The sequence below is a fragment of the Arvicola amphibius genome, chromosome 3 (assembly GCF_903992535.2).
Source record: "Arvicola amphibius chromosome 3, mArvAmp1.2, whole genome shotgun sequence".
NCBI lineage: Eukaryota > Metazoa > Chordata > Mammalia > Rodentia > Cricetidae > Arvicola > Arvicola amphibius.
In genome coordinates, this window is record NC_052049.1 from 180,325,130 (window position 1) to 180,396,313 (window position 71,184).

Below are 71,184 nucleotides of genomic sequence, written 5' to 3' on the forward strand. Positions count from 1 at the left end.
TGCTGGGATTACAGGCATGGACCATGCCTGGTTTCTGGAGTTGTGGGGATTGAATCCAGGGCTTCACGATGCCAAGTGAACACTCTACCACATGAACTACATCCTTAGTTGTATTTTAATTTTGAGACAGTGTCTAGCCTATGTGGCCCAAGTTGCCCTCAAATTTGCAGTGATCCTTCTGCCTCAGTTTCCCCGAATGCTGGGATTGCTGGGAATGTACCATACCCTGCTTAGATAGTTAGTTTTGATAAATTCCAGACACAGTTGCTTAACACACAAAGACTAAATTTTTTTCAAAGATTTATTTATTTTTATTAGGTATACAGCGTTCTGTCTGTACGTATGCCTGTAGTCCAGAAGAGGGCACCAGATCTTATTACAGATGGTTGTGAGCCACCATGTGGTTGCCTGGCACTGGACTCAGGAACACTGGAAGAGCAGTCAGTGCTCTTAACCTCTGAGCCAGCTCGCCAGTTCATCTCAGCAAATAAGTTGAAAAAAAAATTGGGAGTGGGAGGGGAGGAAGGAGGCTTGGAGAGTTAACTCAGTGGTGGTATTAGTTGAGTATGCACGAGGTACCATGTTCAAATCCCAATACCATGGGGGGGGGGATTCAGTGTTGCAGGTTGTATGGTGTATAACTCTTAAACTCAGCACTCATGAGGCAGAGGCAGGGAGATCTCTGTGAGGCCAGCCTGGTCTAGATAGCAAGTTCTAGGCCAACTATGGCTTCATGGTGAGACCCTGTCCAAAAAAACAAAAAGAATTCCAGTTACATTTTTTAATAGATATTGCTGAAACTGATGAATGGGTAGCTAAAGGGTGTAAGTCTCTTTTGATGCCACGGACCGCCTCTCGTGGAGACCACCGACCGCGGGAGAACAGGGGTGAAGGCTAGGAGAAATCAGGAATCGGCAAGGAAATGACAGACAGACACACTCAATAAGGTTGAATATGCTGCTGCAAATTTACTGAAGTTCAAGCATCAGTTTTATAGGATCACAGAAGGAAGTTGGCAAACAAATTACATGAGAAGAATGATTATAGGCAATAATCAAAAGCTTTACATGAGAAAAATTGATTACAGACAATTGATTGTTTCCAGTATGTCTTGTGGTTAGGGCCAGGTGGGCAGAGCTCTTCTTTGAAATCCGTCTCACACCACTAACCAACTACTTTCTCATAGCCCTAAATCATATCTGTTCTCATGGTAACCCAAAACACCATTCTTTAGGGTTATACTCCCAAGGCTTGCTCCGATGGTGAATAATTGGTTTCTTAATGTCAAGAATCCTGCCTTTCTCTCTTATCTAAAATGCACCTGGGGGTTTCTCATTCTGGCTAGCCTCTCCCATTATGAGCTCCTTTTGTTCTAGGGTATCCATAAGTTTTCCCAGAGAGCGAGCCAGAGTCCAATATGTCTCAGTAGTTTGATTATTATTATTGGTAATGTCCTGGAACTTCTTGATCTGCTGGCAAGATAAAAGAACTATACAGAAACAAAGAAGGAACAGAAAGCTCAATACAGCGCCAGGGCTAGCCAGGGCGAGTTTGCTGATCCGGAATCATGACTGTGGCTGATTGCCAGGGAACTGCCTGGGGCTCAGCTCCTGGGAGCGCAGACCCCAACCCTTCAGCGTCGCTCCACCTTAGCGGCATTTTTCTGCTACACAGGCGTGACAGCCGTGGGCGTAGCATTTTGAGGTTGCAAAAATGTTTTAAAACAGTGCTGTGGAGGGCTGGAGAGATGGCTCAGTGGTTAAGAGCACTGACTGCTCTTCCAGAGGACCTAGGTTCAATTCCCAGCACCCACATGACAGATCACAACTGTCTGTAACTCCAGTTCCATGATACCCAACACCCATCGCAAAACATCAATGCACATAAAACAGAAATAAATTTTTAAAAAGAAGAGTAAGAAATAAAAAAGATTAAAAATAAAAAAATAAGTGAAAGTATTTTTTTAAAAAATAGTGCTGTGCTGGCTGGCTACATTTATGTCAACTTGACAGAAACTGGAGTCATTGGTGAGGAGGGAGCCACAGTTGAGAAAATGCCTTCATAAGATCAGGCTACACTGGGGTGGTGGTGATGCACACCTCTCTGAGATCAAGGCCAGTCTGGTCTGCTGTGGGATAATGGTCTGTATCCTGTCACTTGTATTTTAAACGCTGATTGGCCAGTAGCCAGGCAGGAAGTATAGGTGGGGCCACCAAGCAGGAGGTAGAGGTGGAGCAATGAGAATTCTGGGGAGAGGGAAGTTTCAGTCTGCAGTTGTGACACAGACAGAGAGGAAGCCAGACACAGAGCAAGCAAGATGTGACTGCCTCGTTGAAAAAGGTACCTAGCCACAGACAAGAATCATGGGCTAATATAAGTTATAAGAGTTGATAAGAAGCCTGAGATACTAGGCCAATCATTTTTTAATTAATGTAGACCTCTGTGTGATTTCTTTGGAACTTAATGACTGTGGGAGCTGGGCAGGACAGAAACCTCAGTCAACACTGGTCTACAGAGTGAGTTCCAGGACAGCCAGGGCTACACTGAGAAACCCTGTCTTGACAAAACCAACCAACCAACCAACCAACCAACCAACCAACAACAACAACAACAAAAACCAACCAGGCTCCAGGCTAGCCTGAGGGTATATTCTTAATTGGTTATTGATGGGGGAGGACCCAGCCCATGGTCCTTGGACTGGCAGTTCTGGGTTCTATAAGAAAGCAGGTTGAGCAAGCCATGGGGAGCAAGTCAGTGAGCAGCACCCCTCCATGGCTTCTGCATCAGCTCCTGCCTTCAGGTTCCTACCCTGTTTGAGTTCCTGCCCTGATCTCCTTTGCTGATGGGCAATGATGTGAAAGCATCAGCCAAATAAACCCTTTTCGCCCCATGCTTTGGTCATGCTGTTTATAACAGCAGTGGTAACCCTAACCAAGAGAGACACTAAAGACCAATGAGTTATATATGTGAACTATATCTTAACAAGGCTGTTTAAAATTACTGACAAATCTTGGCAGCGCACACAAGCTACAAGAGAAATCAAATATACAAACAATATATATTCTACACAATATTTAATGTAAGTGCTATATTATGGTTATATAATTTGCATATATGTATCATTTGCAATATAAAATATAAAATATGCTATATAACAAGTCAAGAGCAAGCTGACTTTAAAACAGAAGGGATGAGCTAGGGAGGTGGCTGGTGGGCACAGCACTTGTCAGGCAGGTGTGAGGGAACCTGAATGCCTTCTCTAGCACCTGTGTGAAAAGCAGTGTGCTTGGCAGAACATGACTGTCGGCCCAGCAGAGGCAGCAGCAGGAGAATCCCCGGAGTTTATGAAACCATCCAGTCTGGCCAAATTGATGAGTTCCAGGTTCAGTGAGATATTGTCTCAAGAGATAAAGTAGATCTGGGTGTGGTGGTGCACACCTTTAATCTCAGCACTCAGGAGGCAGAGGCAGATGGATCTCTGTACGTTAGAGGCCAGCCTGGTCTGCAGAGCTAGTTCTAGGACAGCCAGGGCTACATAGACAGACCGTGTCTCAAAAACACCAAAATAAAGTGGAGAGCGATTGAGAAAGATCTTGACTTCCACCTCTGGACTCCACATCATTATCCAGATATGCACAATCCACGTAAACACACACATGCACACACATGCACACGCACACACACACACACACATCAACAGTTCGGCAGAAAAATCACCTGAGGAGACACAGCCATTTCTCAAAGGAAATCAGAAGGATCCATGAAAAGAAAGAGGCTTGAGCCTCTTGAAATGAGAAGTAAACTTTGAAATACCAATCAGATGCCATTTCCATCCTTCTATCCTACTGGATTGACAAAAGGCTATACACAACGGGAGGATGCAGGGTGCCAGCCAGGGCTTAGGACAGCCGAGTGGGCTAAAGAAAGGTTTGGGGGTAGGGGTAGAGGTGGGGGCTGTTTCTTTTTGTTGTTTAAATTTTTTTTTGGTAAATTTGAAGTTGAAAGAAGTTTTGTCCATGTTTGTGGGAGGCAGGCACAGAAATTATGTTTTCCATTGTGTATGTGTGTATCAATACAAAATAACAGACAATTTAATTCACAACAGTAATGAATTACTGAAGTATATTTTTTTTTTGATTTTTCGAGACAGGGTTTCTCTGTGGCTTTGGAGCCTGTCCTGGAACTAGCTCTTGTAGACCAGGCCGGCCTCAAACTCACAGAGATCCGCCTGCCTCTGCCTCCCGAGTGCTGGGATTAAAGGCGTGCGCCACCACCGCCCGGCTACTGAAGTATATTGTTATAACAGAAAATTAAATAGCAGAAAAATGGGTTTGCACCGAGATAGAACATTTGCCTGGAATGCACAAGGTCATGGGTTTAATCCCCGGTACTGTCAGATGAGCAAGCCATTATATGCATTAAAAACATTTAGAGCATGAGCCATATTGTGTCTCCTAGAAATGACACATTGAAGACAGTAAAGGATGGGGCGTGGTTGTAGCTCAGTTGGTAGAGTGCTTGTTTAGCATGCAGGAAGCCCTAGATGCATCCCAGCAGCTCATAAACTAGGTCTGGGGAAAACAGCCATAATCTCAACACTTGAGGGGTTGAGGTGGGGGTAATCAGAAGTTCAAGGTCAACCTCAGCTATACATAGAGTTTGAGGCCAGCCTGGGATACATGAACCCTTCTCTCTCTCTCTTCCTCTCTTTCTCTCTCCCTCTCTCTGTCACACACACACACACACACACACACACACACACAGAGTTATGGAATAATCTTTTTGTACACTATGAAGATGCATCTTTTCCAAGATGCCTTCTGATTGTTTTAATAAAGAGCTGACGGGTCAGTAGAGGTTAGGCAGGAGAGCCAAACTGAGAGGATGCTGAGAAGAAGAGGGGTGGAATCAAGGAAGTTGCCAGCAGAAAGAAGCAAGATGAACATGCTGTGCTGAAAAAAGGTACCACATGGCAGAGTGTAGATAAGAAATTTGGGTTAAGTTATAAGAGCTAGTTAGTAACAAGCCTAAGCCTAAGCTATTGGCAAGCATATATAATTAATGTTAAGTCTCTGCACCGTTATTTGGGAACTGATGGTAACAATGAAAAACTCTGCCTGTGGAGGAGGAGGGTGGAGGGGGAGGGGCAGGAGAGGAGGAGGAAGGAGGTAGAGAAGGAAAGTATCCATAAACTCATGTAACTATTGCTCGTCCATGGCCTGCATCATTTCTGTCACACTGCACTGACTGAGCAAGTCTCAAGGGCAAATGTAGGTCTGCACGGCTGGAAAACAGCCACTGGGAAGTCTCACATAAAGATGTTCTTTTACCGTCACGGCCTCTTGCTGGGCTGGAACGGCATGCCTGTGGTTGCCACCTCTGGGTGGACACAAAGGACACTGAGGAGTGGGCAAAGCCTCTGTTCAGAGAGCTCCGCTCCACCACGGAGGTCAGGACCTGTGCGAACGAAATGGGTGAGGCGTGGCGCTTAAAGGGACTCCACCCACGTGCTGGAGGTAGGGTGTGCTGGCCAGTTCTGGGAGAGGTGGCTTTGGAGATGACGGCTATGACAGTCAGCAGAAACTAGGAATGGGTTCAAGCCCTTGCCAGTGTCCCTCCTCCACCCCCACCTCCCTCATTGCAGTCTTGCCACCTGTCCCCTTCCTTGCCACGCTTCTTCCTCCCCCATTCAACTATCTCCCTGCATTAGATAATTTTCTGGTCGATGCCACAAAAGCCAACTTTTGGGAGAAAGAGTTTATTTACTTCAGTCCCAGGGGATGCAGCCCATCAAGGTGGGGAAGATACGGTGGCAGGAACTTCAGGCAGCTGGTCACGTGCATCCACAGGAAGCAGCCCATGCACGCTGGGGCTCAGCTGGCTTTTTTCTTTATATTCAGTCGAGTACCCCAGCCAGGGGATGGTGCTGCCTGCACTCAGGATCAGTCTTCCCATCCCAATTAACCCGTTTAGAAATTCCCATAGACATGCCCAGAAGTAGTGTTTGAAGGCTTACTTTATTATTTAATCTTGCGCGTGCGTGCGTGCGTGCGTGCGTGCGTGCGTGCGTGCGTGTGTGTGTGTGTGTGTGTGTGTGTGTGTGTGTGTGTGTGTAATAACCCTTGCAAAGTGCTACCCTCAAGTGGTGACTCTGGGTAATGCGTCAGTTAACTGACATCCCAATGGCTTTCCACTGTGTTGGTCCAAATCCAAGTAGAACACAGTGTGGGATCCCAGACTTAAGTTTGATTCCTAAGACTCACATGGTGGAAGGAGAGGACTGACTCCCAGGCTGACCTCAAACCCATGAAGATCCTCCTCAGCCTCCTGTGTTTGGGGGTTACAGGTGTAAGCCACCGTGCCCGGCTGAAGTATTTCTCCTGTGTTTGGAGGTTACAGGTGTAAGCCACCGTACCCGGCTGAAGTATTTCTCCTGTGTTTGGGGGTTACAGGTATAAGCCACCGTGCCCGGCTGAAGTATTTCTCCTGTGTTTGGGGGTTACAGGTGTAAGCCACCATGCCTGGCCGAAGTATTTCTCCTGTGTTTGGGGGTTATAGGTGTAAGCCACCGTGGCTGGCCGAAGTATTTCTCCTGTGTTTGGGGGTTATAGGTGTAAGCCACCATGCCCGGCTGAAGTGTTTCTTTCAGAAAGTGTCCTTAATTTCTAGAAATGCAGCACAACTCAGAGTTTTTAAAAGAAGAACTGACCTATGTAAAACTATTAACTAAATGGATGGAAAAAATAGGGGCCAAACATGTAACTCAAGTGTTACAGGAGCCAAAGACACACAGGTTTCTGTGAGTTTGAGGTCAACCTGCTCTACATAGACCTGTATCAAAAAAAAGGAGGAGGAGGAGGAGAATGAGAGGAGGAAGAAGACAATGATGATGATGGCAATGACACACACTGAAAAGGAGAAAGTAGAGGAGGAAGAAAATAAAAAGAGAGCCAGACATGGTGGTGCATGGCTGTAATACAGACATGGTGGTGCATGGCTGTAGTCCTAGCTCCTTGGAGGTAGAGACAGGAGGAACAGGGGAGCCACCTGCAACTATGTACCAAGTTTGAGATTAGCCTGAGCTACATGAAACCCTGTCTCATTAAACCAAAAAGAAAAGTCAGAGAGATGGCTCAGTGACAGCCACGATGAGTTCATATGTTCTAGGGTAGGGATATGTGGATTAGAAATGTTAGGCAAGCCAGGCAGTGGTGGCACACGCCCCTAATCCCAGCACTCGGGAGGCAGAGGCAGGCGGATCTCTGTGAGCTCGAGGCCAGCCGGGTCTACAAGAGCTAGTTCCAGGACAGGCACCAAAGCTACAGAGAAACCCTATCTCGGGAAAAAACAAAACAAAACAAAACAAAATTGAAATGTTAGGCAAAATAGACAGAGATACAAAAGAAATACAGAGACATAGGACAGTACCGGGAGGGCAACTCAGTGAATACTGAATTTGCCTGTGTTTATTTTCCATATGCTTATATACCCCAATACAAAAGGGGGGAGAAGGCAAAAGGCTTCTTTAACATGACACAAAGGACAAACAGAACAGTTACTTGCTTCAGTACTTGACACACCATGCCACTATTTCCTGAGTAAAGCATTTTGATGTTTTGGGCAGGCTATGCAGCAAATACACCCTAGACCAAGTATCCTTAGGCAGCCACTCCCTATGTCAAACCTATTTTAAAATGAAGGAGCAGGAATAGGTTAGAACTCTCTGACCTTTGGTCAGGGTAGAGTGGACCCACCTCTACGGGCCAGATTAATCCAAAACACCAAGTAACCACAGCCTAGGTCAGGGTTTCTTGTTTGGTGCCATACCTATTGTCAACAACTTTGAAAGAACAAAAATAAGTCCAAACTCTCTGACCCTTAGTCAAGGTGGAACAGGCTCAAGTTGTGCGTTTCCACGGTTCAGCAGTTAAGAGCACTGGCTGTTCTTCTAGAGGACCTAGGGTGATTCCCAGCACCCATATGGTGGCTCCCAACCATTTATAACTCCCGTTCCAGGGGGTCCAGTGCCCTCTTCTGGCCTTTGAGGGCACCAGGCACTCTCATGGTGCAGTAATACATGCAGGCAAGCATTCATGCACATAAAATGCGATAATAAAATAATAATTTGTAAAAACAAAAAAGGATAAAAATAGGCTCCATGGTACAGGTTTGATTAGTTGTGTTTATTAAACCAAGCCTTTAAATTATGCACCCACCTACAGTCCATAGCCGTGCACACACAGTACATATGGAAGTAAGAGGCTCGTCAAGCAGAGCTGGCAGAGAAACAGTTCTGTCTGGACACGGCTCCCTCCCCACAGCACCCTCCTTAGGCCAGGTCTTAAGACACCAGACGGCTGGCTTCCCAGACAGATGTGTCCCCCAGTGCTGTGGGAGGAGAGGAGCAAGGCAATACTTTCATTTTACATTCCCAGATAAAGTATCTGTCTAGGTATCTCTGTTCGTCCTGCCACAGCTCATGAGAAACATCAGTCAGCAGGTGGTTACATAAATAGGTAACTCACAGAGCGATGCTTCTGGCTATCAGAACACACTTAAGAAAGGTATCTGTTTCCATCATGTGTGGATTACAATGAGCACATCAGCTGACTTCAGGTCAGTGAGGGGCATTCATGAGGGAGAGGAGGAAGGGCCCGGAAGAACGAGGCCTAGAGAGAAAGTGAGTGCCAGATGAGGATGTCCATGAGGATACAGAACACAAGAAGTTAACAATTCCTCATTGTCCTACTTTGTAGACACCACAGTAGCTTACAGCCCTTTGGATATCTTAAAAAGTAACTCTTTGTTACCTATGTACAAAGTTTTAAAAAGATTCATTAGGAGACAAGGAAAGAACCCATTACATAAATTGAAACTTTCAGCTGTGCGCTTCCATAGGCTTTTAGGTATGGGACTCTACAGTGCTCCAAAAGTCTTTTTGGATAGTTTAAAAATTCCCATAAAAACTTATTTTTACAATCATTTCAGTTAGATAAGGGGTGTTGACTGGGGTGGGGGTGGGGATACCAAACCCAGGATGAGGGGGAGGAAATAGAAAATCTCAGAAGTTAGAAGCACATGACTGTATGACATTCATTCATTCACCCTCATGGGATGCCCAACTTTTAAATAAAGATATGATCATTCACATTCTAATTCAGAATCCAAAACACTTACTCCCTATCGTGTGCGTCTCAGTGAGGCTGACGTCAGCTTGTCTGCTCGTGACCCTGTCACTTGGTGACCCTGTCACCTGAAAGCTTCCTCAGGGGTTCAGAAAGTCCAGAAACTGCTATCCCAGCTGGGGATGGCAATCCCAGCTACCCAGGAGACAGAGGCCAGAAGCTGACAAGTTCAAGGCCAGCCCAGGCTACATAGAACAAACTCTCGCAGGTAGTTAGCCATCCTAATTTACTGCGGGGAGTGAGGGCCACCTCACCCTATAACAGTCTTCTCTAGACATTTTGGCTGATATTCTGGTCCCCGTGTTGGGGACTTGTTAGCTTAGTAGGGTCTGTGGAGGTGCTGGCACCCAGCCTGCACCCAGGAAAGTGTGCAAAGGCAACCATTTCCAAACTCACCTGGCCATCCCGGGGCCACCTGGAATAGCCAGAAGACCTTAGGACATGTGCCCTAGAGAGCACTGCTCAGTGAAGGCCATGCTAAGGTATATTCTCTAATGTGGTGGCTCTCAACTAGCGTGAGCATCAGAAACACATGGAAGGCATGTTGAAACACAGAGCCATTCTTGAGGCCTGGGAACCCACTTTCTTAAGAGTACAATGACCCTGCTGGATTAGGGACATCTCTTGGAGAAGTGGCCTTCCTCAAGACTCTTTGCCCTACAAATCTCCAAGGCAGGAAGCCCTCCTGTGGTCTCAGGAAAGGCTGATAGCATTCCTATAAACAATTAGCTAGGGGTCAACAAGGCCCAGTGACATCCTAGCAGGTCCCATCCTGGAGGGATGGAGGGGTGTGGATGGGCTCCTGTCCACGTCCCTGGGTGACCAGGGACGGCTGTAGCTTCTAACATGAGGAGAGAGTGACAACAGCCCCTTCAGGGTTCCATGAGCCCGAGGGGACACAGGTGCAGAAAAGCCCACCCAACAAAGAGCATGGTAAAGTGGCTGTCCCCAGAAGGATGTCAGCCACTGCAGGGATGTCTCCTCCCTCCGCCATTGCTGGGCAGAAGCCCATCCTGGCAGCTAGAGATGAGGAAAGAGGCAAGAAATGTGGCATCTTTATCACGGAGAAATGTGTAAGTGGACTATCTAATTTAAACACCTGATTGTTAAGCGATCAACCCACAATCCAAGGAGTTCGCTGGATAACTGTATCAGAAACAAACCAATTCCACCTTCTACTCACATGTAAGTGAGTCACATCCACAAAATCCATAATGTTTAGCTGAGTTAGTTCCAATCTCACAAGCTGCCCTGCCTGGCAGGGAGATTTCAAATGTGATCATTAAAATAGACACCTGATTTGGGTTTAGAGACACACCCACAGAATGAGAAAGGAGCACACTTTCACACACACACACACACACACACACACACACACACACGCATGCACACACGCATACACATGCACGCACGTACGCACACCTCTTAGACAAGGAAGTGCTTTTCCCAGCACAGGATCAAAGCTGTGACAATCTGTAAGTGTTCAGATCACAGTACAGTTCAGCAGGGATCTCACTGCCAAACCCTGGTTTCCTGGGTGACCACACATGAGACTGCTCCCTGCTGGCTGCCTGGTTTCCTTCAGATGTGCTCTGGGTGGCTCTGCAGGCAAGACAGCATCTCTGTGACAGGCTTGCCTTCATAGCAGATCTGGTACACGGCTGTGAAGAGAGGAAACCTAGAGGGGCAGGAAGGGAAGGACACGTTAGGTTGTGCACCTTGACTGAGTGAGGGTGTGTGTGTGTGTGAGTGTGTGTGCGTGTGTAAGAGTGTATGAGTGTGTGCGTGTGCGCGCACGCGCGCACGTGTATGTGAGTGTGCGTGTGAGAGTGTATGAGTGTGTGTGTGCGCATGTGTGTGCACGCACGCACGTGTGTGTGAGTGTGTGTGCGTGCGCACGTGTGTGAGTGTGCATGTGAGTGTGTGTGAACAGGCCCCCAGACAACAGCACCACTGATGCCATGATGAAAGCACACTTTGTGGCTAGAAACCCAACTCATAGGCAGAATCACCTGCCACAGGGAGAACAAAGATGTAATCCATCAACGTCTATAGTTCGGGGGGGGGGGAGGGGGGAAGAAGTCCCTGAATGTACAGACCTTGCGTTTTGGATTCTGTAGTTGTGATTCTGGCTAACTGAGGTGTGGCAACCTAGGATATGTTTTTTGTGCCTAAAAACTCGCCCCTGAGAAATGCTCAGGGCTGTCCTGGGATCCTGAAAGACCAACGTGGTCACCAGCTGGTTAATAAGACTTCCTGTTGGCCTAACCCCATGTCTGAGCAGTATTCTCAGATGGATACTTGCAAGTAAGTAATTAGGTACACATGTGTGCAGAGGTCAGAAGACAACTTTGGGTGTTGTCTTCAGAAACTGTCTATTCTTTCGTTTGTTTGTTTAAGACAGGGTCTTACCATGTGGCCCTGACTGGCCTGAAATTCACTATGTAGAACAGGCTGGCCTCAAACTCAGAGATCTTCTTGCCTCTGCCTCCTGAATGCAGGCATTAAAGGTGTGCACCACCATGCCTGGTTCACGTTTTGTGTGAAATATGATCTCGTGCCACCTCCTGAGTGGAGGGAAGTGCATGTACTGGAGTGGCCATGGCTGGCAGTCATTGTAACCTCCTGCCTCCTTCCAATCTCTGGCACCAGGGTCTCTCCTCTCTAGAATTAGGGAACAGTTAATGCTACATGCCACTATGGTTTGGTACCTGAGCACACCCCTCCATTCTTTGAATGATTGATCCCTACTCTATTGGGTGATGCTGGACCCTTGAGGACATAGACCTGAGAGGAGGAAGTGAGTCATTTGGGGAGGTGGGAAGGCCCCTTGGGAACCTTCCTGACTCTCTACCTCCTGGTCATCACAAACAGACCTGCTCAGCCATGTGCTCCTGTGGTGACGCACTGTACCTGTGGGGACGTACTGCACCTGTGATGACGTACTGCACCTACGGGGCTGCACCTGTGGGGCCATACTGCACCTGTGGTGATATACTGCACCTGTGGTGACGTACTTACTGCACCTGTGATGACGTACTGCACCTCTGGTGATGTACTTACTGCACCTGTGGTGACACACTGCACCTGTGGTGATGTACTTACTGCACCTGTGGTGACGCACTGCACCTGTGGTGACGTACTTATTGCACCTGTGGTGACGTACTGCACCTGTGGTGATGTACTGCACCTGCGGGGCTGCACCTGTGGGGACGTACTGCACCTGCGGGGCTGCACCTGTGGGGATGTACTGCACCTGCGGGGCTGCACCTGCAGGGACTGTGCTCTCCTCTTAGGCTAGCCTCAAACCCTGAATGTGGACTCCTGATCCTCCTGCCTCAGTCTGCTGAGTACTAAGGCTAGAGGCATGCGCTACCATGCCCAGCTCACTCCCCTTCCCCTTTGAATACATGGTCTTACTCTGTAGCTAAGGCTGACTTTGAAATCCCTTTGTAGCCTAAGCTAGCTTCAAACTTGCAGCAATCCTCCTGCCTCAGCTTCTCCAGTGCTGGAGTTTCAGGCATGAACCACCACATCCAGCTCATGCTTGTATTCCTTCATAAAAACCGAAAGTACCTGGGCATGGAAGCTTTAAGTTTAAGACACTTTAAGTCTTAACACTCCAGAGATAGAAGCAGGCGGATTTCTATGGGTTCAAGGGCAGCCTGGTTTATATACTGAGTGCCAGGCCAACCAAGGCATGTAGTGAGACTACCTCAAAATAAACCAGCCACAAAGGTGACCCCTGTACAACAAACTAGAACCTAGCAGTTTCTAAAGCTCCTCCGGGTTGGCTATGGATATAGCCCAACACACAGAATTATATACTGACATAAAACATTGAGACTTTGTTTTGCTATTTTTTTTTTTGTTACTCAAATTCAGAGTTCTCAAGTGTAAACCTTGCAGATGACAATGTCATGTCACGATGTAAAAAATGTTAGGCACACTTGACTAACATTTCATATTCTATACCATGCTTTTTCTACAGAATTAAGCTCTTCTCGGTGAAGTTGAAATTGGTTTTGTGTAGGTAGCTATTTCCCACCAGAGATGTCCACAGCACATAAAACAGATCCGGTCAAGCCCTCAGTACACTGGCTGAGCAGCTTCCCGCACCCAACCACGGCAGCTGTGGGAGGAACTAGCAGCCCAGGCGACAGGCGACTCACTTGTCCAGTAGCCCCTTCTGCTTGAGGATGCGGTACACCTCAGCAGAGGTCTGAGGACCCTGGAGCTTCTGCCCATTCAGCATCTCCTTCTCCAGTTCTTCAATGGTCTGAGGAACAAAGGACAAAGAGAGGAGCCGTTTGAGAATTGTTCCTCTCCTGAGAGGTAGAGAGGAGAGCTGACATGTCCTGTTTCTAGCCAAGGAAAGGATAAGGACATTTTGTAAGGGAATATGAAACTATGAAATCTGCAGGCAAATGGAACTGGAAAGTGTCACATTAAGCGAAGCCACCCAGGCTCAGGAAGGCAAATAGTGCATGTTCTCTCAAACGAGGCTCTTACTTCTAATTGTGTGTGCGTGTGCGCATGTGTGTGTTTGTGTACTTGTGCGTTCATGCCCGTGTGTGTGCATGCTTTTAGAGGCCAGCGACTGATGTCTGTGTCTTCCTCAGTTACTCTCCACTTTCCTCCCTGAAGCTCACCAGCTAAGCTGGGCCTGCTGACTTGGAGGCCTGGGGCATCCTTCAGTCTCTGCTCCCTAGCCTGGACATTACAGGTTCACATGGCTACAGCCAGCTTCCCATGTGGGTGCCAGTGAGCCACTGTGAGGTCCTCATGTTTGTGTGTCTTAGCCATCTCTCAGTCTCCTAGCTTCTAGCATCTATATCTATACATTTATGTTGGAGTGGGTGTGGGCAGAGCCAGGAGACTAGAAAGAAGTCCCTGAGAGGGGGGAGAAAGACTTTTTGGGATCAGGGAAGGGAGCAGAACACATGTGATATAAAAATGGAGGGGGAGTTCTGGCAGTAGAAGGGCACAATCAGGATGAGGTGGGGAGAGGGAAGTTGGGAGGCAGAGGGCTTGGGGGAGAATCAACCTAAATTAAGTGTTATAAAAATGCCATCACGAAACCTGTTAAAGTATGCTACTTTACAAAATTAAAAGAAAGAAAAGATAGGGCCAGAGCAGTCAGGCGAACACAGCAACACGTGCCATTATGGGAGTCTCTGTGGGTCCAGGTCTCACTTCTCCCAGTCCGGGAGAGCCCAGATGAAGAGGATCTCAGTATCAGGGAGAGCAGGTTGGGGTTCGGGGTACCTTCCCAGTCCTGGCGAAGGCTTCTGCCACCTTGCGGTTCCTCCCGCCATAGCAGGTGGTGATGAGGTCAGCCACCCCGCAGCTCTCCAGGAAGGTGGCCGTGGACACCTGGCCTTTACAAAAGATCTTGGCAAACGCGATCATTTCCATGAGTCCCAGACGGATGACGGCTGCCTTGGTGTTGTCCCCACAGCGGAGGCCGTCGCAGAAGCCGGCTCCCACAGCAACTATGTTCTGCAGAGACCACAGAGGAGGGACTGGCACCAGGGCTCACACAGCCTCAAAGGGCCAGCACGTAGGCCAGTGTGGGCAGTGGGGGAAGTGTGTGGTGCATCGGCTGGAGAGCTAGATCAGTCAACAGCAGTTCTTGGGCCCATTCTCTCTGGATGAACCAGTTTGCCTTTTAAGTCCTTTTTTTTAAAAATCAAAACAGTGCTAAACTGGGCTTGGTGCCTCACACCTTTAATCCCAGAATCGGGAAGCAGAGGCAGGTGGATTTCTGTAATTTTGAGGCCAGCTTGATCTACACAGTGAGTTTCAATCCAGTCAGAACTGTATACCGTCTCAAACATGCACCACCATCGTTAATGCCATAACCACCACCATCACCACTACCACCAGCACCACCACCACCTCCACCACCATCGCCTCTACCACCACCACCTTTACCACCTGAGTTTAATCCTCAGAATCCATGTTTTTAAAAAACAGCCCCCAAACTGAAATCCACCCCAGTCAAACTGACAGGGAAACAGGCAAACTTCACTGCTACACAGCAATTAACGCAGCACCGTGAGCATCTGTTGGTGACACAGGTGTGCCGTTCTCTTGGGTGTGGGCTGGGACCCTGGCTCTCAACCTTCCTGATGCTCTAGTCCTTTACCATAGTTCCTCATGTGGGGATGACCAACCATAAAATTCTCATTGCTACTTCATAACTGTAACTTTGCTACTGGTATGAATCATAATGCAAATACCTGTTTTCGGACGGTCTTCAGCAACCCCTAAGGGGTCCTTGACTCACAGGCTGAGAAGTGCTGGTCTAGGAGATGGCTTGCTGGGTTACTAGGTAAGTAGACATGCAACTATAGTTTCAGCCATTTGTTTCATTAAAATTCCTCCCAGTGAATATTCATGGGGTACCCACTCTTTCCATTATAGTGCATCTGCTCTACTATGTAGAGGTAAATCAGATACCGATAATCAGATACGAGACTCCCCTTCCACAGGCGATGGTCTGGTATAGCGGATATCAACCTACTAAGGCCTATGTTTGTCAGTCGCATCCTATGGGCGCCTGTCCACACTGCCTACTGATGGCTGCTGTGGATGGCGGAGATGGGGGCCAGAGACCTAAAGCACTTTCTATCTAGCCCTTGCGGAAAATGCTTGCCAGTCGCAACAGGGAAGATAAAATGTGTGTACAAACAACAGTCCCTTTCTTTCTGGCGGTCCAGCAGCCCATGACTCCTGATGGACTTGACTTGAAAGGATGCTATCTGAACAGTGGACTTACCAAAGACAAGGGGCCACGTTCTGCATGCAGGTTGGACTCTATATCAGAGAACTTGGTTAAAAAGCTAGGAAAGCCAAGGTTAGACCCATGCTCTGGGCACTAAGCTAGGCCACCTTGATATGCTTTATATAGGTTTCATCTAATGCATTAGCCCCTTGTGGCCACTAAGCCTTTGCAAAGCCCAACTTGGGAGCAGGCCAATGGCTTCCTTGAACTCATGTCAATGAGCTAAGGCTTAGAGAGGGATTGTTAGCTAAATGACTGGATGTTTGAGCCTCTCTGCTGTCTCTTGGACTGTGTGTCTGTGCCACCCATGCTAGAAGATGGCATGATAAAGCAACCCTAGTAACTACCTGTGGCTGACTGGGGATAGTAGGACCTTTCATGCTGCAAGGGTTCCTACAGATGAAGGCAGGGCCACACCAAGGCCTTGGCAGTCATAACCCTGAGGCATGGGCTTACATTCAATCCTCTGGCCAAGAGATGGAAGAAGCAGGACTCAGCCCTGAGGCCCAACCCCCAGACATGATCTGTGCCCCGTGTGTCACTGATTCCAATGCCTAGGACACTTGTCCTCTTTCTTCCCAGGTTGGAGAGACTTCCTCATGCCCCTGCGATTCTGTGTCATAAGGGACAAGCCTCTATGGCTTCTCAGAGGCAGAGGGAGTCGAAGGGCAGGTTGGGAGGAGAAAGGCACCAACACTAGCAATGCCTAGCCTGAGCTCAGTGCTAGACTGCTTGCCTAGCAAGTACAAGGCTCTGCTGCAAACACTAAAAATAAAATAAATTTACGCCTCACGGATTCTCACATGGCAGCCCCTTCATCACGCACAGTGAAGGATGAGGAAGCCAGGCACACTGCAGCTTGTCAGGAGACATACCATGCCCGCAGGCCCAGTGAGCAAAAGACACAGAGTGGCCTCCTCATAGTTCAGGCAGGGGCTTTCTTACTGGAAGAGCTGGCCCACTGAACCAAAAAGATTTGGCAGGAGTTCTCTGTCAACTGGCTAAGCTGGGTAGTGCAAGCAGGCCTGGAGCCCCAGTCCAGCTCGTCCGTCACTGCAGAGAAGGCAGACAAGGAAGAGGGCAGAGGGAGTGGGGCTGGGATTCCTCCCAGGAATTACTAACTTCCCAACTAGGGGGCCTTGGGCAGGCCAGCTCTCTTTTAATAGGACCCTAGACCTCCACCCAGTTATACACACACACACACACACACACACACACACACACACACACACACACAGAGCGAGTCAGCTAGAGCATGTGTGATCAGAATTTGAGCAGATGTCCTCTGAGAACACTCAGCTATGAAGGTTATCATTACCGCTACCCCTTGATCATGCAAATCTGCTCTCAACTAGCCACAGCTAAAAATAACATGGTTTTTTTGGAAGACAGGTGTGTTCATTTAAAATTTTATTATTGGTGTGTGTGTGTGTGTGTGAGATGTGTGCATATAGGTACATCACGTCACAGTGTGCATGTGGAGGTCAGAGGTCAACTTGGTGGCCTCTGTTCTCTCTGTCCACCTTTATGTAGGCTTGGGAGAGTGTCCTCAGGCTTGTGCAGCGACTGCCTCTACCCACTGAGCCACCTCACTGATCTTTCCGATAATGGCGACATGACTCAGGTTCAGACTATGCAGGTCCGAACTAAGCAGTGTTAGCTAGAACAGAAATGACTCCACACAGTCCTTGATACTGGAGTTAAGTAAGTGGAAAAACAAGCAAGACATTTGGATGAAAAGAAATTAAAGGCTGGCCAGAGTATAATTGGTGTGTGTAACAGATGAGACCCACCACGGGTGTGCGCCAGCCAGGCAGGTATGACCGACCAGGGGGCACATGCAAACTGACCGTGGGGTGGACATTACTCATCAGCTTGGTATCTGGAATCACCCAGGAGGAGTGCCTCCAGGCACATGGCAAGGGATCATCCTGCCTGGGTTAGCTGAGGTCCCACACTGAATAAAAAAGGGGAAAAAAGCTGATCACCAGCATCCATCTTTCTTGGCTTCTTGACTGCAGGTGCAGTGTGACCTGCTGGGGCCCCTGTTCCTGTCACTTTGTCTTCCTGCCTGCCTTCATGTCTTTCCCGCCATGATGGTCTAATCCCCAGAGATGTGGGCTGGAGTAAACTTTTCCTCAGGTTATTTGGTCACAGCAACGAGAGAAGCAACTGAGACACCATGATTAGTCTGCAGATAGGCCCAGCAGAGGAGCTAGCCTGGCCAGGCTGTTCCTTCCAGAAGGTACATCTGCAATCAGAAGCTAATGTTGGTAGACAATACCAGGGTGTGCTTAGAAGATGTAGAGCCAGGCCCCACTGCCTGTTCTTTGCTGCCTGGATGTGTGTGCAGTGTGATCTGCCAGCTTCCTGCTCCTGATGCCATGCCTCCTTCATCCTCCGGGAAATCTGAGCCCACACTGGTTGCTTTTGTCAGGGTATTTATCCTGGCAGCAGGAAAAGAAATGAATAGGTGGTCTCTGCTGACCAAACCTGAGATGCAGCACTGTAGAAAGCAAACAGGACAGTGTCTCTGCGGGATTGTGTGCTGCTTTTAAAATAAAGCCTGGAGGCTGGAGAGATGGCTCAGAGGTTAAGAGCACTGGTTGTTCTTTTTGAGGACACAGGTTCAATTCCCAGAACCATTAAACAGCTTATAAAACCTCTGTAACTCCAGTACCAGGGGATATGATGCCCCTCTTTTGGCTTCTGCAGACACAGGCATGCATGTGGTACACAGACACACATGCAGCGAAAATACCCACGTACATGAAATAAGTCATCTTCGGTGTGCACGTGTAGTTTTATGTGCACTTACTCTTTTCCTTCGGCTGGCAGGTCTTTCAGAGTGGAGTTTCTAAAGGAGGGTAACCTAAGTGTGGTGGCAGCTGCCTTTAATCCCTGCATGGAAGGCAGAGGCCAGCCTCCTCTGTAGAGTGAGTTCCAGGCCAGTCAAGGTTACACAGTGAGGCATTGTCTTAAAAGGAAATAATAAGACGTATAGAAGTGGTTTGTGGACATTCTTGGTGGTGCAATTGCAACATCTTCACCTCCACCTGTACTTGCGGCTCTATGTCCCAGTGTAAAGTAATATTACTTGTATTTTTTAAGTGATATTTTTTGAACATGTCTGGGAAGGAAGAAGTTGATTCCTCCCATTCCTGCCCAGACCACCGAAGCAGCAGGATGTGATCTGCCCCACTGAAAAAAGGTACTGAGCCACATGGCTAACATAGATCAGTAAAATGGGTTAATTAAGATGTGAAAGTTGCCAGTGAGAGGTTAGAGTTAATGGGCCAATCAGCTTTATAACTTAAAAGATCTCTGTGTTATTTCTTTGGGGCTTGCCGGCTGTGGGGTACCAGGTGGTACAGAAACCACCAACAATCAGGCCTGGCTCCCCTTCATGTTACAAAGATGTAAAAAAAACAAGAGAGCACTGGGAAGATGTCTCAGTGGGCAAAGAGCTTGCAGGACAAACATAGCCACCAACACCCATGTAAAGGCAGAGAGAGTGTGAGTGCATGCCCGTAGCCCCACGTTTGGGGACAGAAACAAGTGGACCCCTAGAGCTCACTGTTCAGCCAGTCTTGACAGATTGGAAGCTGGAAACTCAGTGAGAGGCCCTTCTCAGAATGTAAGGTGAAGAAGGCTTGGAAGAGACACCTGATATTGACCATGGGTGCACAGGTGTGCATACCTGCAAACACATATCACATACACTCACACAGGGACACATACAAGACAGACCCTAACTGAAATCTTCAGACACTAACGCCACTTCTTGAGCGTTAGAGAAACAGGAAGAAGCCCAACTTCTCTACCAAGGGCTTCTGCTGTTGTTTTTCTTACCCTGCCCTGTGCCCAGAGCCCAAGCTGTCCCGTGACGAGGTCACAGCCAAGCAACATGGGCCAGTATCTCCAGTGGCAAGTAGCAAGCTAACCCAACAGAACCAGCATAAAAAATAGCTTTCCCCTGCCTGAGTCTAGGCTCTAGCCCTTCTGCCAAAGGGGAGAGGTGAACACCAGGAGGGAGGAGCACCCAAGCAGGACTGTGAGGCAGAGGTGGGGACAGGGACGGTGATGGTGAGAAAGGTCACTCAGGTCATTTACTCTGGATTCTGATCGCCTTATCTGTGCCATGGGGTGCCATGGCTGGATTCAATTAACAGTGAAAGTTCCTACTTCTCGGTTTTTAAATCTCTAGTCCTGATGTAGGCTGGACAGCCCCTGGGGAAGAGTAACAAGGGACTCTGGGTCCCCCTCCCTCTCTATCACTCTGTCCTGCATGCACAAATCCACTCACAGGTGCACAGCAACCCCCATCAACAGAAGCTTTCTAGAACCATCCATCTAGAATCTTCTCATCCAGCACCCTTTGTTCCGGGTGGGATTTCACATCATCTCCCCGCCGGTCACTTAAACACAGGATTGCATAGCTTCTGGCTCGTGCTGAGCATTAGGCATTCACGATGTCCCCCGCTGCCGAGTGGTCATTAGTTTAATATTGGACTATTAAAAGCCATAAAAGTCTCACCCAATAGCAAGCCGCCAAAGCCAGTGCCTTGATGACTGTGGAAAGAAGCCTGCCAGCACATACCCGGAACAGTGACCCCACGCACAGAAACGCAGACGCATGGCACCCGCCAGCACATACCCGGAACAGTGACCCTACGCACAGAAATGCAGATGCATGCCGCCTGGCAGATCAAGTCTTAGCCAGCTAGAAGTTTTCAAATGTGCATTGTATTTTGTGACCATACCATCTTAATTCTAAAAAGTGGTTTTAAATTCTGACTAGAAAGGAGGATGTAGGCTTCCTGGGAAAGAGGGGGCAGGTGCTTTCCTGTTCTGGCTTCCATGTTCACCCTGGCAAGTCTCGTTGGAAACAGGCAGTTGGTTGCCAATCGCCAGGCACCCTTCCCAGCTGTTCCAACTCCAGAAGCAGCTTTGGACTAAACTGCTGGGTATTTGGGTTTGAGAAGTCAAGGGGGACGGGAGGCTGACTTCCAACTTCTTGTGTAGCCAAGGATGACCTTGAATTTCCAATCCTCATGCCTCCGGCTACCCAGCGCTGGGATTACAGGTGTGCACCATCACACCTGCTGCCTCCAGCTGCCCAGCGCTGGGATTACAGGTGTGCGCCATCACATCTCGCTTATGTGGTGCTAGAAATTAAACACATGGCTTCCTGCCTGCTGGGCAAGCATTTTACCAATAGAGCTATATCCCTACCACTCTGCTTTTAAAAAATTATCTTTACTAAAGCCAGGTGTGGTGGCACACAACCTTAATCCCAGTACTCTGGAGGCAAAGGCAGGCAGATCGCTGTAAGAACAACCTGGTCTATATATCAAATTCCAGGACAGCCTGGGCTACACTGAGAGACCCTGCCTCAAAACCACAAACAAGAAAAGAAAATACCATTTATCTAATCTTATCCATCCATCCATCCATCCATCCATCCATCCATCCATCCATCCATCCATCTATCTATCTATCTATCTATCTATCTATCTATCTATCTATCTATCTATCTATCTATCTAACTGAGGTTGCCAGGCTTGGCAGAAGGTGGCTTTACCCAGGGTCATCTCACTGGTCCAACCTCTATTTTTTCACTCCCAAATAGGCAGGGTCAACCAGTTCTGACTGCTGGGGAGAAAGCTTATGGACATAGCTGTGGTAGCCCTGCTTCCTCAGACTGTTGTTCACTCAGGACAGAGGGACAAGTGTAGAAACATTTTCCTTGACCTATTCTTTTTGCTTTGGTTTTTCGAGACAGGGTTTCTCTGTGTGGCCCTGGCTGTCCTGGAACTTGCTCTGTAGACCAGGCTGACCTTTAACTCATAGTGATCTGCCTGCCTCCTGAGTGCTGGGATTAAAGACCTATTCTTAATTAAGATGATGGGAAGTCATTGCTTTGGATGGCACTTCTACAGGAGACCCCACAGAGCAGACTTGCCTGAATAGAGTCTCTCACCAAATGCCACCTTATCAGACTGACCCACCAGGAAAGCATTAGGTCCCAGAGCTTTTCCTGGAAGCAGGAGTCTATACCGACAGAAAGTGCTGGGTGTGGAGGCAGCACTCAACACAGGGAAAGAGTGGGTTCCAGGTTGATGTGGGCTACGTAAAATGTCAAACACCACTCTGGACATTTTAGTTCAATGCTACTTCAAAATAAACCTAAAAAGGCTGGGGGTGCATCTCAGCGGCAAAGTGCCTGCCCTCAGATTTGTGCAAGGCCCGTACTCAACAAAGAAGGAAGGCTCGGGGTGTGGCTCAGCTGCTAGGGTGTTTGCCTGGCCGGCATGAAGCCTGGGTTTGGTTATAGCATCACCTAAACCAAATGTGGTGCACAGACCTGTAAGCTCAGGGCCTAGAAGGTGGAGGCAGGAGGATCAGAAGCTCAAGGTCATTCTCACCATCGTATTTAGCTGGAGAGCAGACAGGGCTACTTGACGCCCTATCTCAAAAAACAAACAACCTCAAAAACAACTGCATCATTTTTTGCAGTAACTGTGTAGAACCTACTGCTGTTGGCCAGGTCTCCTCCACTGCTCTGTTCCCTTGTTTTAGCTTCACAGACCCCTCAGCCCTGCCCGATGGCAGGACACAGTTCTTGGCAGATGCAGACCGCCTCCTGCATGCTTGGGGCTAGTGGCTGATTGACCCAGTAATCAAATTTGCTGAGATTTTTGCCCCCTGAAAACCCCTGGTCACTGGCCAATCGAGAAACTGTTTCTTTCCACCCCAGGGAACAAAGATAAACTATTCTTTGAAAAAAGCCTCTCGTCATCGGGAGACAACTCTTCCATGGTGACAAGAATGAGAAGCCCGTGGAGTGGAGTGAGAGGAACTCAATTCCTACTCAAGATAACTTCAGGGTAAGGAAGGAGGATGGAAGCCATCGAGAAACCAAACACAAGTGGCTGCCTTGGCACCCCCAGAGAACAAGACACCAGAGTTGGAGACAGACCCAAGGGCAAGAGCCCTGGCTGATTGGCAGAGGACCTGGGTCCATTCCCAGTCCACACGAAGCAGCTTACAACCTTCTTTTTATATGCTAGTTCCAGGCATCCAGTACCCTCTTCTGGCCTCCAAGGGCACTGCATACATTTGGTACACAGACAACGATGCAGGCATACACATATACTCATAAATAGAAATAAATAAATGGGGGCTGGAGAGATGGCTCGGTGGTTTGGAGCACTTGCTGCCTTTCCAAAGGACCAGAGTTTTATTCCCAGCACCCATGTCAGGGGGCTCACAAGCACCTGGAACTCCATCTCCTGGAGATCTAATGCCTTTTCCTGGCTTCTGTGGGCATCGGTATACATGTGCCCACACTCAGACTGACACTCACAAAAAATAAGAATAAATTCTTAACAACAGATAATAATTCTTTAGAAAACAACAATTTGGGGCTAAAGGGACGATGGCTCAGTGCTTAAGAGCAGCTGCTGCTCCACTCTTCAGAGGTCCAGTGCCCTCCTCTCGCCTCTGTGGCACCAGGCAGGCATGCATGCAGTGCACATGCATGCAAGCAAAACACGCATAAAAGTCATCTAAAAACAACTTTAAGAAATCATAATTCACTGATATTTATAAATAAGAGTAATGAGACAGAGCCTACCATGTAGGAAAGAGGAAACAAGACAGAGCCTACCATGTAGGAAAGAGGGAACGAGACAGAGCCTACCATGTAGGAAAGAGGGAACGAGACAGAGCCTACCATGTAGGAAAGAGGGAACGAGACAGAGCCTACCATGTAGGAAAGAGGGAACGAGACAGAGCCTACCATGTAGGAAAGAGGGAACGAGACAGAGCCTACCATGTAGGAAAGAGGAAACGAGACAGAGCCTACCATGTAGGAAAGAGGGAACAAGATGGAGCCTACCATATAGGAAAGAGGGAACAAGATGGAGCCTACCATATAGGAAAGAGGGAACAAGATGGAGCCTACCATGTAGGAAAGATAAAAGTCAGGGGGCTAAGACGAGGCTTGCTGTTTTTCACAGGCACCTCTGACAAGAGCGGGGTCACACCGGGGAGATGGCTCAGTGGCTAATGCATTTGTCCTGCAAACCTGACCACTTGAACCAACCCCCAGCACCCAGTGAAACTGGACACAGCAGTGCACATCTGTAATCCCAACCCGAAAGGAGAAGCCCGGAAGGCTGTGGGCCATCTGGCCTGCTGCACCATGTGGTGAACGAATGGTAGAGAGACCCTGTCTCAAACCAGGTGGAATCATAGACATACACTGGTGATGTCCTGACTTCTGCGTGCACAGAACTCAGTACACAAACACAGAGATGACCAACCAACCAGCACACAGAGCCTAGACTCCACACTGACTGCCAGCACTGGTCTAGCCTGAGAACCAACTCCCCTGGGTGGGATACCAACACACAGAGGCTAGCTCCACATTAGACTGCCAGCACTGGTCTAGCCTGAGAACCAACTCCCCTGGGTGGGATACCAACACACAGAGGCTAGCTCCACACTAGACTGCCAGCACTGGTCTAGCCTGAGTACCTCCTCCCCGGGTGGGATACCAACACACAGAGGCTAGCTCCACATTAGACTGCCAGCACTGGTCTAGCCTGAGTACCTCCTCCCCGGGTGGGATACCAAGGCCGACTTTACCTTCAGAGCACCGCAAAGCTCCACCGTGTCCGCATCATCTACCACAGTGATTCGGAAGTTGGGTGTCTGCAGCAGCTCTTTGAAGAGAAGGCCGTTCTGCAGCACTTTGCTACCTGTAGGAGGGTTAGGAGGGGGGAGATTAGTGATATGGCTTCTGTCCATTTTTTTTTGGGTGGGTGGGAGGGGAGATTCAAGACTGGGCTTCTCTGCATAACAGTCCTGGCTATCCTGGACTTGCTCTGTAGACCAGGTTGGCCTCAAACTCACTGAGATCCACCTGCCTCTGCCTCCCGAGTGCTGGATTAAAGGTGTGTGCCACCACTGCCCAGCCTGTGCCTACTACACTATCAGAAGTTAAAGTGTTAACTTTTATTACAAAAGTAACATGGGCTCTTCACACACACACACACACACACACACACACACACACACACACACAGCTATAGACACAAAACCGTAGCTCTCACATCTAAGTGAATGGGAGTTTCAAATGAAGGACCATGGCTAGGAACACAGGTTCAAGCTACTCAAATACCATGTCCCACCATGATGAAAAGTCTCACGAGCCATTCATAATTCCAGAACAGAAGAAAATCAAGAATCAAGGCGCTTTCCAGATACACTGGTGGGAACGTCAGGAGGGGTCACAACAGTGCAGAATGCTTTGCTTTGTCACAGGCTGCTTCAAGTGCCACTTGGTGACATCTTAGTTCTGGGTTGGTAGATGCCAATGGCTGTGAAGTTGATGCATTCCAAAAGGTTTTACCTGGGTCACAGGTGGCTAATACATGGCTATAAAGGGGGCTAAAGACAGACTGAGAGAATTTGGATCTATAATACCCCAAATCTCTACAATAACTAAGTCGGTGAGCAAGTTAGTGGCCTTACAGAATTTTTAACACAGGTGCGGCTTTTTTTTTTAAGGGTAAACTTCAGTTCAGATAGCAGAAATAGAGATAGCACTTGAGAGCTTTAGGCAAAGAGTATAGGTATGCTGCATGTAAACCTAGTGTCTGTGAGGCTGAGACAGGAGCCATGAGCTCCAGGTTAGCCTGGGCCTCACGGAGAAACTGATTCCAAAAACACCAAATCACAACAGCAGCAATGAAGGAAAAACAAACCAAAGTAAAATCTTACCCATAATGCCAGTGTGTGAAATCTGCCCTGACTGGTGGGGTGCTGGTGGACTAGGCTAATCCCCTTCCCAGGTTCTAACTCAGGACCTTAGGCCACAAGTTGGCAGCAACTATCAGGACATTGGAAGACCCCAGAAGACTCTAGCCCAGGTCTCCGTCTGTCTCCAGTGGGAGACCAGCTATTCCCAGGCTTGCCTGCACACGCCACCACCCCGGGAGCTAAGAACACCAGTTACCAGGCTGTGGCCCAGATCTATTAAATCATAGCCCCGGCGTGGAAGAGTGTGGCTAGTTTTCGAGGCTCCCTTGGTGATTTCAGATAGAAGCCAAGCTTGCAGATCTTTGATTTAACCTCCTCCAGTTGCCTCCTGAGAAAAAACACTGGGTACTCCCAGGATGGCTGCAAAGTTAAGTAAGATTCAGAAAGAAAACAGTCTTGGTGGGAATAGGGCTCTGGCCCCATAATTATAAAGTCAGCTGACATTTTCTGGTGTGCGTGTGCACGCGTGCCCAAGCATGAGTGAATGTGTGATTGTGTAATTGTGTGTCTTGTTTGTGCAAGGTGCTTGCCTGTGTGTGAGGCCAGGTGGGCAGTCCACCCCCCATTCCATATTACTTTTCGGAGCACATAATGTCAGGAACAATGTTATATATCTAGGGTGTGTGGCCCTTGCAGGACTTCTGTGAATAGTATGGAATCCTGTTTGCGTTAAAAAGCACACTGGTTTTGTAAAAAAAAGGGAGCATGAAAGGCATTTTCTCCACGAGGGGGCAGCACACACTATGACAGCATTTCCGTCTCCCCATAGAATTCACAAGTGAACTGAGACTCCTGGCTCTATAGTTCAACATCCCCTGGTCCTTAATGTCATGCATCCAGAGGCCTGGAGGCTGGAGACGGAGCTCAGTGGTAGAGCTGTAGCATGCCCAAGGCCCAGCACCATCAAATAATGAAGTGAGCAGAAGTGGGGGCCCAATGGTTGGGCACCTATGAGGACCTGAGTTCAATGCCCAGCACTCATGTCCCGTGGTTTACAACTGCCCCTAAATCCAGCTCTGGGGGTATCCTGCACCTCTGGCTTCTGGAAACAGATGTATTGCGTGTATACCACCCTTCCCCAGACATATAGATAAAAATAAATCTGAAAAGGCATGAAGGCCAGACGTCAATTCTCGGTATCTTCCTCAATAACCTGTCACCTCGTTTTTACATTTATTTGCTTTATTTGGAAACGTGTGTGGGTGTTTTGTCTCTACGTCTGTATGCACGCCATATATATATTCCTCGTGTCCATGGAGGCCAGAGAGAGCATTGGATGTCTCTGAAGTTACAGGCATTTCTGAGCCTCCATGTAGATGCTGGGGACTGAGCCTGGCTCTTCTATAAGAGCAATAAGTGCTGAGCCATCTCTTCAGCCCCTCCAGCTTTTTTACAAGTAGGGTCTTTCATGGATCCTGGAGCTCAGTGACTGGTGAGGAGCCCAGCCAATCCTTGGGATCCTCCAGTCTCCGCCTCCCAGACTGGGATTACAGACACTTGATTCTGAGCCTGTTTTTTTTTTTTTTTTTTTTTTCTTTCTTTCTCTAAGGATCTGAACTCAGGTCTCCTGTAGCAGACACTTTACCTATTGAACCATCTCCCCAGCACCTCTTCCCTGCTTTCTACTCTGAGACAGGGTCGCAGGTAGCCCATGATGGCCTCAAATTCACCAGGTAGCCGAGGCTGGCCTTGAAATCCTAATTCTCCTGCTTCTACCTATTAGAATACTGGAATTACAGGCTTGAGTTCATAGGTAGAGCACTGTGTAGCACATATGAGGCTCTGAGCCTGCAGCTCCAAAGCAGGGAAGAGAAGAAGAACCAAGCAGGGTTGGGGGGCAGTAGTGCAGGCTAACCCCCACCCCCAGTACTGCGGGGCCCTCTGCAGTCTCACCTATGGTGGTCTCACAGAACTTCTCCGCAGCCACCTCACTGGCGATGTTGGCCCCCATCAGCACGCTGATGTCAATGCCCATCTTCTCTCTGATGATGTCGGAGATGAGCTTCAGCCCTTCGGGGCCCTCATCTATGCCCTGGAAGGATGCAGAGAAGTCAGGGGGAGTGTGAATCAAAGAGGCAAGAGACACTTGCTTTGTAAGTAGTCTTAGCTGAGCATGGGGACTCATACCTGTAATCCAGCTGAGGCAGGAGGACTGCTGTGAGTTCAAGGCCAGCCTTGGCCGCATAGAAAGTTGGGAGTCAGCTTGGGATACAGAGCGAGACTCTGTCTCTATCAAACACACAGGAAAGGATAGAATGAAGCAACTAGCCTAGTGTAAGATGGTGTGGGAGGCACAGATGAGCACCAGGGGAACCCGGAATGAGGACACGTGGGGTTGGCTAATCAAAGCGAGGATGTATAACCTGTCTCCTGACCAGAGGCTGGAACAGACATGGTTAATAGCCTGCTGACCTTTGCACTGTCTGTGTGGTGACACCACACCAGAGTCTCCCCCAGGCCTTATCGTGAGTGTGTTTTTCTCAGTCAATCTATAGAGTCCATCTTTGTGGAAAATGTCACGTGTCTTTACCCTGAGCTTTGGTTCAGTCATGTCTTGGGCTTTATTGTGTACACGGGATTGAGTTAATTATCACCAGGATTTTTTTTACCAAATTGTGTTGTGTTTAAATACGCCTAACATAAATGACTTTCAAAGTTTGACCCACCAGCTTAGTCTGAATCTCAACATTAGAGCCAACACCAGCTGAGTCATGCTGAACCAGACTGTCTTCTTATCTCTGGAGAATTGACAGTCTGCTGGCCACAGTGTTTGCAGAGACCCCTCCGAGGGAGTTAAGGTTACTTTGAAGAATAGGAACTCTGACCTGAGAGCACACAGGCCCAGTGGCTCCTTCCAGGGCTCCTGGGGGCCCCTGACAAGCAGGCTATTGGGATGGCAAGGGAGATCATGGTTGCTATACAGAAGGGGCTGGACCCATAGCGTGGGAACTACTCCCAAAGTCACTTCAGGTACCAAGGAAGACCCCAGTTTAGTCCCATCCATCACCAACAAGTGGGCAACCCCCGTGACAAGGACAACCGCACTGTCATCTGGTTCTGGCTGCACAAAGTATGGAGCCTATTACAAGCTGGTGCCACACCAGCAGGCCCAGTTGCTATGACATAAAAATTCTTTTCTCTAGGGTGGGGGAGATAGATCTGTGCTTGGTTCCAGCTCCAGGGGATCCGATGCCTCTGCCTGCAAAGGCACCTTCACTCGTGTGTACACACCCATACTTAGACACACACACATAATTAATAAAATAAATTTTGGCTAACTCCTTCATTGGCTCCTTCCATAACAGGCGGGGGGGGGGGTCCTCTTCCCAGGTTCCTCCTCTTCTCCCACCCTTCTCCCATCTGACAGAACAGCCATCCTGAATGCTGTCTATACTTCACTCAATTTTCTTTTACTAAATTAATTTTTATAGTGCATAAGCATTTTGGCTGCGTGTATGTCTACTGTGAGTGCAGTTCCCACAAAGGCCAGCAGAGGGCATCAGATCCCCCTGGAATTGGCGATAAAGACAGGTGCCTCTAGGTGGGTGCGAACAATAAAACTTCAGCCCTCTGCTGGGGCAGTGGGTGCTCTTAACCACCGAGCCCCCTTTTCAGTCCACCTGTTGGTTTTCTTGATCGTTTTATATGTAACTGTCCTCTTTGATCAATAGCACTGCAGTGTCCATCTGTGCTGTTGTCCTTGGCGCTGTATGACTATGTTAGAAACTTACACACACAGGTGCATATATGTATGTATGTATGTATGTATGTATGTATGTATGTATGTATATATGATGCTGGCTCAACTCTGTTCCCTGATTCATGGTATTCCAAATGAAAAGTTTACCACTCACTTTTTTTTTTTTTTTTTTTTTTTTTTGTTTTTCAAGACAGGGTTTCCCTGTAGTTTCTAGAGCCTGTCCTGGAACTAGCTCTTATAGACCAGGCTGGCCTTGAACTCAGAGATCCGCCTGCCTCTGCCTCCCGAGTGCTGGGATTAAAGGCGTGCACCACCACCGCCCGGCTTACCACTCACTTTTTGATGAAGTTTGTGGACTTGTTTTTAGAAGTCTATATGTGTAGATGGAGCGGCAGGGCTGCGCCCAGCCACCCGGCTAGCTTTACACCCGAAATAGTAACACGGAAACTGTATTCTTTTAAACACTGCCTGGCCCATTAGTTTCAGCCTCTTATTAGTTAATTCTCATATCTTGCTTTAACCCATATTTAGTAATGTGTGTAGCACCACGAGGTGGTCACTTACCAGGAAAGATCTTAGCCTGCATCCATCTCAGAGAGGAGAGGCATGGCGACTCACTATGGCGACTGCCTGAAGGGTCTGCCTCACTGCCTTCTACCCAGCATTCTGTTCTGTTTACTCCGCCTACCTAAGTTTCTGTCCTATTAAAGGGCCGAGGCAGTTTCTTTATTAACCAATGAAATTAACACATAGACACTCCTCCATCATATATAAAGAAAAAATTTACATAAAGATATGTGTGTGTGTGTGTTGTGTGTACACACACATATAACAATGCCTGGGAGATGCCGGGCGGTGGTGGTGCACACCTTTAATCCCAGCACTTAGGAGGCAGAGGCAGGTGAATTTCTGTGAGTCCGAGACCAGTCTGGTCTACAAGAGCTAGTTCCAGGACAGGCTCCAAAGCCACAGAGAAACCCTGTCTCGAAAAACCACACACACAAAAAAAGCCTGGGAGCCAGGGGTGGCACACGCCTTTAATCCCAGCACTCGGGAGGCAGCTGCAGGCCTCTGTGAATTTGAGGCCAGCCTGGTCTATAAGAGCTAGTTCCAGGGTAGCTAGGACAGTAACACACTGTAACTGTCTGGGGGAAGGGGGGGGGAATGCCTAGGAAACCGAATGAATGAAAGGAGCTTTTTAGTTGAAGATGAAAAAATCAATAAAATACAATGGTCAATAAAAATAATACCTTTCCTGCCATGATACTGGGATCAAACTCAGGTCAAGATTCCCAGCAGGCACATTTACACACCAAGCCATCTCACCCAGCATGGATGGTGAACTCACCTTGACTGGACTAGTCATTGGTAATGCAAGATTAACTAAGAGAGAAAGACCTGCCCTGAGAATGGTGGCACCATCTCCTGGGCCAGGCTCCCAGACTGAATGAGAAAGGAAGAGGAGGCTGGGGCTATGGCTCAGTGCTCGCCTGGATGCACAAGGTCCCAGCATCACAAAACACATTAAACAAAGCAAAAAAATGCTGGCAGCCAGCGGGTGCCGGAAGGAATTCGGCATTTCTCCATTCTGGTCTGCTGAGATGTGAACTAGCAGCCACCTTCTGCTGCTGCCTCCACGCAGCTACCCACAGTCACGCCTGCCTTGCCTCCCTGCCCATAATGGACCAGCTTGCTTCAGACAGTGGGCGTCAATAAACTTCTCCCTGCTGACGCTGCCTCCTGTCAGGTGTTTGTCATGACCGATGAGACAGGTGCCCGACAGACCTTCGCAAGCACAGGATAGAGGGAGTGAACTCTGGAGGAGGCAGGGTCCAGGGACCTGACTCCTGAATCCCGCCTGCTCTTCATGTGTGGTTACCTTGATGAGCGTGATGCCCAGGGCCTTCTTGGGCACCCTGCCCGTGATCTCATCGCAGATCTTGTGGATGAACTGGTGGGGGATGACAAACACCAGCAGGTCCGCATCCTGCACGGCCTCGCTGAGATTTGGGACAGCGACCTGCGACAAATCGGGAGACAGGTAACTCCGCAGAAGGCCAGTCAGTCCATCCCCTCGCCCCTTCAGAATGCACATGGCCATGAGGCTCTGCCGCCTCCACCCTATTCTTCCTAGGAAAAGGACCCTGACGTGTCCCTTTAGTAAGTGTTGCTTTAAAAATACATCTTTATTTATTCATTTATTGGTGTGTGTGTGTACATGTTGTGGCATGCGTGTGGAGGTCAGAGGACAACTCAGGTCTCTCCTTCTCTGTGGAAGTTCTGGGCATCAGACTTGACACCAGGCTTGGGTGCAGATGCCTGCCCTATTGTTCTTATTATTGTTTTTTGAGACAGGGTCACCCTTTATGGTCCAGGCAGCCCTGCAGTCACCATGTATCCTGGGCCATCCTCCTCCCTCAGCCCCTCTTTAATCCTGGATATCAAAGTGCTAAGGCAGAAGGATCAGGAGTACAAGGGTATCTTTGACCACACAGCAAATTTGAGGCTAGCCTGGGTTATATAAGGTCAAAAGGTCAAAAACCAAATCCAACCAAAACCCCACTGATGTGTACAGACATACGGATTTTAATCTTAACGAGAACAATGCTTTTTTAAAACCTTGCAGAGCTCAGCAGACAGATGGGAAAGACAATGAAAAGCAACCCCCGAGGGTACTGTGATCAGTAGCTCCCATGTCACACTGGGGCAGCGAAGCTGGCATGCCAAAGCCTTCACCTGGCTGAGCTCCAAACACGAGTTCCCAGTGGAGAGAAATGAAGCCAGATCGACCGCTGCTCTTCAGTGACAGGAAATGACAAGTGTCCTCTCTATTTAGGTCTAGTGAAATCACACTCTCAGACCAGCCAGCTTTTAGTGAGCCAGTGGTGAAAATGGTTAAGTCAAAAATGGGCAGTCACTGTCACAGAAGGTTCCTGAGCAGGGCCCTCAGGCCGGGCAAGGTGTGCGGTGGGTTGGGTCCATGCAAGGTAGACTTGGACCCTGAAGTCATAGCCTCACTGACAGACATACATAGCAGTGTTGGGCTTGCAATGGGGTTCCGTTAGCAGAGAGCCTTCTCAGGATTCATGAGACCCTGAGTTTGATCCCCATTACCACATAAGCCAGGGGTGGTGGGCTAGGAAGGTGGAGGCAGGAAGATCAGGAGTTAAATCATCCTCAGTTATGTACCAGATTCGAATACATGGGACCTAGTATCAAGGGTGCCAGAGAGATGGCTCAGCAGTTTCTGCTGCTCTTGCAGAGGACCAGGGTTCGATTCTCAGCACCAAGATGGTGGCTCACAACCATCTATAATTCCAGTTCCAATGGGTTCAGCACCCTCTTCTGACCTCCATAGACATTAGGCATGTATGTGGTACACAGACATACATGCAGGCAAAGCACCCATACACATAAAATCTTTTCTTTAAAATATAAAATCTTTTAAAAAATGTTTAGTTCAAAGGAAAATTACAGCTGGGTAGTGGTGGCACACTCCTTTAGTCCCAGCTCTTGGGAGACAGAGGCAGGCAAATCTCTCTCAGTTTGAAGTCAGCCTGGTCTACAGAGCAAGTTCCAGGACAGCCTAGGCTGTTAAACACAGAAACCCTCAGAAAAAGAAAGAAAGAAAGAAAGAAAGAAAGAAAGAAAGAAAGAAAGAAAGAAAGAAAGAAAGAGATCCTGTGTTTGTACTTTCTTCTCAAGTCACAAGGAGACAGTGCTTAAAAATGAGCCTGGGGTAGGTACAGAAGCCAGGAGAGAGAGCCTAGAGGGAAGAGAGGGCCTAGAGGAGAGAGAGGTGGTGTGGGAGAATTGTCTGTATTCTGTCAATCATGTTTTAAATAAACATTGATTGGCCAGGCAGGATGTATAGGTGGGACAACCAGACAGGAAGTAAAGGTGGGGCAATGAGAACAGGAGAATGCTGGGAAGGAGGAAGTGAAGGGCGTGGTCGATCGATAATTAACCAGACCGGCTCAATACAAAATATTTAGTTTTTAATAATTGGGGAAAAAAGGAAAACTTACACGGCCAAAGATCCCGCAAACACCAGGAGCGCAGGGAACAAAAAGAAAGAGACAAGCACACCTGGATGTTTTTATTTGTTTTTTGTGGCCCCAGGGGGACACACCCTAAACAGAATGTGATTGGCTGAAGTTCCCCATCAAGGAAGCCCATTCCTCCCGAGTCCTGGCCCATATACTGAAGAAGCAGGATGTAACCTGCCCCGCTGAAAAAGGTACTGAGCCATGTGGCTAACATAGATAAGAGCAATGGGTTAGTATAAGTTATAAGAGTTAATAAGAAGCCTGAGCTAATGGGCCAATCAGTTTATAACCTAATATAGACCTCTCTGTGTGATTTCTTTGGGGCTTACTGGCTGTGGGAACTGGGCAGGACAGAAACCCCAACAAGAAGGCCCTCATGTTACATAGAGGGCCAAGAGATGAAAGAGGGGGCCTAGAGGGGAAAGAGAGGGCCTAGAGGGGAGAGAGGGCCATGCATGTGTTGTGACCTTAAGGTTTCAGTCCTGCGTACAGATGGCTCCCAGGAACACTTTCAAGAATAGGGTCACATGAATGTCCACTCCATTTGGATACAACTGCAGGGCATTAATAGAGTCCTGGGCTTGGGCCTTTGCCCCATCTACACTCTGCCTGGGGAGGGAGGTAGTGAGTGAGGATGCCCAGGATGCCTGGCTGTCTTATTTGATGCATGGTGCTTCTTCCATTCCTGCAGTGCACTGGCTCCTAATCACCCAGCAGATTCATATTCCCTACTATTAAACTACCTGGCCCCAGGGCACAGATTTATAATCTCAGCTACTCAGGGGAGTGAGGCAGGAAGATCGCAAGTTCAAGGCCTGCCTGGGCAACCTAGGGAGCTCATGTCTGAAAATAACAAAGGACAGCACCATGGTAGTACCCTGGGTACCTAGAAAGTCAAAAGCAGAAAGCCAGAGTTACAGGCATGGGAAAGGAGGAGGGGGCAAGTTCCTCGGTGGCTAGCACAAGGAAATGGGCATGACAGTGAGGTACCTGACCCACAGAGGGGAAGGAGCCAGCCTGGACTGCAGAGACCCTCTCTCAGTCTCCCAACTCCCCTGCCCCAGTGAGCAGGTGTGACATCCTGGGTTTGATTCTCAGCATGGCGTGACCTAAAGCTGTAGTGTTAGGACTTAGCAGGTGAAAACAGGAAGACCACAAGCCCAGTGTCATAGGTGCATGAGGCCAGCCTGGGCTACCTGCATGCATGTCTTGGAGTAGGGGAGAAGCCTAAAACTTCAAAAGTAATGTTAATTAACTAATGAAACGGTCACTGGGAAGGGCTCTAATCCTACATGGTTGTTGTCCTTGTAAAGGGAACAATGAGGCTGGGAGGGGAAGCTAGGTGGTTAAGAGAACTTGCTGCTCTTCCAAGAGGACCAGAGTTCGGTTCCTAGCACCCATATCAGGGCCTTCACAGCCTCTGTCACTCCAGCTCCAAGGGAGCCAATGCCCTCTTCTGAACCTGATGCATACATGGGCACAGGGCACACACCCATTTCCACAGAAGAAACGCAGGGCCTGTCTCAAAGAGCAAACCAACCAGAATCCAAGACAAGCAGAGCCAATCAAGTGACAGTGGAGACATGGGGGAACCGGAAGGTTGCTTTGCCTCTCCCAGGTCCTATGCGACTCAGAGGGTCACAACCTGGAGAGTGAACCAGATGTGTCCCCCACCCCCACCAGGTCTTACCACATTTTCTGGCAGCTTGTGTCCAGGGAGATATTTCACGTTTTCGTGGTCATTGTTGATGATGTCTGTCAGCTTCCTCCCATTAACGGTTTCCTCGAAGACCCACATCTTTACCGTGGAGGCGAACTTCTGCAGGTTCTTTACATTATTTCCAATGATTTTCGCAACAGCTGATCCCCTGCAAGGAGACAGAAGAGGAAAAAAATGTAAACTCACTGGAGAAGAGAAAAAAGCATTTGACTGAGATGCAAATGTCTGGCGTTTTGATCCTCAGACTTCATGAGTCAGCTCAAGGTGAGTGGTGTGTGTGTGGACTCAGTTTTCTTATACAACCCCACCCCCTGCCCGACTGCAACCCATCCTGTTATCAGGGAAATGGCAGCATTTGGTACAAAGTTCAAAAATAAACCAGAAGCCTGAGGCTTAGCTCAGTCAGTACAGTGTCTGACTAGCGTGCACAAAGCCCTGGGTTCGATCCCCAGCTCTGCATAAACCAGGCAGGTGGCACAAGCCTATAATCTCAGCACTTAGAGGGTAGGGTTAGAAAGAGGAATTCCAGGGTCAGCCTTAGCTACACAGAGAGCTGAGGGCAGCCTGGGAGACGGGAGACCCTGTCTCAAAAAAAAAAAAAAAAAAAAAAAGAACAAAAAACCAAAACACTCCTCAAATCTACTAAGAACCCACATGTCTTGGCACAGTGTCACAGGTAGGACAGAAATTCTGGGGAAAACGAGAGGGTTTGGCGCCTGTAAGGAGGCTTAGCTATAGCTCAGATCAATCAAGGAGATTAAAATGTAGCCACTGTGGAATCAACTGTATCCTATTAAGCCGCATCAGAGCCACCTCTGTGTGAAAGGAGAAGCCGCCACGAAAGGAAACAGGCTATAGGGTGGGTTCCCATCGCTCCACACCCCACACCTTCGGATGGCCTCTGGCCCCCAAAGTCCCTTCCTCTGCTTTGATATTCAGTGAGTGATAGAATTCTGAAATCCTAAGGAGTTACCACAGTCCTCAGGTGGCCCCGTGCTGTCGGACAATGGTTTTACCCAGTAAAGATTTTATTCTTGTACTTGTTTAATAAAACACTGATTAGTCAGTAGCCAGGCAGGAAATATAGTCAGGGTGACCAGGCAGGAAGTAGGGCGAGAACAGGAGAATTCTGGGAAGAGGGAAGCTCAGTCTGCAGTCGTCGCTCAGACACAGAGCAGGACCTCGCTGAAAAAGGTACCAAGCCATGTGGCTAACACAGACAAAAATTATGGGCTAATATAAGTTATGAGTTAATAAGAAGCCTGAGCTAATAGGTCAATCAGTTTATGATTAATGTAGACCTCTGTGTTTTCTTTGGGACTGAATGGCTGTGGGTGGTGTGGCTAACATAGAGGGACCTGGTAGGACAGAAAGCTCTACTGGGCCTGGCTACTGTGCCCTTGTGGTAAGCTGTGATGGGCACCTGACCTCAGCTGAGCCGAGCGGCTTCCGTCTGTGGCGTCTGAAATGAGAAACTGCTGCTTAGAGGACTTTCCTGGTGTGGGCTCCGGAGTAAGAAAATGGTACAGAAAGTAGATGCGATACTTAGTTCCTTCCCGTAACTCCAGCATTGAGGAGGCTGAGCCGGAAGGATGCCTGTCACTCATACACAGTGGGCTCCAGGACAACCTGGGTGACAGACTGAGACCCCATCTCAAAAAATCAAGCTGGCAAAGGTGGTGAGGAACACTCTAAAATCCCAAGGAATTCTGGATTTTATGATGGTGTGTTCACAAGAGTGTGAGGGCACGCCTGTGTGCAATCGCTGCTGGTGAGAGACAGAGACAAGGCGGTGGGTGGGCAGAGTTACGTGGGCCTTGCCTTGGGGGAGGCACCAGATGGGCCTCACCTGGGAAGAAGCTGCCACTTCAGGAAAGTCCTGGAGCCAAGAGCAGTGTTGACTCAGAAGCATGGACCCCACCTCCCGACCCAAGCAAGAACTCTGTTCAGCCTCAGGCCTCAGAACACACACCCACTCAGTCAACTCAGTGAAATCTGTGATTCCAGCACTGGGGGTGGGACTGGGGGGGAAATCAGGCACTGAAGGTCAGTGGCCTAGGGAGTTGGAGGCTAGCCTAGCTGTCAGAGACTTCTTAAAATAAACAAACCTGAGACAGAGGCAGGAGGACATCTGTGAATGCGAGGCCTAGACCAGCCAGAGCTACACCTACACTTTTTTTCTTTTCTTTTCTTTTTTTCTTTTTTTTTTCCCTTAGGTTTTTCAAGGCAGGATTTTTCTGTGTAGTTCTGGCTGTCCTGAAACTTTGTAGACCAGGCTGGCCTCAAACTCAGAGATCCACCTGCCTCTGCTGGGATCAAAGGTGCGTGCCACCACTACCCGGCTATGAGACCCTTTCTGAAAACAACAAAACCCAAATCAATGCTATACAAAATAACCCAACCAACCAGATAAACATGTGGGAGCTGGAGACGCGGCTCCGTGGTTAAGAGCACTGGCTGCTTTTGCAGAGGACCCGGGGTCAAGACCAGCACCCAGATGGTGATTCCTAATCATGTATGACTTCAGTTGCAGGGAATCTGTGATACCCTCTTCTGCTTTTGACTGTACCAGGCACATATGTGGTACAGACTTGCTTGCAGGGGAAATACCCAGAGTAGGAAAACTATGAAAATCAGTCAGTGGAACAGTGGGCTTCTGATAGGATGTCAGTCTTTATACCATAGGAGAGACACATTGTCCCCACTTCACAGACGAAAACATAGAGGCCAAGAGAGTACAGATGTGAACCAAAAGGACCCCGTGAGCACTAAGAGGCAGGAGTGCAAGCCCAGATCTTTTTTTCCATGAGCCCTTTCCTGTTGGGAGGGAGGGAGAAAGGGAGGGAGGAAGAAAAGTAATTTAAGGACTGGACTGGTCAAGAGCCCTGGCTGCTCTTCCAGAAGACCAGGCTTCAATCTCCAGTACTCACATGGAGCTCACAACTGTCTGTGTCTCCAACTCCAGAGATCTGGCCTCCTTGAATAGCGTATGTATTGTACACAGACATACATGCAGAAACAACACCATACACATAAAATAAAGTTACAAATTTTTAATGCAATTTAAAATCTTGTAAAGTAAATAAATATCTAAAGGGAGTTCTGTCACATGCTGAATTTACTAATGGGCTGTGGGGACATAACTAAGGTTCTCATGCTTGTGCAGTGAGCACTTATACCAACTGGGCCATCCCCCAGCCCCTGCTCTCTCCTTTCACCCATGCCTGCTCTGAGCTGTGCCATTCACCGGTGACAATCAAGGACGTTGGTGAGTTTTCTATTAAACGACATCTAGTCTTCAGTCCTAAGAGCAACACATGAAAGAAGCCAAAGCGCTAGGAATAATCCCATCCTGCCACCCAGGCAGAACCACGGTTGATACCGTGAGCGATTCTCTGCGGTTAAAGGGCTTTTGAAATACAATCAAGTGCCAGAGATACAAATGTGAACAGCGAAAGATTTTAAGAATAGATTTGACTTGGTGCAATGTTTATTTGATCTCTGGGTAGAGAAGCTTTCCAAGTTTAAACCCAAAAGAAGAAACCACAGAGACAGGGAGAAAAAAAAATCAATGTGAACATTTCACTTAAAGGAAAGGAGGAAGATGCCAGGGCTTCTGGCAGAGGACGGTGCTCACTGTGGGATGGCCCCTTACACAAAAGGCGGCACGCGGCTGGGGATGAAGTGTGATGCCCTGGATTCCATCTCCAGCACCGCACAAACTGGTTTTCTAGGCAGCAAGTTCTTTTACCTGCTAAGCCTCTTGTCGGCCTCCCACCCCCACTTCCCAGCTGCAACAGAGTATCACGTGGTCCAGGCTGGTCTCTAATTCCATTTGTAGCTGAGGGCCGAGTCTGTCTTCACCTCCAGGGAGCTAGGATCACAGGTCAGTGCCCAGGACTTCCTGCACACCAGACAAGCCCTCTGCCAACTGAGTGTCACAGGGTTTGTGCCCAAGGTTTTCTGCCTTCATCTTCTGTTTACAGACTCTCAGCAGACAGCACATCCTGGTGAGAGAGCAAGGAAGCTAATTCCCATTGCTGCACCATCAATTGCTGGAGAGACAGCTCTTGGATAAGAACTTGCCACCCAAGTGTCAAGACTGCAGTTCAGATCTTCAGACCCCACAAAGCCAGGAAGGAGAGAGGACCACTTGACATACCAGTTCAGAGAGGCAGAGACCAGGGACCCCAGGGCAAGACGTGTAGCTAGATAAACCAGAATGTGTGTGAGCTCGAGGCTTAAGCATGGAGATCCTGAGATGAGAGACGATGTCTGACACCAGCTTCAGGCTTCCACATGCACACACATGAGAACACAAATATACACAAAGAAAGGGAGGAGGAGAAGCCAGGCAGTGGTGGCCCATGCCTTTAATCCCAACACTCAGGAGGTAGAGGCAAGCTGATCTTTGAGTTCGAAGCCAGCCTGATCTGCAGAGCTAGTTCCAGGACAGCTAGGGCTGCACCGAGAAACCCTGTCTTGAAAAACAAACGAGAGAGAGAGAGAGAGAGAGAGAGAGAGAGACCGACCCCATGACTTAAGAGGTTCCCTTTTATCTTAGATGAAGGTGGCTAGGTCTGTAGGGCAGAGCGCAGGACATTGCTGTACAGCCAGCCAGTGTTCCGGATGCTAGGCAGAGTTCTTGAAGACACACGTTCTTTGGTTTTGTTGCCTGTAGCCCCTGCAAACCGCTTCCTTCTTCTAGCACTGGGAAAAACCAGGTAGAAGCAGCCAGATGGTAAGAAGCAGAAGCTGCTTACTGCCTGGGACAGCATTTCTTAAGCTTGGAGGAGGCTGGTACGTAAGCAGGGGAAATGGGGGCCCAGTTCCTCACCCCACTGACATTACATGCAAGCAACACTTGTTCCCACTTGTTTGCTGAGCTCCCAGGGGTGGTGCTAATTGATGCTGGTTAGTTATAAACCAAGGGTACGGGAGACAGCTAGGCTGGTGGAATGCAGGTCTAGCATGAACCCAGGAAGGCCTGGGCCCGTGAAGGGGGACATCAGCATAGCATGATTGTAATCCCAGCACTAGGGAGAAGAGGCTGAAAGACCAGAGCCAGTCTGTGCTATAATGTACGGCCTGCTGAAACACAAAAATCAACAACAAAACCCAACGCTAAAAAGCAAGCAAACACAGAGTGTTGACTTTGGAAACACAAGGACCTGAGTTTGAATCCCTGAACTCACACAAAAGAGCTGGGTATGGTAGTGCATGCTTGTAATCCCAGGTGGGGAGGTGGAGGCAGGTGGATTCCTGGGATTTGCTGGCCAGCCAGCCTGGGTCTGCTTGGTGAGCTCCAGGCTAATGGCAAAGCAGCAAACACAACATGAAGGGAAACGGGAGCCATCGAGATGGTTCAGTGGGTGAAGGCACTTGCTGTTGAGGCTGAGTTGGATCCCCAGAATCCACAAGGTGGAAGGAGAGAATCGAGTCCCACAAATCGTCCCTTGATGGATGTCATTCATATGCTGTGGTGAACACACACATGCCCACACACTAAATATGTAAAGGTAGAAACATTTTTTACATTAACTCTATGGTCACATAAACAGAGCCTGCACAGTGACAATACCAGCTGACATCCTAAAATGGATGGGGACCTCTCACAAGGTCTCACCTGGGCAATTAATGGCTGCTAAGGGAGGGATGATTAGTCTTCTAGAGGCACACATAAGAGCGGCACTAAGTGGATTCGGTGGTTGTATTTGTATACTTGTGTATGTAACAAGTTAAAGAATGAGGTCATGAAGTTGAAAAGGAGAAAGGAGGACAGGGGAGGAGTTAGAGAGGGGAGAGGGTCAGTAGAAATGATGTAAATACCAGACTCGTGAAATTCTCAAAAAAAATTAAAGTATAAAATTCTTAACTAAAAATAGCAACATTGAACATTGTCCTGAGGAAGACAACCAAGGACACACACACACACACATGCACACACACACACACAGAGATAACATACTCATTTGTATTCCCAGCATTTGGAAGGAGGCTGAAGGATCAAGAGTTCAAGATCATTCATAGAGGCAGTTCAAGGCCATCTTGGGCTACATAGTGAGACCCTGTCTCAAAATATCAAGAGGAGGATATCACAGCAGTAAAACACAGAACATTTGCCTACCACATGCAAGAACCTGAGCTCACTCCCAACACAGCAAAAAGTGAGGAAGTAGAAGGGGAGGAGGAGCCAGGCAGTGGTGGTGCACACCTTCAATCTCCCAGCACTCTGGAGGCAGAGGCAGCAGATCTGTGATTTTAGAGGCCAGCCTGGACTCAAAAATAGTTCCAGGACAGCCAGAGCTGTTACACAGAGAAAGCCTGTCTTGAAAAAAGAAGACAAATAATAGTAAGATATATAATCCCATCATTTGAGAGATTTAGGTATGGAGAATGACAAGAGTTCAAATCCAATCTGCGCTATATCGTGATACAAGGCAAGCCTGGACTACAAAACATTGTTTCAAAAAGAAAACATGTCTGGTGCATGCCTCTAGTCTGAGTAACAGCAAGCAAAGGCAGGCAGATCTATGAGTCCAAGGTCATCCAGGGTAGACACTTTAGTCCTGGTCACCCTAGAACGCACTGTGTGGACCAGTCTACCGCCAATTCTTGTTGAACCTTCTGCCTCGGTCTCACCAGTTGTTGGGAGTTGTGGAATATTATTTCAACTCGGCAAACATGTGTACATTTGTTTATGCCGCAGAACATTATGAAAACTATGTAAAGATGTGCTACTTTTGTTGATGCTGCATTTGTTTAATTATTAAAAGCTGTGATGCATTTGTTTCCCCCCTTGCCTACTTAAGGCACCTGATTGGTCTAATAAAGAGCTGAACGGCCAATAGCTAGGCAGGAGAGGATAGGCGGGGCTAGCAGGCAGAGAGAATATGTAGGAGGGGAAATCTAGGCTCAAGAGAGGAGAGGAACGAGAAGGAGGAGGAGAAGAGAAGGAGGGAGATACTCAGGGACAGAAGCCAGGCAGAGGTCAGCCAGCAGACATGAGAAGCAGTGAAAGTAAGATATACACGAAGAAGGTAAAAAGCCCAGGCCAAAAGGTAGATAAAGAGAAACAGGTTTAAGTTAAAAGAGCTAGCCAGAACCGTGCCTAAGGTAGGCCAAGCATTCAGAACTGATAAGTGACCTTGTCGTGATCTGGGAGCTGATTGGTGGCCCAAAAGAAAATACCCAGTGAAGCTGGGATTAAAGCTTGAGTCACTAGTCACTACACCCAACCGAACCACACTGCTGACGCAGAGCAGATTGACTCTGTTCTCAGTTAAGAGATTTCACGACAGGATGGTGAACTGAATAAAGATCCTATCATCAGCTGACACTGAGGGCTGGGATGCCCTGCTCTCTTCCCCAGCTCCTGCAATCCACAATTACAACTCTAATCTCAGACAGCATGTACCTATTCTAAATAAGGATTTATAGATGCAGTTTGTTCAAGGCCTGCAACTAAGCAGACGACTGAGATAGAGACCCCTGGGAGCTGTCCCCCACCCCCCCCCCCTCCTTAGGTTACTTACTGCCCTACCCTACCTGCTTGGGAAGGGTGGGTGTTTTTGGAGTTCTGTTCCGCAGTGACCTGGGGTCTGTCTTTGACACTATGCCTGAGTGATCTTCTCCGGGCTGGTTTTTGTTAGCGATGGTTCTTAATACATTTTATTACATTTGCTTATTTAGTTGGAGAGAGAGAGCGAGAGAGAGAGAGCGAGAGAGAGAGCGAGAGAGAGAGCGAGAGAGAGAAGCAGGCACTTGGGCTAAGACTTATCACTACAGTTTAGCTATATATGACCACACCTCTATTTACATAAATGCTTAATCGCTAAAGTAACATTTACATTCCTGTGGCGAGGACCAGATATGGAAGAGAGGTCCAGCTCCTGCTTGAAAATGAGCAAAAGACTAAAGTCCTTTCACGGGAAAAATCTGCCCTTTCCTAAGGAAGGACTGAGCAAGACTGACTGCAGAGGCAACCCTGGTGTCAAGGCGTCTTTGGGCCACAAGCTGCATATGGTAACACTGGGGAGGCAGAGAGGCAGGCAGATCTCTGTGAGTTCAAGTCCTGCTTGGTCTTTATAGTGAGTTCCTGTCTCTCAAAAACCAAAACCCCAAATGGTGTGGCTTACCTGTAATCTTAGTGCTGGGGAGTTAGAGGCAGGAAGATCAGAAGTTCCAAGTCAGGGCTGGAAAAATGACTCAGGTTAAAAACATTGCCACCCTTCCAGAGGCCCTGGGTTTGATTCTCAGCATCCACATGGTGGCTCACAATTGTCTGTGACCTTGGTTCTAGAGGATCTGATGTCTGCCTCTGGCCTCCAACGGCACCAGGCACACGTGGTACACAGACATACATACAGGCCAAACACCCCCACAAAATAATAAGCCTTTTTTAAAAGTTATATAGATAAAAGCCTACAATATATATTAAAAAATAGTTCAAAGTCATCCTTTGTATTGAATTCAAGGCTAGCCCGGGCTAAATGAGAACCTTTCTTTTAAAAAGGGGGTGTGTTACAGGTGTGTTTAAAATGTAACATCTAGGCTTGTGCCAGACTCCAGTTCATAAAGTTTGTATCTCTGAATCTTATCTTCTAAGCCCTTACTTGTCTCATACCTGAGTTGCTCAATAGTAGAGACCATGTCCTGTTCCTGAAAAGAGCAGGGCACCCTAAAGAGCATGCTACCTACCGGGGCAAACCCCGGAGAGTATACTAACTCAGAGCCAAACACTCCATCTTCACCCCCTTTTTTTGAGGTTCCACTATATTCTGGCTGGTCTAGAACTTGCTATGTAGCCCAGGTTAGCCTCCTATTTGTAGTGGTCTTGATGTCTCAGCCCTTCATGGGCAGGATTACAGATGAGCCATTCTGTCCCTTTCTGGCCCCTCCCTCCCTGTTCATAGTTCCTCTAATTGGGACGCTCTTAGGAAGTGGGGATCCTCTCTCTAGGACCGAGTGACTCTGTACCCAGGGCAATGGCGTGAAGCCAACAGCTGTTTCTGTCTGATCTGGTATTCCATGGAGGCAGGCAGCCAGCATAAACCTTTCAAACAATTCTCAATTGCTGTGTCGCAGGCCAAGTTCTACTCCCTCCTAGAGCCAGGTCGGACCAAGAATACAGCCAAGTACATCAGAATGAAGATGCTTCAGGCTAGCCGCCAAGCCTCCCTGAAGATGCTTCAGGCCAGCCGCCAAGCCTCCCTGAAGGGCCAGAAAGGTTGGCTTCATGATCCTTGTTTGGGCTTGGTCTAGCGTGGCAGAGCTGGGCCACTTCTGCCTGCAACTGCCAAGCTGGGGAAAGGGCTGTCCTCTGTGGAGTTGGAGAGGATGGGGAACTAACCTGGAATAGGTGTCTGAGGCTAGCACCAGGGGACGGAGACAGGAGAAGCGAGAGTTCAAGATCATCCTCATTTAGAACAAGGCCAACCTGGGCCAAGTAAGACCCAGTCTCAATGTGCTCAGTGGGTGCTTGCCCAGTAGCAGAGCCAGCAAAGGCGGCTGACATTTCTCTGGAGTGACCTTGATATTGTAAGTGGTGTGCTGTATGTAGGAGTCCCCTCTGTATGCTATGAATATTTTATTTCCATTGGTTAATAAAGAAGCTGCTTTGGCCTATGGTAGAGCACAATATAGCCAGGCTGGAAGAGATAGAGTAGGCAGAGATGCCATGTAGTTGCCGAAGGAGAAAGATGCCACCGGAACCTTACCTGTAGACCACAGCCTCCTGGTGATACACTGATTAATAGAAGTGGGTTAACTTAAGATGTAAGAGCTAGCTGGGAACACGCCTAAACTGTTGGCCAAACTGTTGTAATTTGTAGAAGGAGCGGAGGGGCTGCGTCCCGCCAGCCGGCTAGCTTTACACCTGAAATAATTACACGGAAACTGTATTCATTTAAACACTGCCTGGCCCATTAGTTTCAGCCTCTTATTGGTTAATTCTCACATCTTCCTTTAACTCATACTTAGTAATCTGTGTAGTACCACAAGGTGGTTGCTTACCAGGAGAGATCTTAACCTGCATCCATCTCGGAGAGGAGAGGCATGGTGACTGCTTATGGCGACTGCCTGAAGCGTGTGCTTCGCTGCCTTCTACCCAGCATTCTGTTCTGCTTACTCCGCCTACCTAATTTTCTGTCCTATTAAAGGGCCGAGGCAGTTTCTTTTTTTTTTGTTTTTTTCGAGACAGGGTTTCCCTGTAGTTTCTAGAGCCTGTCCTGGAACTAGCTCTTGTAGACCAGGCTGGCCTTGAACTCAGAGATCCGCCTGCCTCTGCCTCCCTAGTGCTGGGATTAAAGGCGTGCGCCACCACCGCCCGGCTGGCAGTTTCTTTATTAACCAATGAAATTAACACATGGACACTCCTCCATCAGTAATTAATACAGTTTCTGTGTGATTATTCAGGTCTGGGAAGCCAGGGACGAACAAGCAGCCTCCACTTATAGTGGTGAAGCCAAACTGAAAGTCCATGTGAAGCCTTGAAGAGGACATCTAAGAGTCCCATTTAATGTGACACAGAAGTGCATGGGGGGCAGCAGGTAAACACGCTTGCCACGCAAGCCTGACCGCCTGTGCTGAGTCCCCAAATCTATAGAAGAAAAGAACACCAAAAAGTTATCCTCTGAGTTGTGCAGAAAACCCCACTTTCTCCCACAAGCACACTTGTGACGGCACACTCCTTTAATCCCAGTGCCTGCAGCTAGAGGTAGGTGGGTTTTGTGAGTATGAGGTCAGCTCTGTCTATGAGTAGCAAGACATAGAGAAGCCCTGCCTCAAAAAACTAAAAATTGAAATAGTCAGCTGGCACAGCCCTTTAAACCAAGCATTCTGGAAGCAGAGGCTGGCAGATCTCTGAGTTCAAGGCCAACCTGGGCTACAGAACAAGTCCCAGACCACCCAGGGTCGCATAGTAAGACCCTGCTACAAGAGCTAGTTCCGTGACAGGCTCCAAAAGCTACAGAGAAACCCTGTCTCAAAAAACCAACCCCCAACCCCCCCCCAAAAAAAAAATAAAAAAAAGAGGCTGAAGGGATGGCTCATTAGTGTTCTCAGTACCCATATGGTGGCTCCCAACCGTCTGTAACTTCAGTTCCAGGAAATCCTATGACCTCTTCTGACCTCCGCAGGCAACAGATACATATTTAGTGTACTTACATATTTGCAGGCAAAACACTCAGACACATAAAAATAAAACCAAAAAAAAAACACAATAAAAATAAAAAGTATGACTTTGAATTCCTGATTCCCCTGCTTGCCCCCCAAAGGCTGGGATTCCAGGCTAGTGCTACCACAACCCTAACACACATGGAATCTGGTTGGGAGGGAAGCTGCTTCTTGGAGGTAGAAGGAGAGAGGCCTTGGCGTTTGATCAAGCAACAGCAGAGTGGATGTATTTTAGCAACAGTATTCTGTTTATGTTAAATGAGAGTGGGGTGGAGCGTTCACTAGCACTCAGGAGGCACTAGGTTCAATCTCCAGCATAAACAACAACAAAAAACTTCCTCTGGGCAGGCTAGAGCTTGTGCTCTTCCTCTGGGCAGGCTAGAGCTTGTGCTCTTCCTCTGGGCCGGCTAGAGCTTGCGCTCGTCTTTAATGCCAGCCCTCAGATATCTGTAGATTGAGGCCAGCTTGGTCCACACAGCAAGTCTCAGGCCAGAGCTGCAATAAGACCCTATCTCAAAAGAAAAAGAAGTTTTCAGACATTCATTATTTAGCATATGCCAGGCACCAGGTACAGAACTGGGGGAGAGTGGAAACAGTAAGAGAAAGGTGGGGCCGCGATGCAAGGGCAGAGGTCAGCAATGGGAGCCTCAGAGAGGCCACCCGCCCAGCCTCAATGGAAAAGGACAGCCAGGTAAGGTTTCTTCCAAATCTGCTTTCTGAGCCAAGTCTTCAAAGAGTGTGACTAAGACCAATCAAATGGCCCCTACGACTGTACCGCTTCTAGAAGCAGGAGCCGCGGTGTGAGTCAGACCACAGGAAAACACAAGGGGACCGGAGCTAGGAAGCGTTCCACCTTCCTCCCTGGGCCGCGGGAAAAGTGTGGACCACACCAGCACTATGTTCTGACTCCTTGTCACCAAGACTCCCAACTTCTGTGTCAAGTATCACCAAGGTATCGAAACTACTGGAAGGGCTTGAAAGCATCAAGCGCTTTATAAGCGAAGTCAAATCCAGCCCAGTGGAGAAGCGCTGCAAACACCTTCCCCCAGGACCTTCATGTCCCAGCAGCAAGGCCACGGGGGACCTGGACCCCCTCCCTGAAGTTAGCATGACCGGGAAACAGTTGCTAGAGGAGGTGAGAGCCTTGAAGGCTCTTGAAGGACAGCGCCTGCCCCAGGTAGTAAGAACCCTTTTCAACCTCTTGTGCCTCCAAACTGCAATAAGAACGACTGAGCCCTCCTCCAGTTCCTCCAAGGAGAACGCTCTTAGGGTGTTTTGCTAAATCCACGGGCGTGGCAAGCAGGTGGCCAGCAGCCGCACAGTTACTAGGGCGCAGACAGGTGCCCGCAGGCACGGTACGCGTTGCCACCGCGGCCACCCGTGCCAGGCACCTCGCGCGCTAGTGCCTTGGTGTGTTCTCTGGGCGTGCAGTGCCCAACCGGGACATGCGATCGCAGGCCCGCCTCTCTGCCTGCCCGAGGAGCCCTGGTGACCACGCTGAAGCAGCGGGCTAGCAGCCCTGGCCCGCCCGGAACCGGGGCTTCCTGGAGGCGGAGCCCGCGCCGCCCACCCGCCGCTGCTCACCAGTTCCCTGAGCCCACGATGCACACTTTTAGAGGCGCCGCTGCCATGGCCAAGCCGGATCGCTGCTGCACACTTTGCTTCCCAGGGCCCAGCCGGATCCTTGCAGCTAGCCGGATCGCTGCTTGCACGCGCAGTGCCTCCCAGGCCAACTGCTCACCTCCACTGGATCGGCCTAGTGTAGCCGCTCCGGGCGACCCCGCCCCGCCCTCCTCTCCGCCAATGGCCACCGTCACCCCGCCTGGGCGCCTAGGGCCACAGCTGACAGCCGGTAGGACCCGCCCCACCACTCCCAAGAACCACTGCGCACGCCTGGTCCAGGCTGGTGGCCTGGTCAGCCTCCCGTGTCGCCCCACCCCTGCCCGAGGAATGTTGGGATGTGTAGTCCACCTCCCTGTGGGCTCCGGGACCGTAGTTCTAGGTGCGCCACGTGCAGGCCGAAGACATTGCGCAGACTTCAGCTCCGAGCTCCCGCTGCTGTGTTGCACTGCCCGGAAGGAGCAGGACCCACCCGGCTTGTGGAGGTGTCACCTATTCTCTCTCGGCGCAGGGAGAGCTGTCACTTAACTGTGGACAGCCTAGAGAGGCTAAAAGGTTGACTCTCAATTTACTCAGATTTTGGCTCGGTGCCTGCACCTGCTTTAACAGCGGCTGCCAAATTCATATAAATAGGACAGATCCAGGCACCCATGAAATTCTTAGCGAGCCTGGAACTTCTCTGGCCTCCTGTCCTTGACCTGACAGTATTTGCTCTACAGGGCTGGGGGTGTAGTTTAATTGGTGGAGGAAGCTAAGAGTTCAGTCCCCAGCGCCTGGTGGCTCTGTCCTGTAATCAAGGCATATGGGAGCTGGAGGGAGGAGAACCTGAAATCCCGAGTTATTCTTGGTCACATAAACAATGGGAGGCCACCTTGTCACCGAGTCTCAAACAAACACCCTTGCATTTCAGGATGGAAAATTTTTCTTCACAGGATCAAAGCAGAAACTTGAACTGTCACCTCATGCATTCTTAGGGCAGGACTTGCCTTTTCTCTGTCCTTGCCTGGGCCTCACTGATCTGTCCGTGTTTGGTTTGTGTTTTGTGGTTTGAAGTCCACACTTTTCCTTCACAAACGTCTATCCAAGCTAAGCACGGGTCTCCGAAACGTGATAAAAATTGTACATGGAGATGCTCATGTCGAGGCCATAGAAAACAGTGATGGAGGGACAGGCTGTAATCCCAGCTCCGGGAGGTGGAGGCCCGAGGACCAAATGTTTGAAGTCATCCTAACCCAAAGCAGTTTGAGTTTGAGGCCCACCTGGAGATGAAACCCTGTCACAAGACAAACACAAGAGTCGCCTCCAGCAGCTGTCCTCTGACCCTCCCTGCGCTCTGCCATGCATGCACTCACTCTCGCACAAGATAATGATGATTAAATTATTTTAATTCATTTTCTGAGACAGGGTCTCACAATGTAGCCCTGGCTGGTCTGAAATATGCTAAAGACCAGGCTAACCTCAGACTTACAGAGATCTGCCTGCCTCAATTAAACTAAATTAATTCCTGGGTTAAAATAAATTTAAGTTAAAAATAGAATAAAGTTAATCCCAGCACTCTGGAGGCAGGGCAGATTAGTCTCTGTTAGTTGAGGTCAGCCTGGTCTACCTAGCAAGTTAGATAGCCAGGGCCAAACAGTGAGACCATCTCAAAAAACCAAACCAAAACTAAGTCAAGCTGAGAGTAGTGATACATGCCTTTAATGCCCCAATAGGCAGGTTTCTGTGAGCTGGAGGCCATCTTGGTCTATATAGCCTGTTGACATAGTGAGGCCCTGTCCTACAAAAAAAGACGAAAAAGGAGGAGGAGAAGGGGGGAGGGGAAGAGGAGGAAGAAGAGGAGGAGGAGGAGAAGGAAGAAGAAGAAGAAGAAGAAGAAGAAGAAGAAGAAGAAGAAGAAGAAGAAGAAGAAGAAGAAAAGAAGAAGAAGATAAAAATAGAAGGACAGACCTAGAATTCTCAAACTGCTAACTGCTATGTGTTAATCTTGAATCCTGGTGTTGTCTAGGCATACCCCGAACCAGTGATCTCAGAGTTTCCAGGGCCAGGTAGGATGCAGCCCTGAGGATTTCAAAGTTCAATGGTGGTTACATGAGTTGCATAGTGGCTATAATCTCGCGCCTGTGATGTGGAGGCAGGAAGATCAGAAGGTCATCGATGGCTGATAATGAGTTCCAGACCACGAGAAGGCAAACAGCTTGAATGATTGGAGCCTTTGGCAGGGTGACAGCGCTCTAAGAAGGGAAGGTTTCTGGGGAGCTGGAGAGTGGTCCACAAATAAAACCTGGAACAGAAAAGAGGCTGTGGAGTAGGGATCCCCATGGCGTGCAGGGAGCACCCCACACAGCAGTGGGCCCTACAGGGAGCACCCTGAACAACAGTGAACCCTACAGGGAGCACCTCACATGACAGTGGACACCAGAGGGAGCACCACAAACAACCATGGACCCCACAGGGAGCACCCTGAACAACAGTGGACCCCACAGGGAGCACCCTGAGCAACAGTGGACCCTACAGGGAGCACCCTGAACAACAGTGGACCCCACAAGGAGCACCCTGAGCAACAGTTGACCTCAGCACCTTGTTGGTGAGCCTAAGGCAGACATTTCCTACCTAATAGGTGGACATGAGAAAGTACTGAGTGAGCGAGCCTTAGCCCTGCATGCTGCTGGCTCTGGTCAGTTTAAGTCTGAGTACAGGAGTAGGCTTGCGTTTTGCTTCCAGAAGGTGTGGCTATAAATGGATGGCAAAGAAGTGAAGTTTGGCTGTTGAGACTCAAACTTCAGAGTTGGAGAGGTTCTCCAGGAGGTTAGGATTACTAGAAAACATAAGTCTTCCTTCCTTCCTTCCTTCCTTCCTTCCTTCCTTCCTTCCTTCCTTCCTTCCTTTTTCTCTTTCTCTCTTCTCTCCCTCGTTCACCCTCCCCCTCTCTTCCTTTCTTTCTTTTTCCCTCCTCCTGCTCTCTTTTTCTGTTTGGTGGTGTTAGGGTTGGATCCTGGGCCTTGTGTGTGTAGTAGTCAGGAATTTTATAACTTAGCTATGTATCCATCCCTTTCTTATTTTGAGACACCTCTTGGTAAGTTGCCGGGGACCTTCTGAGCTTAGACTTGATATACAGTCCACTCTGACCTGGAGTTCATGACCCCTTCGTTTCTGCCTCCAAAGTACTAGGGTTACAGGCATGCACTAACACCCCAGGCTCTTAGCCCACTTAAAAATATTTGCTTATTTATATTTATTGTTTGGCCTTGGTGCTTGTATGCAGGTGTGGTACACACATCTGTGTGCTCAAGGTTGTCATTGGGTGCTTTCCTATAGACAGAGCCTTCCTGTCCTAGCAGTTGCTTCCAAATGACCACACAGAGGCTTATATTAACTATAAATGCTCAGCCAATAGCTCAGACTTGTTACTAACTAGCTCTTACTGTTTAACTTTTTTAACCTTTTTGTTAGTTTTTTGAGAGTTTCTTTGTGTAACAGTCCAGACTGTCCTGGAGTCCTGGAACTCTCTTTGTAGACCAGGCTGGCCCTGAACTCACAGAGATCCACCTGTCTCTGCCTCCCAAGTGCTGGAATTAAAGGTGTGCACCACTGCCACCTGGTATCTTAAACCATTTCTCTTAATCTGTGTGCTGCCCCATGGCTCGTGGTTTTTACCTCCATCCCATTTTGTGTGTCTGACTTATTCTCTGACTGGCTGGCAACTCCTCTAACTCTGCCCTTCCTCATGCATTATTCTTAGTTCGGCTTTCCCACCTAACTTTATCTTGTTTACCTATTGGCCAGTCAACTTGTTTATTAAACCAACCATGGTGACACATATTCACAGTGTACAGAAGGATTATTCCACAGCACTTTTCTCTGTAGATCTCTATTTTGTGTTCTGAGACAAAGTCTTTCACTTAACCTGGCGCTCACCAGTTTGGTTAAACTGACTGGCTGGCATGGACTCTCAGATCTTCCTGCCTCTTACTTCAAGGCATAGGGGTTACAAACTCACGCTGTATATCTGTCTTCTTATTTGGGATCTGAACCCGGATCCTCAGGCTTGCATAGCAAGCACTTCATCAGCTGAGCAACTGACCCAGCCTTGTTTATTTATTTTTCCCTTAAGGTTTATTTTATCTGTGTGTGTATGTATATGTGTATACATCACTCATGTGCAGTGCCCACGGAAGCCAGAAGAGGGTGTCGGGTTCTTGGAGCTGGAGTTAAAGGCAGTCGTGAACTGTTAACAAGGGTACTGGGAACTGAGCTATCCTGTGGAAGGGCAGCCGTGCTCTTAACTGTTGAGCATCTTCCAAACCCCTTGATTTTTCTTCTTTTCAGACATTGTCTGCCTATGAATCCTGGCTGGAGACTTTATCTACACCCTCAGTTCTGTACCTCCCACCGCCGTTTTTGCCTGAACACGTCCCATGTAGTCTCTGAGGGTGATGTTTGTTCTTGGTCAGCAGGCTACAGGTACAATTGCCCATTTTCAAAATTGCTATTGACAGTCCAATGAGAAATTACAGACTTTTGGCTGAAGAAACAATGCCTGGGTCTGGAAACTTCTAAAGGGCTTTGATCTCCCTTCATTAGAGGGGTACAGACACAACAGATGAAAGGTAGCTTTGTCGGCATGCAAGAGCCAAACAGAGCTGCAGACACTTAACAGTAGGGTGTGTCAACTGCCATTTGTTCACGTCAAAATTCATTAACTTATCAAAGAGGTTTGTGTATTAGGTTTTATCCATTAACTGCACCTTTTTTCGACAAATCTCTAAATCGAGATGCTATGAACTCTGTGTATCTCTGTATGTGCCTGCCTGCCTTCCTATGTATTTATGTCGAGTCAGGCTCTTCATGTTCAGCTCTGGCTAGCCTGGAACACAACACAAAGATCCTCTTGGCCTTGAGCTGTTGGCTCTCCTCCTGCCTCTGTCTCCTGAGAACTGGGATTGCAGGTAAATGCTACGACCCTGACCTGCTGTTGTTTCTTTTCTTTGTTTGTGCTTTTAGGCAGTATTCTTGTCACTTTCGTGGTTTTATTCTTGGATCTGGAGAGAGAAGCCAGGATTTTACATCTCCTAGGAATGCAGGACCACTCACTGAGTTACACCCCTGAAGCCCTCAGTTCTGTTCCCAGAATCTGTGCTGGGTGACTCACAACCACTTGTACCTCTAGCTCCAGGCGATTCAGTACATCTTCTGGCTTCTGTGGACACACACACACACACACACACACACACACTCTCTCACACACACAGACACTCACACACACAGATTTTTTTTATTAGGGGAAGTGAATGAGAAAAGTGGGGAGTGGAGAGGGGAGACTGGCCTCTGGGGACAGGAGTGGTAGAGGAGAAGAGAGATAGACAGAGACAGAGAGAAAGAGAGAGATGGGAGGTGGGCAGGGCTCTCTCTCTGTCTCTATCTCTGTCTCTCTCTCTCTCTTTTTGGTTTTTCAAGACAGGGCTTCTCTGTAGCTTTGGAGCCTGTCCTGGAACTAGCTCTTGTAGACCAGGTTGGCCATAAACTCACAGAGATCCACCTGCCTCTGCCTCCCGAGTGCTGAGATTAAAGGCGTGTGCCACCACTGCCTGGCTTCTTTCTCTCTCTCTTACAGTAACTCAAAACATTTTTTGTTGTTGTTGACAGAGGTTTCGTTCCACCAGGGCCCACAGTTTTTCAGTCCCAAATAAACACACAGAAGTCTATATTAATTATAAACTGATTGGCCTATTAGCTCAGGCTTCTTATTAGCCCTTATAACTTACATTAGCCCATAATATTTGTCTGTGTTAGCCATGTGGCTTAGTACCTTTTTCGGTGAGGCAGTCACATCTTTCTTCCTCTGTGTTTGGGTGATGACTGCAGACTACGTCTTCACTCTTCCCAGAATTCTCCTGTTCTCATTTCCCTGCCTGGTGGCCCCTCCTCTACTTCCTGCCTGGCTACTGGCCAATCAGCGTTTTATTAAAATACAATTGACAGGGTACAGACCAATGTCCCACAGCATTTTTTTATTATTTATTATTGTGTACTTATATCATTTGGACATAAAAGGACAACTCACAAGACACTATTAACTCAGCAAAAAATATTACATAGAGACAGAAATCAAAACCATTTCTAAATATTTTGCAAAACTGGGACTCTATGCCTGTGTGCCTCTTCATTGCCTAGTGGCTTTTTAAAAAAATTGTTTTTATTGAGCTATACACTTTTTCTGCTTCCTTCCCTCCCTTCTTTCCCTTGCCCCTTCTACCCTTTCCCATGTGCCCCACACTCCCAATTTACCCAGGAGAGCTTGTCTTTTTCTCCTTCCTATGTAGACCTATGTATGTCCAGAGAGAGAAAACTTTAAAAAACAAAGTAACATGCACTCCTTGAGGCTGGAGACAAGACTCAGAGGGTTGGGCGCCTGCTCCACAAGAATTTGGACCTGAGTTCAGATCCCTAGCTAGCACCTATATGAAAGTTGAGGCATGAGTGCCAGGTGCACCTGGAACCCCAGTGTTTGGGGAACAGAGCAGGCTTGCTCCGTAGCCACTCTAGCTAAATCAGTGAGCACAGGTTTAGTGAGAAATTCTGTCTCAAAAGATAAGGTGGAGAGCAATTGGGGAAGACACTGGACACTGACCTCTGGCTTTAAGAGTACACTCATGAGCATGCACTCACACACATATGCACATGCCCACATGAGTGCATACATACACCACAGCCACATAAAAACCATACAGTTAAGCCAGGCAGTGGTGGTGCATGCCTTTAATCCCAGCAATTGGGAGTCAGAGTCAGGCTTCAGCGAGTTCGAGGCCAGCCTGGTCTACAAAGTGAGTTTCAAGACAGCCAGGACTATTACACAGAGAAACCCTGTCTTGAAAAACAAAACAAAACAAAACAAACCACACAATTAGACTGGTTCTGGGGACACATACCTGTAATTCCAGTTTGACAGATATAGGCAGGAGGATTGAATGTTTAAAGTAGGGGCTGGAGAGATGGCTCAGCCCTTAAGAGCACTGGTTACTCATCTAGTGGATCCTGGTTCAATTCCCAGCACACACAGAGGCTCATGGCTGTCTGTGGCTCCAGGTTCCAGGGAATCTGACATCCTCACACAGACATGCAGGCAGGATCTGAGTTTAAACCCCAGAACCTACTTGGTGGAATAAACTGCTTCTGCAAGTTGTCCTTTGACCACCACATGAGCTCTGTGACATATATTCATGCCCCCTCCCTAAATAAATAAAAGTGAGGGCTGAGAATAGAACTCAGTGATAGAACAAGCAGGAGACAAGAGGCTCAATCCCCATCATCACAAATAATAAGAATGAAGTAAATTACTGGGTGATGATGGCGCACACCTTTAATCCCAGCACTTGGGCAGAAGAGGCAGGCGGATCTCTGAGAGTTCGAGGCCAGGCTGGTCTACAGAGTGAGTTCCAGGACAGTCAGGGGTACACAGAGAAACCCTATCTTGAAAAGCCAAGAGAGAGAGAGAAGGGGAGGGAGGGAGGGAGAGAGGGGGGGAGGGAGGGAGGGAGAGAGGGAGGGAGGGAGGGAGAGAGAGAGAGAGAGAGAGAGAGAGAGAGAGAGAGAGAGAGAGAGAGAGAGAGAGAGAGATTACTTTTAAAAATTCACCATTGGACTGGGAGGTGGTGGTGGTGCACGCCTTTAATCCCAGCACTAGGGAGGCAGAGGCAGGCAGATCTCTGTGAGTTCGAGGTCACCCTGGTCTACAAGAGCTAGTTCCAGGACAGGCTCCAAAGCCTGTCTCAAAAAATAAAAAGCAATAAAAAAAACTTCACCATTGGAAAGCAGAGGAAGTCAGAGCTCTGTGAGTTCAAGGCCGGCCCTGTCAACATAGGATCTACATAGTGATTTCCAGGTCACTCAGGGTTACACAGTGAGACCCTGTCTCAAAATATATATAAATAAGCAATAAACAGATGAATAATCGGCCACTATAATATTTATGTAGTTATTTATGTATCCGAGCTTCCTGTTACCCGGGGTGGGGGATGGTTTGGAACAGTGGAGACCCTTAGGCTTCTGCTCCTCCTGCATCTACCTTCCAATTACTGGGATTCCAAATGTGTACACAGGTTTTCTTGGCCATGAAGTAGGCATTTGGACTACTTTGAGAGATAGCTCAGCAGTTAAGATTGCTTGCTGCTTTTACAGAGGACCTAGGTTTGGTTCTCAGCACCTACATGGTGGTTCAGAAGCATCTACCATCCCTAATGGTGATCTAACCGCCTCCAACTCTCTGAAATGTGCCCGCTGTGCCCACTGTGCCTGCTGTGCCTGCTGTGCCAGCTGTGCCTGCTGTGCCTGCTGTGCCCGCTGTCGCTGTGCCTGCTGTCCCCGCTTCTGCTTCTGCCTCGCTGTGCCTGCTGTGCCCGCTGTGCCTGCTGTTCCCTGCTTCTGCTTCTGCCTCCTCTAAATGCTGGGATCAAAGGCTTGGGCTTTCGCATCCAGCTTGTTTGATTTTAGTTCTGTGTCTTTGATTTGATTTCGTCACTTAGTATCTATCCTTCCCTCCCTCCCCCACTCAGAGTGTAGATCAGAGAACAACCTCTCCTTCCACCGTGTGGGTCCCAGGGATTGAACTCAGGTCTTCAGGCTTGCCTGCTGAACCTTCACCCGCTGAACCTTCATCTCCCTGGCTGTTTCTCGTCATTTTCATTATTAAGATGACAGGTTCTCACTCTGTCGCCAGGCTGCCCTTAAATTCAGGATCCTCCTGCCTTGGCTAGCTGAGGGCTGGGATTATGGGTGGGCATTAGGTACTCAGCTAAGAATCTGGAGATTCTTATTGAAATTACAGGAGTGGTGTCTCCAGCCTGTAATCTCAGCACCTTGGAGGCTGATGCAAGCTGATGGCAGGAGAACCATCAATTCCTGGCCAATCAGGGCTGGATAATCTAAACGAAACAGAAAAGGGATTGTGGGGGCAGGGACTCAAAAGACGATCAATGTGGCAGGGGGTGTTTGCTATCAGAAAAGTACTTGATAAATGTGTAAAAACATCATAATGAAATCTTATTTTGCAGGATAATCCTTCTCCCTCCCTCCCTTCCTCACTCCCGCTCCTTCCTGTCTCACTATGTAGCCCTGGCTGGCCTGGAACTCGCAGAGATCCTCCTCCCTCTGCCTCTGAGTCCTCAAATGCATCTTTAGAACACATGATACTTACATATTGAGGACTGGATTTGACTCAAGTTTCCCTCATCCAGGACTGCGAACTGGATCATAGAACTGTTGGAAAGAGTCATTTTTGCAGTGATGGGGAGGGAGAAGGGAGGAAGGCAAACCAGTGAAAACTTTAAAAAATTACACTCTCTCATTTGTTTACATGTGGGGTGGTGGTGGTGATGTAGATATGGATGAATTCGTATTAATCAGGATCCTGCTCCAAGCCAAAACATCACCGTCTTTGAGACATTCAACACTGCCTACCTCTTGTTAGCAAAAGTGTCCTCGGCATCCTCAGTGCTCAGGGTCTCAGGGAGGAACTAGAGTACACAGGCCAGGGTCTGTTCGGGGTGAAGCAGCCTACCTACACTGCTATGGGAGAGCCATCGTCTTTGCTGGGGTGCAGCCTTTGGCGAGGGGCGCCCACACTTCAGTAAGTAATCCCTCCCTTACTTGTGCTCTGAGGAAATCCAATAAACTCTTTGGTCCCCCAGAGTGCACTTTGATGGAATCCTGTTTCTGTTTGTCTTGGACTCCAGGGGAGGGGTAGACATTGTTTGTGTCTCTCCAGGGAAGGAATTTTATCAACAACTTGCCCTGTAGTGAACACAAGGAGGTCAGAGAACAACTTTGGGCAGTCGCTTGTTTTTCTCCACCAGGTGGGTTGCGGGGATTGAACTCAGGTTGTCAGGCTTGGTGGCAAGCACCCTTACCCACTGAGCCATCTTGCTTGCCCAACAGAAACACTTTTCTTGGCCCTTAACTGTTTTCGACAGGAAATGGCGCATTTCACATCACTTCTGCTCTGGATGTGGATTAAAGAGACGGGGCCGCAAAAGCTCAGTGTGCACCCAGGTGTCCCGCCACACTAACAGACAGCGCCCATCACTCAAGCCTGCAGCGTTCTCCACCACGCTGCTTTCAGTTATGAAAAGAATTAATCATGAGCATGAGCCAGGCGTGGTAGTGCACAGCTGTCCGCTCAACTCTGGGAGGCTGAGTTCGAGTCCAGCCTGGGTGATAAAGCAGGAGGATTGCCTGGCTCAAAACACGAACTGAAATAAACACTGACGATCTTGACTAATGAGCCCTCGAAGGAACGCTGCCTGAGTTGGACTCCCCGAGGCAGTGGGAAATCTGGCTTCTGGGAGGGGAAGCTTCATGGATTCCTTTCCCTGTGGGAAGAGACATCAAAGTCCTTGCTTCCTGCTGATGTGCTCTGGCTTGCTCTCTGAGGCACACTGAGATTCGGGACAGGACAGGCCGGAGCTTGGGTGGCTCTTGGGCTGTGAGACTCTCAGTCTGCAGCTGTGTGCTCAGCAGCTCGTGCTGACTCACGATGGTGACACTCAGGCTGTCATGCAGGCTTAAGTGCTCTTACTCCCTGAGCAGTCTTCTTGGCCCACAGAGCAGGTGGTGTCAAATCCCCACTCAGCACAGTAAAGTCTGACATATTGCAGCCACAACATCTCAGTTGGTTTTGTAGCCCAGGTTGGCCTCAACTTTACTATGTAGCTAAGGGTAACCCTGAACTTCTGATCCTTTAGCCCCCCATCTTCAGAGCTAGGCATAGAGGCATGTGCTAAAGGGGCCCGGTGGGTACCGGGGCTAGAACTCAGGTCACATGCTTGCGTATCATAGTGCATCTCCCAGTACTAGATCATAATCTTATCAGTTTTTTACAAACGTGGTTATTTATTAATGAATTTCCAGGCAATTCAGAATGCCATATCTCTTCTCAGGTCAGAGACGTGACTCAGACCTCAATCCTCTGACTGGTAACCAGAGTCCTATGGCTTTGAATCCTTGATTTGCGAGCTGATTACAAAAATGGGGTCCATCCTTAGTGACCTGAAAGTTTGCTAGTGTTTAGCTTTGCATACAAGATTCAGGGTCTCCTGCAGTACAAGGCTTCCAGGGGCCAGTGAGCTGCTCAAGCCTGAGGAATCAGAGTTTGAGCCTCAGAACCCACTGAAGAGGCCTAACTTAACACCGTTGCAGCCATGACAGGCCACAGACTAACAATACTGGGACTAGGCCTCACCCTTAAAACAGCCAGGAAAAGCCACAGACTGTACCCTGCAGGGGACCAACAGAATCGAGACAAACAAGTACTAGATATTTCAGAACATTAAGAATAGCTTACCTCACTTGTATACTGGTTGCCAATTTCCTTATAGCAACGCCAGTACCAATCCCTGTTTGACAAGACTTCTGTTACCCCACTCCTGCCCAATCAGGAGTTCAACCCCAATCTTAATCTGGATTCCCCAACCCCTGCATCCTTTACTCCTTAAAAACCCTGCCATACCTGAGTGCAATGTTCTCCCTGATCCAACCGCTGTGTGGGAGCAGACGGAGAGTCCAAGCTCAAGCCTGCAATAAAGGCTTTTTGCTTTGGCATGCGAACTTGGACTCCTAGTGGTCTCTGGGGAGCTCGTGACGAGGAGGGGAGCGTGTAACACTCACATGAAGGTAGAAGGAGAGAACTGGCTCATAAAGTTGTACTCCGGCCTCCATACATGTCCCATGGCATCTCCTCACGTACACATTGTGCCCACACAATAATAATAATGTTTCTTAAGAAGTTATAGCCGGGCGGTGGTGGCGCACGCCTTTAATCCCAGCACTCGGGAGGCAGAGGCAGGCAGATCTCTGTGAGTTTGAGGCCAGCCTGGTCTATAGAGAGAGTTCCAGGACAGGCTCCAAAGGTACAGAGAAACCCAGTCTCAAAAGATAAAAGACAAAAACAACAAAAAAGCATCCAAGAATAAGAATATAAAAATGTAGATTTCAGAAATAGGAATTAGAAATAAATATAAAGTTGTAAGCCTAGGAGAATAAGAACAGTCAGCAGCTTTCCCAGTAACTTAAGGGTTAACTATTAACGGTAGGTTATTTTGCTTTACAACCCATAGCTCTATTTACAAGGCCAAAGCATCTCTCTGCAAACTGAGAGCTGGCTAGGTCATATGAACTATGATATGATAGTTCATATCACATGGATATGAGCTGAGTCAGCTTTCAGGAAAATAGCTATATGACCTCTGGGTTATGCATTATTCCTGCTATGTGAAACTGGAAGCATCAAAGGGGAGAGCACAGGGCTTCAGTAACACTACCTAGAAGTACCAAGAAAGACATTAGATTAAGTACAAACACTAGTTTAACTGAAAAACTCTGCTAATGAAGACTGTAAAGTAAGGCAATTTGTATCTGAGTTTTACTTTGAGATTGTAAAAATCCCTTTGTTGGGCTGGAGAGATGGCTCAGTGGTTAAGAGCATTGCCTGCTCTCCCAAAGGTCCTGAGTTCAATTCCCAGCAACCACATGGTGGCTCACAGCCATCTGTAATGAGGTCTGGCGCCCTCTTCTGGCCTCCAGGCATACACACAGACAAAATATTGTATACATAATAAATAAATATTAAAAAATTCCTTTGTTCAGACCTAATGCTTGGTGCCCCTACTATAAAAAGGTGGGTTCAGAAACTGGCCTCTGCCACAGTCTCACAAAATCCATCTCTGGCTGTGGTCTCAGCTAGCTGTATAAGCTTTTTGTGTCCCATGGAGACTTTTAATTTTATTGTTTTTATTTTTTCCTGGATTCTGGTTGCTGGAATAAAGTTTGCTTCTGGCTTATTAGACTTTGGTGTTCTGTCCCCATCTTTGTGTGACCCACCCTGGACCCAGCAATGCATTTCTAATGTCATTGGTTTTAAACGCTCCCCTCTTTCCATCACATCATGAACTATTTGTATTGTCTTTCCATCACCAAGCCCAGGCAGCTAAAAAACAAAAAACACCCTCTCCCAACAATTATCCTTGCCATGGGCTGTGTCCTTTGCATAGGTTGTTTCCTAGGGCCCCAGAGCTGAAGGCATATGTGCTGGTCACGTGCATGTGCTGGTCACATGTCTGACCCTCTCTGTGCCCCAGCTCCTCGGGGTCCACTATGGAGCTACACGATTGAACATTCTACAGTGGGCACAGCAGCCCTCGGGGCAGTAGTGTGGAGCCTGGGCGTGTGAGGACAGGAGTTAGGCTACCCTCATCATGCCTGAGGGAGAAAACAGTGTGTGTTGTGGAACTACGTGAAATGTCCACCATAGGCTTATTTGTGTTTGAGCTCTTGATCCCCAGCGGGTGGCGGGTTTGGGGAAGATGCAGAAACTTTTGGGGGTGCCTCCATCAGGAAAGTGACTCACTGGGAGTGGCCTTGAGGTTTTCTAGGCTGGCCTTACCTCTTGTGTCAACTCTCTGTACCCTGTCTGCCCGTGTGGTGTGACCAGCTGCCTCACGCTCCAGCCTCCAGGCTTTCTCTGCCACGACAGAGGACTGTGAGCCAGGAGAAGCCCCGCCTCCCTTGTTGCTTCTTGTCTGGCATCTGGTCACAGCAACAAGGAAAGTGGCGGAATAGTGTGACGGCTACTCTGGACCTTCAGAATCTCGCAGAGGATGAACGCTGAGGAGTCAGGCTGGGAAAAGAGGTGGTAGAAAGCACCCAGCGTGGGGGTTTTGTGTGGGACCCACCAGAGAAGACACTTGGACGCGAGTGTAAGCCAATAGGAAGTCTGTATTAGCCAGCTGGCACTGCCCTGGGTGGGCTTTGAAGCATAAAACTCATATCTTGGGTTGACACACTCTGGTTAACAAGATCAGTTAGCCAGAATTAGAACTCCAGATGCCAGAAAGCAAGGTTAGTACATTTAGAGACTTTCCCTGAGCAACTGACTTGGATGGATGGGGTCTTTGTTTGCATCTCAGCAGGTGGTGCTGTCTAATGCTGAGTTTTGTGGCCTGAAAAGGACTTTCACTATGGTGTCTGTTGTGCTAAGGTCTGGGACCTGCTACAGTTAGAGCAATGGATTGCGGTTTGGGGTTTTGTTCCTGTCCAGGGGCAGGCTGCTCATTAGTCACATGCTGGGGTTCTTTGGTTTTGAGTGTGTGTGTGTGTGTTTAATTTTTATTACCATATGTATGTATGTATGCATGCATGTATGTGTATATGTGTGTGTATACCTGTGTATGTGGATGGATGTATATCAGTGTGCATAAGGAGGCCAGAGGACGACAGGGTCTATCTAAGTTAAGGTTACTTACTATTGCTGTGATGAAATACCATGACTAAAAGCTACTTGGGGAGGAAAACATTTATTTGGCTTGCATACATGTCCATCACTGAAGGAAGTCAGGACAGGAACCCTAGGCAGGAGCTGATGCAGAGGCCATGGAGGGGTGCTGCTTACTGACTTGCTCCTCATGATTTGCTCATTCTGTTTTTTTATAGAACCCAGGACCACAAGCCCCAGAGAGGGGAGGTGTGGCCCCATCCGTAATGTGCTGGGACCTCCCCCACCAATCACTAATTAAGAAAATACCCTACAGGCTTGCCAATAGCCAGATCTTATGGAGGCATTTTCTTAATTAAGGTTCCTTCCTCTCAGATGACTACAGCTTGCGTCAAGTCAAACTAGACAGTAGAGGGTCTCTTACTAATCCTGGAGGTAGGCTGGCATCCTGCAAGCCCTAACAAGCCCTCCTGTCTGTCCTCTAAAGCATTAGCATATATGAGTGTGTAGTCACACTAGGCTGTGTGAGTGTACGGTCACACCTGACTTTTTACCTAGGCTGTGTGAGTGTGTATCACACCTGGCTTTTCACCTAGGCTGTGTGAGTGTGTATCACACCTGGCTTTTCACCTAGGCTGTGTGAGTGTGTATCACACCTGGCTTTTCACCTAGGTGCTGGAGATTTGGAGTCATCCCCCTCAGCTTGTGCAGCAAGCACTCTTGCTTTCAGAGCCTTCTCCACAGCCCCTTGTTTTGGTCTCAGGTCACCTAGGTTGGCTTCAAACTTGCTGGGGAGCTGACACTGGCCTTGAACTCCCGCTTCTCTGTCCCAAGTGTAGGAATTACGCCACCCCTAGCCTGGACTCCTGGCCTCAGGCATTGTGTGTTGAGTACTTTGTGGCTGAGCCATACCTCACCCCCAGCAGCTGTGGAGTGTTTTAGCTCTGTGAGAAGCACGTGGAATCTTCTGAAGATGGTAACTTCCCCCAACACCCCCAGCCATTTGGTTTGTGGTCCCTGTGTGGGTGGCGGGGTGAGGGAGCCCTTCCTTTCGATGTCAGCCTTGGACACTTAGAACAAGAAGGGCTTGACGCCTCCCCACCCTCATCACACGCACATGCACACACACACACACACACGTGCACACACACATGCACGCACGCACACATACACACACATACAAACACACACACACATACACACCAGCCTTTTGTGCTTGTGAATTAGGAACTGGAAGCACTGAGTTGACAAGAGTCTAAACCACAGCTGCCTGAGAGAGCTGTGATTTTAAAGTGGATTTTGTTGAAAATGCCAAGAGCCAGGCATGGTGGCACACACTGTAATCTCAGCGCTCAGGAGGCAGAGGCCAGTGGATCTATGTGAGTTCAAGCCAGCCCGCTCTGCATGAATAGGGAATTGCAGGCCAATCAGGTTGGCATAGTGAGACCCTGTCTGAAGAAGAAAGAAAAAAAATGTAAATAATGGGTCTTCAATTTTTAGATCATTTTCTAATGTTTAAAATTTATTTGTTTTTTTTTTTTAAGATAGGGTCTCAGTATGTAGTAATCCTGATTGGCCTGGAACTCATTATGTAACCCAGGCTGGCCTCAGTGATCCACCTGCCTCTGCCTACGCGGTACAGCTGTGTGGCATGGCATCCTGTGGGCACTGAGACAATGCCTGCTTTGCTCATAGTCGCCCTTGCCCATGACCCTCTCTTGAGGAGGGCATGGTTTGCAATGCGAAAGCAAAACTATTCAAATAAAGCTGAGAAACAAGATTCAGAAAACCTGCTTTCCCTGTTGGCTTGGAAGGGAGGGCTCCATGCAATAGGTGGGGACTTTCCCACTGAGTTGTAGCCTGAGCTCCTAGCAGAAGGTTCGGAAGTCCTGTTCCTTGCAGGGCTGCCTGGCAGCTACAGCACACCAGATGACATCTTGTTTAAAAAGGAGCTGGAGACCAGACAGCTATGAGCTACCCAAGTTGGATCTGGAACTCGGTGTACTGCCTTTGCTGGCCTTTGAGGGTGACCAGGACTTTGAAACCCCGTTTCTACCTGAAATGGGTGCTACTGTTACAAAATGGACTTCCTCACGATTCAGTAGCATTAAACGACCGTTTGATTATACTCACAGACGGAGGGGTGTGTGTGTGTGTGTGTGTGTGTGTGTGTGTGTGAACTATCTCTGCTTCCGAGATAGACTGCTAGTACACAGTTTGGACAGCTTATTAATAGATTTTTATGCTTTCCATCCCCAATCTGTTTCTCTGCCAATACAGTAAACCAGATCGAGCAGAATTGAAAAAGTATAACAACAGGTTTATTTGAGCAAAGCAACTCTGGGGCAAATTCTCCAGTCCCAGAGATTGAGGCCGAAGAAGTCTTGCCCACAACGAGAGCAGGGAGACTTAATGGGTTGTAGGTAGGAGATGGTGGTGTGTCTGCCTCAAGCTGGGTTTGTGCCCAAGTGTGGTCAAAAGCTGAGCAAGCTGGAGGTTCCATGGTAAAAATAAAACGGGCACCGTTCCCAGAGTGGCTGTTGCGGGCAGCAGGTCCCAAGACCATGGTGGGCCACGAAGGTAGCCATCCCCAGCAGGGTGCCTCCTCCCCACAGTGGCCCTAGGGCCATGAGGGCCAGGTAGGGAGACCAAGAGCAGCAAGTCCCACGAGGAGCCGCAGCCACAACAGGCGAGAGACAGACAGATAGGCATGCCACAAGATCATGCTGCAGGTCTCCACCTGGGCACAGAGCCACACGGGCAGGGAGCCATGCGACAGATGAGAGACTGAGATGGATAAACACACCATGCAGAGTGAGGTTGGATATTTATTTAGTGGGTTATGGAAAGGAAGAGGAGAGGGAGGGAGAAGGGGGCTGAGAAAAGAAACGTGGGGAAGGGAGGGGGAGAGGAGAGGAGTCACAGCAGCAGCTACCTCTTTGAAAGAGAGACAGGGAAAGGAATAGATTCAGGCTGCAAGCAGAAAGAGCTGCCTGCCTCAGTTGATGTCTCTTAAAGGGACAGGACAAACCATGACACCAACTGAACACTTAGATTAACAATGCACCACCGGGTCTCTAACTACACTGTAAAACTGGGGTGAGGGCATTGAAGCAATGGCTCCTTGGTTAAGGGTGCTGGCTGCTCTTAAAAAGGATCAGAATTTAGTTCCGGGCCTGGTCTACACAGTGAAAACCTGGTGCAGTCTGGCCTGGAACTCATAGAGATCCACTTGTCTCTGCCTCCTCGGTGCTGATATTAAAAGCATATGTCACCACCATCTTACTTATGTTGGGAAGGATGAAGTCATTTAATATTGCTGTTGGACTGGCGAGATGGCTCAGGGTAAAGGTGCTTTCAGCAAGCCTGGTGACCTGAGCACCTTCCCCAGGTCCTCTGAGGGCAAGCCCAAGGACAGATAGTTCCTTGAATGCTGGAGGCTATTGTTTATGGGAGGTAATAAGCTACACGGTTTCACTCCCCTAAACACTTTTGTTTGACTCATTTTTCTTTTTGGTAGATCTCTAGGGCATAGTAATTAAAACTTAAAATGTAACTTCGGCCCTCACAGCACCTTTTCTCCATCTCCTGCACCAATGAATAAGTGTTTAAAAAGTTAAACAAAAATCAAGCCACCTTGGATAGAGGGTTCCTGGCTAGCCTACAGCAGTTGGTTGAAAATGTGAACAGGACCCACAACCTAATGGAAGCAGCAGAAGAAATTCAACATTTGTTTTTCTTGGCTTCTGTTTACTTTTATTTTCTTCCCCGATAGGGTGTGACTCAGTCTCTGTTCTGGTCAGTCCACGTCACTTGGTGGCCTGGCTCCAGTCCTCCCTCATCTTCCTCTTGGTCATTGTTCCAGGAGTGGCTTGGAATGGGTGTGGTGGGAGCAAGCTGGTTCTGGCTAATCTCTCTCTGAGCTGGTTTCTGCCTAGATGAACCTGGACCCTTTGGGTCCTGGGTCATTGGTTCCACTGGTTTCAAAGCTGTTGTCTCTAATTGTGGGGCTTCTGGTTTCATTATACTAAAAGCCTCTTTACAGGGCCACAGAGGAACAACAGGAGGCCAAGTCCCTTCTTCTGCTTTCTGTGGTGCCAGCCCAGATCTGAGAGCAGCCATGAAAACCACATTGCTTGTAATAGCCTGGCCCCAGAGGTAAATAAAGCTGGGGGTTTCTGCGTGATTGCCTAATTGTAAACTATCACAAAAGCCTGCCAGGCCTGGTGTGATGGTGTATGCCTGGCTCCAAAACTCAGGAGGGGGAGGCAGGAAAAATAGACATTCCAGGTCACTGTCAGCTACATAGTGACTGGAGGCCAGCCTGTGCTACATGGGACCCCATCTCAACAAAGAAAAACTGCCCGGATCATGAATTTGCCCAGGAACCACTATGACAGCATACAAAAAGCAGCTTTTCTTGTTATGTTACAGTGGAGCCCAGAGCCACGGCTTCATGCGTGCGGGTGTGTGCTCCATCCTTGAGCTACAGCTTCAGGCTCAAAAAGGACTTCTTTTAAAAATAAATTATTATTATTATTATACAGGGACTAATCATGTAGCCATGGCTGGCCTGAAACTCACCATGTAGAACAGGCTGGCTTCAGACTCACAGAGATCCACCTGCCTCTGCCTCCCGAATGCTGGGATTAAAGGTGCGGTCACCATGCCTGGCTATAAAGTTCTTCTACAACGACGGCTACCCTGCAGCTGTAGCCTTGGCCTTTTAGACAGTTTCATTGATCATACATTATTGTTATATGTGTGTTTCTATGTAATGAGCCTTTTTCTGTCCCACCAGTCAGCTCCCAAATAACGACACGGAGACTTCTTATTGTTTGGGTGGAGGCTTCACCCCAGCCCCTGGCGTCCAATCTAAAATGTTTGAGTGGAACTTTCCATTCCAGGCCCCCTCCCCTGGGAGTTGCCGCAGTCCAGACTCCACCTCCAAAAACGCCCGCCTAACGGTGACCCCTCCCCAGAGAGGGTCAAGACCACTCCCACAGGCTATTTAATCTGCCCCCCAGAGATTGAACATGTGATCTTCCTGGTTCTCCTTTCCCCTCTCTGTGTTTTCCTGGGGGGCCACCAGAGAGCTCTGGCATCAGTTAAACCTGGGCTTTTTCTAATTCGGTTTGATTTGGTCTGATTTGGATTATTGCGTGGGCAGAAAGGCTTGAAAGCTTGGCCTTGGTTTAGGCTTGTTTCTAACTCGCTCTTAAAACCTAAATTAATCCATTTCTGTTAATGTGTACATTCTGCTGCATGGCTTGTGGCTTTTACCTCTCTTCTTGCATGTCCTGCTTTTATTTTAAATGTGGGTTCTAGGGTCTGGACTTAGGTTGTCAGACTCACATCAAGGGCACCTGTATCCCCTGAGCCATCTTGAGGACCCCAATACCACTCTTTTTTTTTTGTTTTGTTTTGTTTTTCGAGACAGGGTTTCTCTGCAGCTTTTTTAGAGCCTGTCCTGGAACTAGCTCTTGTAGACCAGGCTGGCCTCGAACTCACAGAGATCCGCCTGCCTCTGCCTCCCGAGTGCTGGGATTAAAGGCGTGCGCCACCACCGCCCGGCTTCCAATACCACTCTTATTGCTGATCATTGTGACTCAGGTATATTGTTTCAAAGTGTCTGATGTGATTTTTCTTATCTTCAACTCTGAAAGCCTTCCTCTGAAGCCTTGTATGGAGGGAGGCCCAGACTGTCACCCAGCACTTGTGGAATACAGGCAGGAAGATTGCCAGTTCAAGGCCAGCCTCGGAGGCTGGGCTCCTGTCCTAGCTAAGTAAAAGGTGAGAGAAGTGGGAGGGGGGCAGGCAGGAAGGGGAAGGAGCAGAGAAAGGAAAAGAGGGGGAAGGAGGGAGAGTAGGAAGGGGAACCAGGCAGGCAAGCCAAGAGCAATGGCTCCTATCGGTTCTCTCCGCGGTTGAGTTAGCTGTCCCTTGAAGCCCAGCACAGAGCACTAAAACCTTCAGTGGCTGCGATGTCACTTGTGAAGGTCAAGTCTAGCCGGTCTCAAGTGACTTCCATCATGACGTCATCCATGAACCAGCATTCTCTCCTGCCTTTAGAGGCTAGGCCTGCATTCACCTTAGTTCCCCCCTCTGGCAAGTGTTTGTGGGGTGCCTTCCAGGTGCTGGACTTTGTAATGAACTCTGTGCTTGTCAGGTTTGAAATTCTGCAGGAGCGCGTAAGTTCAAACTCATTAATTCTAGCTGCTAAAATGTCAAACTTTCTGTTTGGATGAAGTTTAATCATACAAAATTTCCTCAGATTTTGAAGCCTTTTTGGAGTTAAAGCAGCTCTTGGGCTGTCATAGTTTGATGCATACAGCTGAGTCCGCAAAACAAACTCATCGGTGAGCTTTAACACATTTTCCAGTTGTTTTATGGCATTAGTAATCTAACTTCTTTGGTAAGGCTCAGCTTATAAACCAGGGTGGAGATGGCTGTGTTTTGTTTGTTTCTTGAGTAAAGGTTCTACTGTGGGGCTGCTCATACTTGGAATCCTCTGCCTCAGCTTTTCAAGTGCCGGGATTACAGCATGCTGCTTTTTAATTTTTTTTATTAATTATTAAACCAAGTATCGTGTAGCCCAGGCTGGCCTCTGACTTACAGTGTTGCTGAGCCTGGCCTTGAACTTCTGCTCTCCCAGCCACCTCCAGTTTCCAGGAGCTGGACAACAGGTGTGTCACCATGTCATCTTATTATTTTTTTAATCTTTTTTTGGTAATTCGAAGATGAGTTCTCACATCTTTCCTCAACATCCCCAGTGCTGGGATTGCAGGTGTGAGCCACCCCACACTGTTCCTTTTGTGCCTCGTGGATGGCAAGTTATTAAAAACTAAAGTGGATTCATTTGTGGGAGAAGAAAGTGTCATGTAAGTAGGAACTTGTCCCTTCCACGAGACTAAATCTGTGGGTTGCTTTGAGATTTTTATTTTGCTTAAAAGTTTTCTTTTACGGTAGTTATTTGTATGCAGGCCCAGCCTTGGGTGCCAGGCCTCACCTTCTGCCTTGGTAGAGACAGGGTCTCTTGTTCTCTGCTACATATGCTAGACTGGTCCTCGAACTTGTGGGGATTTTGTCCTCACCACATCTCACCCCAGAGCTGGCTGGCCTTACAGATGTACGCTCAGGCAGCCCCAGACCTGAACTCAACCCTCACACTGGAGTAGGGAGTGCTCCACCCACTGGGCCATCTGTGCAGCTGTATTTTAATATGGTAAAGGCCTTTCATGCTAGGTTTGCAGGTGGAGCAAACACGCAAGGCCCTGGGCTCCACCCTCAGCACTGCAAAAAATAAAAAGTAAAATTAAAAAAAAAAAAAACCTTTCATGCCAGGCAGTGATGGTACATGCCTTAGATCCCAGCACTCAGGAGGCAGAGGCAGGCAGATCTTTGTGAGTTGGAGGCCACCCTAGTATACAGAGTGAGTTCCAGGACAGCCAGGGCTATCTCAAAAAACTAAAAACAAACAAAAATCAAAGCAAACAACAACAACAAACCCAAAACCCCTTTCAGATTGGATAATTGCAGATATTTTTTTTTCAAGAAATATACTTCTGACTCTAGGAGAAAGTTCTAATTTATTTTTTGGATTAGTGTCTCACAAAGTAACCCAGGCTGGTCTGGGGCTCACTATATCCCAGGCTGACTGTGGTGGTTTGGGTTAGAATGGCCCTTATAGGCTCATATGATGAATGTTTAGTCATCAGGGAGTGAAACTACTTAGAAGGATTAGGGAGTGTGGCCTTGTTGAGGTAGGCGTGGTCTTGTTGGGGTAGGTGTGGCCTTGTTGAGGTAGGCGTGGTCTTTTGGAGGAAGTGCGTCACTGGGAGTAGGGGCTTTGAGATTTTAGGAGCCCAAACCATGCCCAGTGGCTCTCTTCCTGCTGCCTATGGATCCAGATGACGAAGTCTCATTCAGCACCGTATCTGCCTACATGCTGCCATGCTCCCCACCGTGATGACAAGGGACTTAAACCTCTGAAGCTATAAGCAACCCCCAATTACATGTTTTCCTTTATAAGAGTCACGTTGGTCGTGGTGTCTCTTCATAGCAGTGGAGCACTGACTAAGACACTGGCCTAGAATTCGCTGCACAGCTCAAGCTGGTGTTGATGTGTAGCTCACTGAGTATCCTCAGCCTTCTGAATGGCAGAATCACGGGTGGCCTCATCAGGCCTGCCTGATTTTAGTTGTTTATTTTCTTCTGATTTTCAAGACTTGCTTTGGGTGTCCTGGAACTCACTGTATAGACCAGGTTGTTCTTGAACTCACAGAGATCTGCCTGCCTCTGCCTTCCAAGTGCTGGGATTAAAGGGATGTGCCACCACTGTCTGGCTATTTTACTTTTTTAAAAAGTTAAAGTTATTTATTACATATGTGTGTGTGTGTGTTTATGGTTGCACATGTTATAGCGTTTGTGTGAAGGACAAAGGGCAAGTTGTGGGGGCAAGCTCTTTGCCTTCACCTTGCGGCTCCTACCTATGTCGTCAGAATTGGCAGCAGTGCCTTTACCCATGGAGCCATCTTACTTGCCCCTTACTTTACTTAAAAAAGGATTTTTTTTATTTTTATTTTTATGTGTAATGATGTTTTGTGACATATGTACATACAGTACACCAAAACGCCAGAAGAGGGCATCAGATTCTCTAGAACTGGAGTTACAGATGGTTGTGAACCATTACGTGGGCTCTGGGAACTGTGGGAACCTGAATCCTCTGTAAGAGCTGCCAATGCTAAGCCATCTCTCCACCACCATTGTTTGCTTTCCTTCTTTCTTTCTTTCTTTCTTTCTTTCTTTCTTTCTTTCTTTCTTTCTTTCTTCTTTCTTTCTTTCTTTTCTTTCC

At 48.3% G+C, this 71,184-nt stretch overlaps 1 protein-coding gene across 1 annotated transcript; it reads right to left on the minus strand.

Moving 5' to 3' along the window:
- Positions 1 to 8,162: 8,162 nt before the first annotated feature.
- Gpd1l (glycerol-3-phosphate dehydrogenase 1 like) lies at positions 8,163 to 48,234 on the minus strand. Its single transcript, XM_038322914.1, has 8 exons — positions 48,035 to 48,234; positions 35,246 to 35,423; positions 31,386 to 31,526; positions 27,700 to 27,838; positions 24,631 to 24,743; positions 14,454 to 14,687; positions 13,358 to 13,464; positions 8,163 to 10,863 (listed from the first exon to the last, which is right to left on the minus strand). The coding sequence occupies exons 1-8, from the start codon at positions 48,079 to 48,081 to the stop codon at positions 10,767 to 10,769; spliced, it is 1,056 nt and encodes a 351-aa protein (XP_038178842.1). The 5' UTR covers positions 48,082 to 48,234; the 3' UTR covers positions 8,163 to 10,766.
- Between the last annotated feature and the right edge of the window lie 22,950 nt (positions 48,235 to 71,184).

Excerpts from the sequence above, each read along its gene's own strand:
- Gpd1l (XM_038322914.1), bottom strand. The coding sequence starts at position 48,081 with ATGGCAGCGGCGCCTCTAAAAGTGTGCATCGTGGGCTCAGGGAACTG. Across the intron at positions 31,527-35,245 it reads ACAAGCTGCCAGAAAATGTG|GTCGCTGTCCCAAATCTCAG; the intron begins GTAAGACCTGGT and ends GATTTGTCGCAG. Across the intron at positions 13,465-14,453 it reads CCTTCGCCAGGACTGGGAAG|ACCATTGAAGAACTGGAGAA; the intron begins GTACCCCGAACC and ends TTTGTTCCTCAG.